The sequence below is a fragment of the Nuphar pumila genome, chromosome 9 (assembly GCF_984573655.1).
Source record: "Nuphar pumila chromosome 9, dmNupPumi1.hap1.1, whole genome shotgun sequence".
Classification (NCBI taxonomy): Eukaryota; Viridiplantae; Streptophyta; class Magnoliopsida; order Nymphaeales; family Nymphaeaceae; genus Nuphar; species Nuphar pumila.
The window spans coordinates 121,836,286-121,908,374 of record NC_143257.1 but is presented as its reverse complement, the minus strand read 5'-3'; the positions used below and the strand labels follow the sequence as shown (position 1 = coordinate 121,908,374).

At 34.8% G+C, this 72,089-nt stretch overlaps 2 protein-coding genes across 9 annotated transcripts; both read left to right on the top strand.

Moving 5' to 3' along the window:
* The first annotated feature begins 15,903 nt into the window (after positions 1 to 15,903).
* Positions 15,904 to 53,528, top strand: LOC149829168 (uncharacterized). Of its 8 annotated transcripts, none has more exons than XR_016434403.1 (9): positions 15,905 to 16,290; positions 20,037 to 20,225; positions 26,226 to 26,295; positions 29,410 to 29,666; positions 40,345 to 40,461; positions 41,560 to 41,653; positions 42,896 to 43,573; positions 52,565 to 52,709; positions 53,287 to 53,528. XR_016434403.1 is itself a non-coding variant. In XM_090017929.1 (8 exons), the coding sequence occupies exons 2-7, from the start codon at positions 20,106 to 20,108 to the stop codon at positions 43,558 to 43,560; spliced, it is 1,323 nt and encodes a 440-aa protein (XP_089874055.1). In that variant the 5' UTR covers positions 15,997 to 16,290; positions 20,049 to 20,105; the 3' UTR covers positions 43,561 to 43,573; positions 53,336 to 53,528. The 8 variants fall into 8 exon arrangements, 4 of the variants coding, with proteins under 4 accessions (XP_089874057.1, XP_089874055.1, XP_089874056.1 ...); XR_016434405.1 differs by having other exon boundaries at positions 15,992 to 16,290; positions 20,049 to 20,225; positions 29,410 to 29,660; XR_016434402.1 differs by having other exon boundaries at positions 15,997 to 16,290; positions 20,049 to 20,225.
* Positions 53,529 to 56,377: 2,849 nt separating this feature from the next.
* On the top strand, positions 56,378 to 71,065 carry LOC149829167 (c-Myc-binding protein). The gene is made up of 5 exons (XM_090017933.1): positions 56,378 to 56,458; positions 57,154 to 57,226; positions 57,343 to 57,391; positions 63,815 to 63,938; positions 70,771 to 71,065. The coding sequence occupies exons 1-5, from the start codon at positions 56,456 to 56,458 to the stop codon at positions 70,837 to 70,839; spliced, it is 318 nt and encodes a 105-aa protein (XP_089874059.1). The 5' UTR covers positions 56,378 to 56,455; the 3' UTR covers positions 70,840 to 71,065.
* The last annotated feature ends 1,024 nt before the right edge of the window (positions 71,066 to 72,089 follow it).

Below are 72,089 nucleotides of genomic sequence, written 5' to 3'. Positions count from 1 at the left end.
CTCTGTTCCTGAATGTCTCAACAATGATCGAGCTTTTCAATACATCAAACCACATAAATTTCTTGCATTTTTTGTTCTTGTGTTTGCGATTTTGGGCATTGTATGACACCATTCTTAATATCGGTGATTACCTCAGAGGAAGGTAGGCCTAGTAAGTGTCACTGTTCTCAATGCATGTTCCTCATCATAAAAAAAAGTATGAGTGTCAATGAGTTGGGTCAAGCTAAACATAATATTAGATTTGGATTTGGATTTGGATTTGAAAGAGTAAGTCTAACAACTTATGATGATCTAGTTTGGATATTATGATAGAATTCAAGAACTAAAGATGATTCAACACCCATTTGTTATAGTCACAATCATAACTTGACCTGGACCAAGCCCAAGAATGCATGGATCAGACTATAAAGCTGAATTGGATACATCAAGCACCAATGGAACGAGAACAACTATGAAACAAATCAAGGGATGCAAGATGTAATAGGATTGAGTCCAATTTTAGAAAAATGGAAAATGGATTGAGATCAAATTGTAACTAGGTTTTATTGGACAATGGGATTAGATATAGTCTTAGGGTACCTTAAGAATTTTAGAAACAGGGACTTTGATGTATGTCTTAAACAGTCAAGAAGTTACTTATGAATAACCATTCTCCATGAACATTGAATTGGATCTAAAGAGTGAATCATCATTGGATTCAAAACATTGTTGTCATGTGAGTTGAGAATGTAATTTAAAATTTGTATAGGTATTTGCTTAGAGGATTTATAAAAAAGGATTGTTACTTCGACAAATTATTTACTATTTATAAGTGCTTTCTCTTTCTCTCTCTTTTTTTGATGACTAATTTGACTATAAACAAAGCTCTCTCTCTTTTCTACTTGATAGGTATAAAATAAGGTAACTCTCTCACACGTTTTCTCTTCCTTTTTAATAACCATTAAATGAAAATAATTTCTAATATTTTAAAAGTATCAATATATTTATAAATTCATTGCTTTTTTATCTTGATAAACTTATATGATTTAAACCTTTTCTACGATTTAAATTTTCATACAGGACCTGACCATATGGTCAGGCCGAATATCAGTGTTTATAATTAGAAATAAAACTACCAAAGGGGCTCTGCTTGTTTGGTAAGGAGCAGTAAGTGCTTGTTGGTACATTGCAAGTTATAATTGGTATGGTCAGACTAACCTTAGCTATCAAAAAAACAAATGTGAAAGTAAAAAAAACTACTTAAAAGTGTAAAGACATAATTACATTTAAGGTCAATCCTTTTGATCATAATTAAAAAAATTGCCTCACATTTTTAAAAATTTCAAATACATGCCATACTTTCTTAAAACAGTCAAATACAACCTTATATTAACATTTTTATATTGAAAAATGTGATTTTTTTGTTTATTATATTGTTCTTTGAAAATTGAATCTTAATTCATTCATTCATCCTCATGAAAAGGAAGAGGTAAATAGTTTGAAATTTTAACAATGAAGGTAATTATTGTAATTTGACTTGAGTGAATCAAAAGACAATACTAAGCGTAAGCTCTTGTTTGACAAAAATTAAAATAAATAAAAAAACAACAACTACACTTTCATCCCAAAACAATTGGGGTCAGCGATATGAACCAAAAAAGAAATTCATTTTGGGTCTTCCACATGAATCCTTTTCCTCCAATCATTTCTATCCAATGCCATGTCCTCGGTGAGGTTCAAAGCATTCATATCTGAAATTCCACTAGAGGGGGGGTGAATAGTGAAATACGATACAGATTGATAAAATAAAATAATCAGGCAATAAGGCACAACACATAAAACACAGAATTTATACTGGTTTGGTCAAAACCCAGACCTACATTCAGTCCCCAAGCAAACCACTTGAGCTTTCCACTATAACATCCGAGTCACCGGATAAATAGTACAACACCCTCTTCCTCAGAGGTCTACTTCTCTCAACAGAGAAGGGAAACACCCTCTTCCTCAGAGGTCTACTTCTCTCAACAGAGAAGGGAAACACCCTCTTTCACAGAGGTCTACTTCTTTCAACAAAGAAGGAATACAGTGAATAACAGAAATTTACAATACTTCCTATAGAACCTTCAGAATGATATGAATGCACGAATGAAGGATTCTCAGAATGTTCTGCTTGTCACTCAGAAGATACTCTTTGTCAAAGAATTATTTTTGACTTTTTCTCTTTCTTTTTCTAGGCTCTCTTTCAAATATCGAATAGGTATTTTTCTCGTTGTAAGCTCACTTGTCTATTCCATTTCCTTCTTCTGTCTTGAATAGTTCATTTGAGAGTGTTTATATAGCTTTAAAAAACTAGTCATTGCCTTTTTGAAATCGTATCCTTTTTGAGATGTGAAATGTCATGTCATTTGAAAAATCAAATTCGTGGATGTTTGAAAAAGTCTTCTTTCTATATAAGTAAAATATAGGGTACACTAATCGTTGTAATATTTTATGTAATACATATTTTATGTAAAAGTCTATTTCTTACATTAGTACATTGAACGTTGGATTGTAGGCTGTCATGTAGTTTTGTCATTATCTTAATTAATGATTTGTGGTACATAGGTACTTCTTTACTTTAAATGAGCGTAAGTACAATAAATGCTTTGAGATATTTATTTGTACATAGTCATGTCAAGAGTTTTCTTTATGTTGTGTTTTTCAAAGTCTACAGAGAGAATGAAGACTACAAGTAAGTCGACATTCTTGAGAAGGATATTTAACAAGGATTTCTTACAGGAGGTATTTAATGCTATACAAAGAGAATGATGACTTCAAGTAAGTCGACATTCTATGGATTTGTAAAAAGGTAACTAGAGTCTTTTCAAAACCAATATTATATTTGTTTTCTTTATGTAGTCGATTTCATGTTTTGTCTTTTTCCTATATTTGAAATTATTTATTTAAAGAAGGTAACTAGAGTCTTTTCAACAAGTATTATATTTGTTTTTCTTTGTGTAGCCGATTTCATGTTTTGTCTTTTTCCTATATTTGAAATCATTTCTTTAAAGAAGGTAACTAGAGTCTTTTCAACAAGTATTATATTTGTTTTTCTTTGTGTAGCCGATTTCATGTTTTGTCTTTTTCCTACTTTTAAAATCATTACTTTTCAAGTTGTCTTGTATATGATATAAGGTACAATTATTACATTTTGAAATCATGTCAAAATACCTTTTTCATAAAGGGTTGTAAGAAGGTACAATTATTTGTTTTCAAAAAGGAGCTTTTTGAAACTATCATATACTTTTATGAAATGGCTTTTGTGAATGAGTATGTAATATGCAATATGCAATATGCATGTTCCTGAAGGTTTTGTTACATATGACTCTAAAGAAGAAAAAAATCTTCAACTTGAGGTAGCCGATATCTTTAGATGATCTTTAGGAATGCATGGCTCATCAAGCTTTTTCTTCAAGGAGTATGATTGCACCATAGTTGTACTTGAACAAGAGGTCTCCATCCTTTTTGAGTGAGATATCTTTGCATCAAATACTCGTTAGATATATGGCAAAACATATCCAGTCATAATATAACATTTTTCAAGAAGACATATTATCATATCATACAAAATCAAATATGACAGTGTATCATATTGTGTGTCATCAAAATCAAGTTTCTCAACATTCTCCCCCTTTTTGATGATGACAAAATATGCTCCCCCTGTCAAAAAGACATTATGCATAGAAATAATACTTATCATAAAAATATTGAAAAATATTAAATACGAGTATTTTTCTCCAATAATGGAGACAGGTTTTCTCCCCCTTTGTCATAGACAAAAAGGAAGGGATCAGAGTAGAGTTATTACAAACCAAAAAATAATAAAGATTACAGTCCCAAAAAAATATAAAAATAAGTTTATTCCGAAGGTGGAGTAAGTTGATGTGTTCGGGCGTCACGATCCGGTTGAAGGGTTTGTAGAGTCTGCTGCAACAAGGCTTGATTGCGAAGGATACGATCCTGAGAACGCTGGACATCCATGAGTGCAGAGAAGTAATCAAAGTTGGATGTTGGAGCTCCTTCATCAAAGCCGGGAAGGTGCAGTGACCTTAGATTGAAGGAAGTAGCATCGAGGACCTGAGAGGGATGGAGGATAACTTCATTTTGAAGAGGTACTTGGAAGTATTTTAAAATGGGAGTTATAAAACACCTGAAAAGAAGAGGCTGAAATTTTTGATAGCGAATGAAAATGTTGAAAATAATGGAGGACCAATTTATCTGAGTGGAAGAAAAAATTGCATAGAGGATTAGAGAGATTTTTCTTGGTACTAATCCCTTGCGTGGAAGCTTGGGATAGATATTTTGGAGAAGAATCTGGGCAAGCAATTGAGCATGAGGTTGGAGATTCCTCATGTGCCAGGGAAGGTGTGTGCAGTGGGTACAGAGAAGAATTTTTCGAAGCACTAAGTGGTCGAATGGTACGATGTTGTTGAGGTCTGTGCCGGTGGAAGGAAGGTTTAGAATTCTACCTAGGTCGGAAGCATCGAAGAAAATCAGTTGTCCTCAGACTTTGCTGGTGATGGAAGTTTGCTCATGATCAGAGGAAAAATTTGTGTAGAATAGTCGAACGAGTTCAGGATAGTAGGCAGCTTGGGATGAAGATCCTAGTAGGTGTTTGAGTTCGGGGAGAGATCTATCTAGGTCAAATAACATGAAGTCTTCGTAGTTAACCAATTTACCTTCATGAATTGGTTGAGAGCAAAGGGAGTTGTAGAAGTGAAATAGATCGGGATACCTTAGGTCGGCGGCAGTGATTGCAGTGTTTGAGGAGGAAGCCATGGCAAGATCTTAGAAAGAACTAACAAGAGAGAAAGGCTTGGAAAGGAGTAAGAGTTTGTAAGAGAATAGAGAAAATCGTGGGAATGAGATATGAATCAATCTAATAAATAGAAGAAAGAAAATAATTGTGATAAGAATTGAATGACAATGGAAGTGAATGATTTTTGGATTGTAGTTTGAATAAGGAAATTCGTGAGTTGTAAGTTAAGGGGCTTGTGAATGACAAATCAAATCAATGGTGGAAGATAGTGTATTATATTGGTATGTATGTTAAGAAGGACATAGTTTTGAACAAATATACCATGTGAGAGTTTATCGAGTAGTGAGAAGTGTCATGAATTGAGTATGGAGTGTCATATTGAAGAGAGTGAGTGAGTCAAAAAAAAAATTAAAAGACTTCGTGAAGATCATGTAAGAATAGAGTGAAGAAAATAATGGCCTAATAAAACAAACAACTTTTTCTACATGATATTACTTTATGTGGAAGCATTCCAAATTCGTAAAGAGTGATTTTGGAATAAGACAAACAAAGATAAGTGAGAGAGAGGCAATAATTTGTTATTTAAGAAGTATATATTTTGATATGCGTGGAAGAAGAATGAATAGACATAAAGAAGGGTGATACGGATATGTAGAGAAATGAGAGTGGTCATAAAGGACAACAATCACTTGATGTTAGATATGATATGTATGACATAAAGTGGAGAGACAAGAAATTAAGTTTTGCTTAAGGACAAGGTTTTAATGAATCTCGATTAGAGAGAGATATAAAATATATGAGATGAATGACATAAAGTAATGTCATGATGGTTTAGAATTAGTATTTTATAGACATGGTTTGAGAAACTCGATATGAAGGAGTTTACAGTTTTTGAATAAAAAGATACATTTACAAGATGAAATGGTCAATGGTCACGGATGGAGAGTCACTTCATATGAGATAAAGAGAGAGGAAAGACAAAGGTGGTACTAATAGTACTTATGAGAAATAAAAAGGTGGAGTGCAAGTTGTCAAAAAAAAAGAGATTTTATAATACTTTTCACAAAAAGTGTGAAGAATGAAAAAAAAAACGATATATGATTGTTCTTAAGCTATGATATAATAGATGATATAGTAAAAATTTACGTGAAATATAACAACTTAAGAGGTGGTGAACAAAATGGGAAGGATAATCACTCGAATTTTTCATAAAAGGTATGAAGATTTTAGTGAAGTGTCTTGATAGGAGGTCATGAAAAAGGAATATATCACATGAATATAAGCAATGAAGAACAATGATTAAGGTTATGAGGAATATAATATCATGTTTGAAGGTTGACTATCTTATCGTATGAGAGGTTGTCACAAGAAGACAAAAGATAAAAAGGTGTAATGAAATGAATGATGTGATCAACATCATGATAGTTTTTTACTTAATGTAAATGGTTCTTATGGATATACGTGAAGGAGATAGGACAAGAATTCATAATGAGAGTGTACTTGAAAGATGACAAGATTTTAACACAACTTATAAGAAGTATTAAACTTAATAAGTGTGATTAATTTATATGTCACTTAGTTTGCATATTCCTAGTTCTCTTCTAATTCGTGTAAAGTCTTCATGTTTTAATGGTTTAGTGAATATGTCTGCTAACTGTTGATTAGTGGGTATGAATTCGAGTTTAATTATGTTGTTTAACACTTGTTCTCTTAAGAAGTGGTGTCTTATTTGAATGTGCTTAGTTCGTTAGTGTAAAATAGGATTCTTAGATAAGTTTATAGCACTAGTATTATCACAAAAAATAGTTGTATTTTCAAAATTTAAACCAAAATCTTTTAAGGTTTGTTTCATCCAGATAACTTGTGTGCAAGCTAGGCTAGCAGCAATGTATTCGGCTTCAGTAGCTGATAAGGATACACAGTTTTGTTTCTTACTGAACCATGATACAAGTGAGTGCCCTAGCATATGACATGTTTCACTTGTGCTTTTTCTGTCAGATTTACTTCCAGCAAAGTCAGCATCGCTGTATGAGATTAAATCAAATGTAGAGGATTTTGAATAGAATAATCCAAAATCAACTGTGTCTTTTAAATATCTCATTATTCTTTTTACAGCTTTAAGATGTGATTCTTTTGGATTTGACTGAAATCTAGCACACAAGCAAACACTAAACATGATATCTGGACGGCTAGCAGTTAAATAGAGAAGTGATCCTATCATACCTCGGTATACCTTTGTATCAACAGACTTACCATCTTCATCTTTGTCCAAAACAGTAGTAGTGCTCATAGGAGTAGTTTTTGAAGCAGTTGAGTTCATGTTGAACCTCTTCAGAAGTTCATGAGCATACTTAGATTGATTGATGAAAACTCCATCCTTGTTTTGCTTAATATGCAGTCCAAGAAAGTAGGTGAGTTCTCCCATCATACTCATTTCAAATTCTTTCTGCATGGACTTAGAAAAATCTTCACAAAGAGTGTTGTTAGTAGATCTAAAGATGATATCGTCTACATATATTTGAACAATTAAGGTATGATTATTCACTATTTTTACAAATAATGTAGAGTCTGCTTTGCCTACAGAAAAACCAGTTTTTAACAAAAAAAGTTTTAAGTCTATCATACCAAGCACGAGGTGCTTGTTTTAATCCATATAAAGCACGTTCGAGTTTGGAAACATGATCCGGATATTGTACATTTTCAAATCCTGGAGGTTGTTTTACATAAACTTCTTCATTTATAAAACCGTTTAGAAAAGCACTTTTAACATCCATTTGATATAGTTTAAAATTCATATAGCTTGCATATGCTAAAAACATCCTAATAGATTCAAGTCTAGCAACAGGAGCAAAAGTTTCATCAAAATCAATACCTTCCTCCTGGTTGTATCCTTGAGCTACTAGTCTTGCCTTGTTTCTTATAACATTACCTATTTCATCTAGCTTGTTTCTGAAGATCCATCTTGTCCCAATGATCTGATGATCCTTTGGTCTTGGTACAAGATCCCAAACTTCATTCCTTTGGAATTGATTCAGTTCTTCAGTCATGGCTAGCATCCAGAACTCATCAATGATGGCTTCATCAATCTTCTTTGGTTCAAGTTGAGAAATAAAAGCCATGTTTGCAATCCGTTCTAGCTGAGCTCTAGTTTGAACCCCTTTGTCAGGTCTCCCAAAATCTGCTTTTGAGGATGATCTTTGATATCGACAAATGTTCTTTGATGATCATCTTCAATAGACTTAGCTGTGTTATCTAAAAATAAATATGTACTTTCAACATCATCATCGTTAGTTCGCTCATGAACAGATTGATCAATAGATTCACAAAAACTAACATGCATAGATTCTTCAATAGTATTAGAACTCTTATTGAAAACTCTGTATGCTTTACTATGACTTGAATATCCTAAGAATATGCCTTCAACGGATTTAGCATCAAATTTATCCAAGCTAGCTTTTGTGTTTAGGATAAAGCATTTACATCCAAAGACTTTGAAATAGTCTATTCTTGGAGTCCTGTCATAGAATAATTCATAGGGAGTTCTATTTAATAAGGGTCTAATGAGAACTCTATTTGTTATGTAGCATGCAGTGTTAACAGCTTCTGCCCAAAAAGATTTAGCAAGATTATTGTGTTGGAGCATAGTTCTAGCAGATTCCTGAAGGGTTCTATTCTTTCTTTCTACTACACCATTTTGAGGTGCAGCTCTAGGAAATGCAAAGTTATGAGAAATACCATGCAAGTTACAAAAATTTACAAAAAGTTCATTTTCAAATTCTCCTCCATGGTCACTACGGATTTTAACAATAGAACAAGATTTTTCATTTTGTAATTTTTTACATAAAATTTCAAATTGACAAAATGTATCACTTTTGTTTTTCAAAAATATTACCCAAGTAAATCTTGAGTAGTCATCTACAATGACAAAAACGTATTTATTGTGATTAAGACTAGCTACTCTAGAAGGACCAAAGAGATCCAAGTGGAGAAGCTCTAAAGGTCTTTTGCTTGAAATGATATTTTATGATTTGAAATAGGATTTAGACAGTTTTCCTAATTGACATGCATCACAAAAATAATCCTTTTTAAAAGATATTTTGGGTAACCCACGTACTAACTTATCTTTAGCTAATTTAGACATGTACTTAGAGTTGACATGACCCATTCTCATGTGCCATAAATGTTGAGAGTCATTATTAGCTATGAGGCAATGTTCTGTGATGTTTTCTAGGTATAGTTCATATATATTATTTTTTCTCATACCTTTTAAGATGATGTTTTCGTTGGTGTCTGTTATGAGGCATGCATCATGATTAAAGCTAACATTATAACCTGTGTCACACATTTGACTGATACTTAGGAGGTTATGTTTTAAGCCTTTAACTAGGAGAACGTCTTTGATAAGAGGTTTATCTATATTGCCAATATTGCCAATATTACCAATACCAATTATCAAACCTTTGTTGTTATCTCCAAAGGTGACGGTTCCTCCTTCTTTTTTATGAAGAACAACAAAGAGGTCTGGATGTCCTGTCATGTGCTTTGAACATCCACTGTCTAGTATCCATCTGTTTTTCTTCTTTGGAGCCTGCAAAACATTAAGTAAAATTTTTTTTTGGTACCCAATCGGGTCCTTTTTTGTTAGACTTTGGAACCCATATCCATTTTGATTTGGGTTTGTCTACAGCTTTAGAGGAGTTCAAGGAATTAAAATTATAGTACTCCTTTTAGGTTCAGAAGAACCTTTCACAAAAGTGGTCTTTTGATTCATACAAGAAAGCTTGTTGAAATGAGAGTAGCCAATACCATTCTTGTAGAAAGAGACTTTTTGAGAAGATAGGAGTTTATCCAAGTTCTCTTTTCCTTTAGTAAACTTGAAAACCGTTTTCATGAGGTTTTCAGTTTTACTTTTTAATTCTGAAATTTCTACTTGGAGATTTTTAGTTTTGGAGCTAGTAGAAGAGATTTCAGAAGTAAGCATAAAATTTTTCTTTTTCAACTCAGAGTTTTCACTGCTGAGTTTTTCATTTTTCTGGGAAAGCTCTAAATTTTCAGATTTTAAAGTTTTATTTTTGAAGCTTAATTTTTTAGATTCTTCAAATAGTTCTTGAAAAGCATCTAGAAGTTCTTCAAAGGAAAAATCAGAAATTTCACTTACAGAACTTTTGTTTGCCATGAAGCACATGTTTGCAGTTTCGGCTTCATCATCACTTGACTCTTCACTGGTGGATGGTTCTGAGTCATCCCATTGAGCATGCAGAGCCTTTTTCTTGAAGAACCTCTTCTTTGGTTCCTCGGTCTTGGACTTTCTTTTGAGAAGGGGACAGTCATGCCTTAATTGACCTGGCTTATTACACTGATAGCATATGGGATCTTCCTTAGGATCTTTTCTTTCCTTGTGCTTGTTTGGAAGCCGGTTCCTTCTCATGAAGCGCTGGAATTTTTTGGTTAGTAGCGCAATTTCGGATTCTTTATCTGAGTCTTCATTCTCAGATAGAGCTGAGAAAGCTAGAGTTTTCTTTACCGGTTGTTCATCTTCCCTTCTTTCTTTCATGTGGACTTCATAGGTCATAAGATTGCCTATTAAGTCGTCCAAAGTAAGCTTAGATAAATCTTGAGTTTCTTCAATAGCTGTAGTCTTTTTCTCCCAATCAATTGTGAGAGATCTCAAGATTTTCTTCACCTTTTCTGTCTGAGAATATGTTACACCCAGAGATTTCAGATCGTTGGTGATGTTGGTGAATCTGGTAAACATCTCTATGATGGGTTCATCTTTGTTCATTTTGAACAACTCATATTTTCTGACAAGAGATGAGATTTTGGCTTCTTTCACTTTGTTGGTTCCTTCATAAATAATCTCCAAAGAATGCCAAATATCATATGCAGATTCACATATAGATATTCTATTGAATTCATTCTCATCGATGACACAATATAAGGCATTCATAGCCTTTGCATTTTGGTTTGCCATTTTCTTTTCTTCATCAGACCATAAGCTATAGTCTGTGGATGGAGATGTGTATGGATGCTCAACAATTTTCCATACATCAAAATTTATGGACTTGATAAATATAGTCATTCTGCACTTCCAGTATCCATAGTTGGAGTCGTTGAAGAAAGGAGGACGAGATGCGTGTTGACCTTCAATATCAAGAGCATAAGAGGTAGATGCCATATGTGTTTGAATACTTGTTATGTCGAAACCAGCAAACCTGCTCTGATACCAAATAAAATTCCACTAGAGGGGGGGTGAATAGTGAAATACGATACAGATCAATAAAATAAAATAATCAGACAATAAGGCACAACACATAAAACACAGAATTTATACTGGTTCGGTCAAAACCCAGACCTACATCCAGTCCCCAAGCAAACCACTTGAGCTTTCCACTATAACATCCGAGTCACCGGATAAATAGTACAACACCCTCTTCCTCAGATGTTTACTTCTCTCAACACAGAAGGGAAACACCCTCTTCCTCAGAGGTCTACTTCTCTCAACAGAGAAGGGAAACACCCTCTTCCACTGAGGTCTACTTCTTTCAACAAAGAAGGAATACAGTGAATAACAGAAATTTACAATACTTCCTATAGAACCTTCAAAATGATATGAATGCACGAATGAAGGATTCTCTGAATGTTCTGTTTGTCACTCAGAAGATACTCTTTGTCAAAGAGTTATTTTTGACTTTTTCTCTTTCTTTTCTCTTTCTTTTTCTAGGCTCTCTTTCAAATATCGAATAGGTATTTTTCTTGTTGTAAGCTCACTTGTCTATTTCATTTCCTTCTTCTGTCTTGAATAGTTCATTTGAGTGTGTTTATATAGCTTTAAAAAACTAGTCGTTGCCTTTTTGAAATCGTAGCTTTTTTGAGATGTGAAATGTCATGTCATTTCAAAAATCAAATTCGTGGATGTTTGAAAAAGTCTTTTTTCTATATAAGTAAAATATAGGGTACACTAGTCGTTGTAATATTTTATGTAAAAAGTCTATTTCTTACATTAGTACATTGAACGTTGGATTGTAGGCTGTCATGTAGTTTTGTCTTTATCCTAATTAATGATTTATGGTACATAGGTACTTCTTTACTTTAAATGAGTGTAAGTACAATAAATGCTTTGAGATATTTATTTGTACATAGTCATGTCAAGAGTTTTCTTTATGTTGTGTTTTTCAAAGTCTACAGAGAGAATGAAGACTACAAGTAAGTCGACATTCTTAAGAAGGATATTTAACAAGGATTTCTTACAGGAGGTATTTAATGCTATACAAAGAGAATGATGACTTCAAGTAAGTCGACATTCTATGGATTTGTAAAAAGGTAACTAGAGTCTTTTCAAAACCAATATTATATTTGTTTTTTTTATGTAGTCGATTTCATGTTTTGTCTTTTTCCTATATTTGAAATTATTTCTTTAAAGAAGGTAACTAGAGTCTTTTCAACAAGTATTATATTTGTTTTTCTTTGTGTAGCCGATTTCATGTTTTGTCTTTTTCCTATATTTGAAATCATTTCTTTAAAGAAGGTAACTAGAGTCTTTTCAACAAGTATTATATTTGTTTTTCTTTGTGTAGCCGATTTCATGTTTTGTCTTTTTCCTACTTTTAAAATCATTACTTTTCAAGTTGTCTTGTATATGATATAAGGTACAATTATTACATTTTGAAATCATGTCAAAATACCTTTTTCATAAAGGGTTGTAAGAAGGTACAATTATTTGTTTTCAAAAAGGAGCTTTTTGAAACTATCGTATACTTTTATGAAATAGCTTTTATGAATGAGTATGTAATATGCAATATGCATGTTCCTGAAGGTTCTGTTACATATGACTCTAAAGAAGAAAAAAAACTTCAACTTGAGGTAGCCGATATCTTTAGATAATCTTTAGGAATGCATGGCTTATCAAGCTTTTTCTTCAAGGAGTATGATTGCACCATAGTTGTACTTGAACAAGAGGTCTCCATCCTTTTTGAGTGAGATATCCTTGCATCAAATACTCGTTAGATATATGGCAAAACATATCCAGTCATAATATAACATTTTTCAAGAAGACATATTATCATATCTTACAAAATCAAATATGACAGTGTATCATATTGTGTGTCATCAAAATCAAGTTTCTCAACAATATCCTTTCCTATCATCTCCATCCAAGTCTTCCTAGGCCTACCCCGACCTCTTTTAACTAATATATTTTCCCATTTCTCCAACCTTCTAACTGGAGCATCATTAGGGCTTCGTCGAATATGTCCAAACCACCATAAACGATTCTCTCGCATCTTATTTTCAATAGGTGCAACACCTACCTTCTTACGTATCTCCTCGTTCCGAATCTTATCTTTTATTGTATTTCCACACATCCATCTAAGCATCCGCATCTCAGCTACACTCATTTTTTGAATATGATGTCTCTTGGTAGCCCAACATTCCGTACCATATAGTAAAGCGAGTCTAATAGTCGTCCTATAAAACTTTCCCTTTAACCGCAATGGCATTCTACGATCGCACAACACTCCAGTTGCACTCTTTCATTTCATCCACCCAACCTTTATCCTATGATTTACATCTCCATCAATTTCTCCATACTTTTGAATGATGGATCCCAAATATTTGAAATAATCATTCACCGGTATTTCTTGCTCACCAAGCTTCACTACACTCCCATCACTACTTTGTTGCTTACTAAACCGACATTCCATATATTCAGTCTTACTCTTACTTAACTTAAAACCTCTAGCTTCCAATGTCTGTCTCCATAATTCTAACTTAGCATTAACCCCAGCTCTAGACTCGTCAATCAAAATAATATCATCAGCAAACAACATACACCACGGTACATTTTCTTGAATTGATCTCATAAGCTCATCCATCACTATCGCAAATAGGAAAGGGCTTAAAGCAGATCCTTGATGTAACCCAACCGTTATCAGAAAATTGGTTGTCACCCCTCCACAAGTGCAGACATTGGTTACTACTCCTTCATACATATCTTTAATTATACTAATGTACTTGAGAGAAACACCTTTCTTCATCATTGTCCACCAGAGAACATCCCTAGGCACTCTATCGTATGCCTTATCTAAATCAATAAAAACCATATGCAAATCTTTGTTCCTCTCTTTGTATCTTTCAATAAGTTGTCTAAGAAGATGTATAGCTTCCATAGATGATATTCCAGGTATAAAACCAAATTGATTCTCCGATATCATGACAACCTTCCTCAACCTAGACTCAATCACCCTCTCCCAAAGTTTCATAGTATGACTCATGAGTTTTATACCACGATAGTTTGTGCAATCTTGTATATCACCCTTATTCTTATATAAAGGCACCAAAGTACTCTTCCTCCACTCATTAGGCATCTTATTTGTTCGCCAAAACAAGTTAAAAAGATTTGTCAACCATTCTAAACCTTTTTCTCCCAAGCATTTCCAAGCCTCGATAGGTATACCATCTGGGCCAACTGCCCTTCTTGATTTCATTTTCTTCAAAGCCTCTGCAATTTCTTTCTTTTGAATCTTGCACATGAAGTCACGATTGATCTCATGAAAATGAATGGAGAAGTCTCCAAGATCTTGAGCATGACTATCATTAAATAGCTTATCAAAATAATCTTTTCATCTCTCCTTAATCTCCTCATCTTTGACTAAAACCCTTTGCATTTCATCTTTGATACATCTAACCATACCCAAATCCCTCGATTTCCTATCTCTCATCTTTGCAAGCCTATAAATATCCTTCTCGCCTTCTTTGGTATCCAACTTGTCATAAACCTCCTTATATACCTCGCGTTTCGAACTACTTTTTTAGCTTCCTTCTTTGCTATCGTATACATCTCCAAATTCTCATTATCCCAACTCTTACTTAAATTTCTATAACACTCTCTTTTAACCTTAATAGCTAATTTGACATCCTCGTTCCACCACGATGTATCCTTACCTAGTGGTGCACTGCCTTTAGACTCACCCAATACCTCCTTAGCCACTTTTCTCATGCCACCCGCTATCTTATTCCACATTGATTCTGAATCCTCCTTGAGACACCAATCAACTTCCTTAACTACCTGCTCTACAAACATTCCTTGTTTAGCTCCTTTCAGTGCCCACCACTTAATTCTAGGATCTATCCTATGTCTATCCCTTTTGCGACATTGTTTAATTCTAAGATCTAAAATTAAGACTATGTTGTGTAGCTACACTTTCTCCCGGTATAACCTTACAATCGATGCAACAACCCCTATCTCTCTTTCTAAGTAAGAAAAAATCTATCTGACTCGTATTAACCCCACTTTTAAATGTTACTAGGTGAGACTCCCTCTTCCTAAACCAAGTGTTTGCTAAGATCATATCATAGGACAAAAAAAAAATTAAAATCCTTTCTCCACTTTCATTTCTTTCTCCTATACCATAGCCTCCATGGATACTCTCAAATCCATCCCTACTAATGCCTACATGTCCATTAAGGTCACCGTCGATGAAAAGCTTTTCTCCATAAGATATCCCTTGTACTACTCCATCTAAATCTTCCCAAAATTGGATCTTAATGGAATCATCTAAACCTACTTGAAGTGCATAAACACTAATAATATTAATAATATCCGTACCTAATACTAATTTAATAAGTAAATTTCTATCACCCTTCCTACGGACCTCAACTACATTATCTATAAACTGACGACTCATAACAATCCCTACTCCATTCCTATTCCTATTTATTTCTGTATACTAAATCTTATATCCCCAAGGTTTTATCACTTCTGCTTTCTCACCTACCCATTTGGTCTCTTGTAAACATAAAATATCAATCTTTCTCCTACACATAACATCTACTAATTCTACCAAATTTAAAGACCGTATGTTTCAAGTGGCTAACCTAAAAAAAAACATCTGAAAATTGGAAAAATTGAGTCTTATTTTTAAATTAAGAGCAAAAACTAGCATCTTAACGAAAAGTACCATTTAAAAGTAAATGGAAAGAGGAAGGACGGTTGTGATAGAGATAAAGGTCATAAAAATAAATGTGCTTTTGAAATGCTATTTTAAGTCCGTGATTATAAAAATAAACGAAAATCAACTGCCACCGCCTTTACGCGATTATAAATACGGCACAGATGGACGTGCGATGGCCAAGGAGTCCGATCGATCGATGGATGTGATTCGAAAATACGATTAGGGTTTCTTTCTCTTTTTCTTCTCACGGATGTTAGGGTTTCACGTTTCGGGGGTTGTTATAAGGCGCAACCGTCTCTCTCCCTCTCTCTCAGTTTTGTTGGGTCCTTTTCCGTTCCCATGTTTTTCCTTAATCACCTTGCATCAATCAGAACCTTGAATCTTGGGTTTTCCCATCGGAGCGAAGGATTTCTTGTTTCTCATTGATTTTTGGTTTTGTTTAGATTTATTCTTCTTGTTTTTTGTCTTTTTTTGTGCAATACGGCGTTTTTGTGATGATGAGTAATGGTTTTGTGACGATTTCGTTGGTGAACGGAAAAGCGATGTTTGGCGGTATCATGTGAGGTAAGATCGTATTGTGTTGACGAGATAAAAGGCTTTTCTAAGGATTTTTTATTAACATCTTTCGCTTGCCATAAGAGCATATTTGGGATTTGAATGTCGAAAAGAATTGGTTTTTGGCAATCACGAAGTTTTAATTTTTGTTAGGCAAGTTGGGGGATGACCTTTGTGATAGTTTGATACCTTTCAGTTATGATTGTGCAACCTATTCATTCAACTATCTCATTTGAGAGTTTAAAGTAGTGTTTACCAAAGTTAGGAGCAATCAAACGGGGGTTTTCAAGGTGTGTTCTTGCAAACTTGGCAAATGTCTTTGGCATGATTGATTTATTAAAAAATGAGGTTTTGAATTATATTTTTTATGAAAACATGATTTTTTTAGCTTGAATATTTATGAAAATTGTGGACCATCAATTTTCAAACCTTATAAACATGTAGGGACATAATTGTTATTTTTTTAATTTTTTTTGTCCTTTTTTAATATTTTTCTTAGTCCAGTTCCAAAAGCTTTCTTTTTTTTCTTTTGCTTTTTTTCTTACCTTATTTTTTTTCTTTTTTTTTTGTTTTCACCCTTCATTTTTCTTATTTTTTTCTTATTTTCTACTTTCACTCCTCTCTTTTATCTCTTAACTTTTATCTTTTTTATTTTTATTATTTGTATGTATGCAAGTGCACACAAGAAAGCACATAACTAAAATTGTTTTTTAGTTAACTATCTATTTATATATAGGGGTATCTAATGTTAAGCTACTTGGGTTTTACATAAGATAGAATTCAACTTTATTAAAAATGATTAATATATTTTTATTTTTAAAAACACATGATTATTTTTGAGATAAAAATGTAATTTTGATAGATTTTTTAAGTTAATTTTTTAAAAAAAGTGTTTGACTTTTCAATTCTTTTGAAGTTCAAAAAGGCTTATAATGCTTATAAAATTAAGTATGCATCTTAAAAATTATTATTTTTTTTTAAATATTTTTTAATTATTTTAATAAGGTTGAATCTATTTAATATTAAACAAAATTAGTCTAATAAGGTTCATCTTATCTTTTTTTTTATATCTTTGTTAAAACCTTTCAAATATCAAAGTTTTAGGTGTTTTATGCTCAATTTGAACCATTAGATGTGTTTGTCAAAACTTATTTATTGAAAAACAAGATTTGTTTCAAGTTGCTTTGATATAAAAAATATGAACATCTTATGTTCAACTTATTTAAAAATTTTAGTACGATATCAACTGGTGATTTTCTTACCTCTTTAAAGTACCCTGAGCATAAAGATGCTTAATCAATTACCATGTTCTCCGTTCAACATCAGTCATAAACACATATAATAACAATTATAACTCGGGGAAGAGGGCTTTTCCTAAATGAAAACATTCTTCTCTTTTTATTTTCCTTGTTTTCTTATTTTTTTCTTTCTTTGCCTTTTTTCTTTATGTTTTTCTTGTTTTTTCCTCTTATTCTTGTTTTTCTCGATCTTCCTATTTTTGTTATGGTTTATGTTTTTCAATTATATTATATATTTTGTATTTTAATTGTTATAATATGTATATTATATATATTTTGTGTTCTACTATTTTATTTATATATATATATATTTATGTGTGTGTAATTCATATATAATTTGTTTTTATGTTTTTGAGTTATATTTTTGGTTGACTATTTTTTAGTTATATAATTTATATTTCTGGTTGACTATGTTTGAGTTATATAACTTATATTTAAGATTGTCTGATTCTAAGTTATATTTTTGACGGGCTATTTCTAAGTTATGTAACTTATATTTTTGGTTAATTATTTATGAGTTATATTTCTTGGGAGACTTTTAGTCTTATTTATGTTATTTTTTGTTTTCTTTTCGATTGTTACTCGCTTACCTTTCAAATCCTTGTTTGCTTCTTAGGTCGCTTTTGGATTGCTTCTAAGGGTGTTTGTCTGTTCGTTTTTTAGATGATTCTTGTTTCGCTTCTAAGTCATCTTGCTCTTCTTGTTTCTTAAAATTTTGAAAGTGCTTCGCTTTCGCTTCTTCGACTGGAAACTCTTTTATAAAGCATTTAAAAACTATAATTTTTAGAGTGCCTTACAAGTTATCTAGTGAAGCAGGGCAGAATAATCCTTATTCTCTCTCTCTCTATAGTAATTGAATGACGTGCTCCAAGTTTTTGTGTATGTTCAATATTATGCAATTTCATTAATTTTGCAACATGTTATATTGAATTACACACCTCATTCATAGTTTCAATCATATGTTATTAAATCTAACTATTTATTATAAATTTTTTGCTTTTCTAGATGTTTTGTTTTTTTGGTCCTGCTTAGGCCTGTTAGTCCCGCCTAGGCTTATTAGTCCTGCTTAGGCCTTGACTAGTCCTTTTAAGGGTCTATCACCTAGTCTTAAGTAGCGCTTTTGACAACCAAGTTTATAAGCCCAATAAATTGACACTAGGCAGGTACAATGACAACATTTTTTCAAGGTTAGTGAAACATGAGAAAAATATAAGTTGTGATTGTTTTTGTCTTGAATCTTGTAAAAGTTGGTAACAAGATTGACCTTGTGATTTGCAATCACAACTTCTACTTTGTTAGTTCTGAAAAAGTAAATATTGAATGGTAATATGTTTATAATTTTCAACAATGCTATGGAATTTTAAGAAACTTTTTAATCCACTTATTAAATATTTCTTATTAGCTTTTTGTTTCTCTCTTTATGTATTCTTGTAAATCTTTTATTTCTTGCTTTCGTTTCCTGCATCCATTTTTATTTCATTTCCCTCTTTGGTAGCCTTAATCTCATATAATAAAAATGATTCTATTAAATCATTTTTCCCTTAGTTGGGATGTATTTATAAATGAATGTTTTATATTTATATTTATTTTAAATAGTTTTTTATGTTTGATAAATTTATTTTTATTTTATTAAAGTTTTTGTAAATAAAAGTTGTTTTCTTAAAGAGAACTTTTCTTTTTTATTTATGTTTCTCTTTTGTCGTTATTTATCTATCTACCTTCTTCACCACCATCACCACCCTTACCCCTTTTTCATTGTTGCCCTTTCTTCACCAGCATCACTAACACCATTGCCCCTACTTCACCACCACCTCTTCTATTTGTACTATTATCACTATTCTCATCCCAACACACCATTATCATTGTCGCCTTTGTTTTCCCAAAACCAAGATCACCATTACTAAATCTAAAACTTATTTTTATTTCTCAAATATGTAATTATGAGTATCATGTTTTCTCATTAAAAGGTTGTTGGACAGGATCACTAGTTGGAAAAACTATTTTTGTGAAGACCATATAGAAGGAGACTTATTTCTTGTAGTTTTTTTGTTCTATTCCTTGTGAACTTTTTGAATATCTATTTTTTTTGTACTACGATGCAAGATACTGAATTATTTGTGGCATAAGAGATCATGACATCCCTACGTTATGCTTAGTTGTTTTTTTCATTTGGAAAAATTTATTTGTGACTATGTTTTCAATTTATAAATTTTATTTAGTTACCTGCATCATATTCTAGGATAGGAGCTTTTATTTTTTAATGAATGATGTGTTACTACCATATATATGATATATATAAATGTTGTATATGGAAATGCCAAATGTTAGATTCCATCGTTTTATGATATTTATGTGGTTTGGAACTTTGGATAGAGGATTCTTTTTAAGTTTTAATTTGATGTTATATGTTTTTGATGTTCATTATTTCATGATATTTATACTAATGTGTTCTTCTAGTTTTGCAATTAGGGTTGTGCATGGTGTTCCTTACATTTCTATTTGGTTGAGAACTTGGTTGTCCTCTTCATGCTCTATCGCTTCTCTATCATCATGGACTCACATCGCAATCTTCCGTTTCAAATTGGCCAACAAGCAGAATCTAAGTGCTTTACTGAAGGATATCGTGGTGCATGGTTCCGTTGTCAGGTTAGATGTGTTGATTATGGTTTACAATCTTTGCAATTTATTTTTATGTTCATCATTATTTTGATGGTCATCTTCAGCTCATTTTCTGCATTAAATTACAAAGTTATGGTTGTATTTCTTTGCATTGCCTCGATATAGATTAGTTATTTTTTAATAAAATTTTGGTGCATGCAAATTTCCTGTTGTATTACATTTTTTAACACACAATACCAAAGTTGTATAATACATATTATGACCTATGTTACATGGACACTTCACTTAGCATGCGTATCACCTATCAACACAATATGGCACTCAGAGTCTCAGACACTTTATGAGCACTATTTGTTCAAGTTGACAAGTTTGTAAGAGTCATGTTCTTCCTTTCATCGTTCAAAACATTTTGAGATTGTTTACTCTGATACGTGGGCCTTTTGAGATTGTTCACTCTGATACGTGGGGCCCTGCTCTAAGTCCTTATTTTGGTGGTCAATATTATGCTATCTTTGTAGATGATAACTCTTGTTATACTTGGGTCTTTTTTATGAAGCATAAGTCTTTTGATTTTAGAGTCGGTAGTTAAGTAAGTTGATTGGTGTCTCGAGGAGGATTCAGAATCAATGTGAAATAAGATAGCGGGTGGCATGAGAAAGGTGGCTAAGGAGGTATTTTGTGAGTCTAAAGGCGGTGCACTGCTAGGTAAGGATACATCATGGTGGAACGAGGATGTCAAATTAGCCATTAAGGTTAAAAAAGAGTGTTATAGAAATCTAAGAGTCGTGATAATGAGAATTTGGAGAAGTATATGATAACAAAGAAGGAAGCTAAAAAAGTAGTTCGAAACGCGAGGAAAAAGGTATATAAAGAGGTTTATGACAAGTTGGATACCAAAGAGGGCGAGAAGGATATTTATAGGCTTGCTAAGATGAGAGATAGGAAATCGAGAGATCTGGGTATGGTTAGATGTATCAAAGATGAAACACAGGGTTTTAGTCAAAGATGAGGAGATTAAAGAGAGATGAAAATATTATTTTGATAAGTTATTTAATGAAAGTCATGCTCAGGATCTTGGAGACTTGTCCATTCCTTTTCATGAGATGAATCGTGACTTCATGCGCAAGATTTAAAAGAAAGAAATTGCAGAGACTTTGAAGAAAATGAAATAAAAAAGGGCAGTTGACCCAGATGGTATACCTATCGAGGCTTGGAAATGCTTGGGAGAGAAAGGTTTAGAATGGTTGACAAATCTTTTTAACAAGATTTGGCGGACAAATAGGATGCCTAATGAGTGGAGGAAGAGTACTTTGGTGCCTCTATATAAGAATAAGGGTAATATACAAGAATGCACAAACTATCGTGGTATAAAACTCATGAGTCATACTATGAAACTTTGGGAGAGGGTGATTGAGTCTAGGTTGAGGAAGGTTGTCATGATATCGGAGAATCAATTTGGTTTTATGCCTGAAAGATCAACTATGGAAGCTATACATCTTCTTGGACAACTTATTGAGAGAAATAGAGAGAGGAACAAAGATTTGCATATGGTTTTTATTGATTTGGAGAAGGCATACGATAGAGTACCCAGGGACGTTCTCTAGTGGACAATGATGAAGAAAGGTGTTTCTTTCAAGTACATTAGTATAATTAAAGATATGTATGAAGGAGTAGTAACCAATGTCCGCACTTGTGGAGGGGTGACAATCAATTTTCCTATAACGGTTGGGTTACATCAAGGATCTGCTTTAAGCCCTTTCCTATTTGCTATAGTGATGGATGAGCTTACGAGATCAATTCAAGAAAATGTGTCGTGGTGTATGTTGTTTGCTGATGATATTGTTTTGATTGATGAGTCTAGAGCTGGGGTTTATGCTAAGTTAGAATTGTGGAGACAAACATTGGAAACAAGAGATTTTAAGTTGAATAAGAGTAAGAGAGAATATATGAAATGTCAGTTTAGTAAGCAACGAAGTAGTGATGGGAGTGTAGTGAAGCTTGGTGAGCAAGAAATACTGGTGGATGATTGTTTCAAATATTTGGGATCTATCATTCAAAAGTATGAAGAAATTGATGGAGATGTAAATCATAGGATAAAGGTTGGGTGGATGAAATAGAAAAGTGCAACTGGAGTGTTGTGCGATCGTAGAATGCCATTGCGGTTGAAGGGAAAGTTTTATAGGGCGACTATTAGGCCCGCTTTACTATATGGTACGGAATGTTGAGCTGCCAAGAGACATCATATTCAAAAAATGAGTGTAGCTGAGATGCGTATGCTGAGATGGATGTGTGGAAATACAATAAAAGATAAGATTCGGAACAAGGAAATACGTAAGAAGGTAGGCGTTGCACCCATTGAAAATAAGATGAGGGAGAATCGTTTACGGTGGTTTGGACATATTCGGCGAAGGCCTAATGATGCTTCAGTTAGAAGGATGGAGAAATGGAAAAATATATTAGTTAAAAGAGGTCGGGGTAGGCCTAGGAAGACTTGGATGGAGATGACAGGAAAGGATATGAATGCTTTGAACCTCACCGAGGACATGACATTGGATAAAAATGATTGGAGAAGAAGGATTCATGTGGAAGACACAAAATGTTTTTCTTTGTTGGTTCATATCGCCGACCCCAATTGTTTTGGGATGAAGGCCTAGTTGTTGTTGTATAAGTCTTAAGATTTTAATTATTTTCAGAAATTTCATGCCTATGTTCAGAACCAATTCTCTTATAATATTCTCAATTTATAGTGTGATGGGGTGGTGAATACTCATTGAAGGAATTTATTGACTTCAAATTAATAGAATTAATCGTAGAGATTTGTACTTGTATACACCTCAACAGAATGACATTGCTGGAAGGAAGCGTCACCATATTGTTGAGAATGCTCTATCCATGAATATGCCTATGACATTGCTGAAAGGGAGCATCACCATATTGTTGAGAATGCTCTATCCATGATTATGCCTGTAAAGTTCCCATTAAAGTTTGGATAAAGGCTTTTCATCCAACGGTTCATGTTATAAATAGGTTACCCATGAGAGTTATTCAAAATAGATCACTTTTTTTTTATTCTAGTTGGGAGTCGCCTGTGTTATGATGACCTGAAATGTTTTGGATGCATATGTTACTTACATGTGGATAGTTCACAAAGAAATAAATTTGAAAATAAAGTGTGTATTTGCATATTTATTGGTTATGCTTGACTCAAGTTGAGAAACAACAACAACAAAAAACAACATCAATCATTGAAATCTAATAGATGGATTGAGGCTATGAATGAAGAAATGAAGGCCTTACATGAATGTCATACCTGAGAAGTAGCCTCTTGATAAGAAAGTGGTTGGATAAAAATGAGTTTAAAATAAAATATAAACTCGGTGGCAACATTGAGAGATATAAAGCAAGGCTGGTTGCGAAAGGGTTTACTAAGGAATATAGCTAGGATTATGAAGAGACATTCAACCCTATTGTGAAGATGAGAACAATACGTGACAGATAGCAATAGACACAAAGGGGAGAAGGTGTCTTGGAGGGCAAACAATGTACATGCAAAGTCGTTGCTATAGTGTTACCATTCAAATATAAAATTTGCTTTAATTTCTTAGTTATAATTGATAAACAGGGATTCTTAACCAAAATATCTGCAGAGAACAAGAGACAAGACAATATGTGTGGGGTTGAAATCCTGCACGATTCCTAATTGGGGGATCATGCCCTTCTTTTTTTTAATTTATATTAAACATAAATACCCTTGTTAGTAACAAACAAAATATACAACAATAAGGGGCAATATAGGTAACAAGAACATAGCAAAAATACAATAGACCCAACACATTGAAATCCGATATCTAGGACCTGATATCTATGACTCGGATCTCAACACATCTCAATACTATCCCTGAAGTTGTGCATGTTCTTTCACCATGGACAACTTGGACTTCAAAAACCAAAATGGCAAAATCTTTGTCTTGTTAATTCTTTTGTGAACAAATCTACAATCTTATTTTTCATTCCAACAAATTTGGCCTCCAACTCTTCATCTTCATTTTTTTCTTCTAATTAAATACTTATCAATCTCTATATGTTTTGTTTTTCCATGATGAATTGGATTAAGAGATATCTTGATCGTCCCTTGATTGTCACAAAGCAACACAAACATGGGGATAACCTCTCCTAAATCATTTAAAAGATGTCTAATGCACATTCTCTCAACTGTTACAACAGCCATATAACGATATTCAGCTTCAATACTTGATTTGGTTACCGCCTTTTGTTTCCTACTACTCTAGGAAACTAAATTCTCCACAACAAAAATGCAATATCCTGATATTTACCTTCTTTTATATGGATCTCCTGCCTAGTTTGCATCTGAATAAGCCAAAATAGTCAAAACATCTTCTCCACTTGACCTCCTTTTATATAGTAAACCATCCCCTATAGTCACTTTCAGATATCTCAGAATCCTTTTTGCGACTTCCATGTGTGGTGTGGGGCTCATGCATGAAATGTGACACTTGATTAACAAAGAATACAATATTAGGTGTAGTGAAAGTAAAATATTGTAACATATCCATTATACTTCTGAATTGAGTTAGATCCTCATATATATCTCCATCGCTTGCACTAAGCCTTTGATGAATGGGACTAGGAGTTAACACAGGATTAGAATCTTTCATTCATGTTTTGGTGAGCAGATCAATTGTGTACTTATGCTGAGTCAACACAAGGCTGTCATATTTTTTGTCTACCTCCACACCAAGAAAATAACTCAGTTCCCCTAGATCCTTCATTTTAAATTTTTTACTCAACTCTTTCACTTCAACAATATGCCCATCAAAATTCTCGGTCATAATTATATCATCCACATAAATGAGAAGCAAAGTAATGAAGTCATCTCCGTTATAATAAACAATAAATGATCCAATAGAGAGTGATAAAAGCTACACCTCACTACCCCTTGTTGGGTTCTTGGGGCTGGGGTGATTGGTGGGTTTAATTGTAGATGAGAAAAGAAGAGTGGAGGAATATGGATGGGGTGATCGGTGAGTTTGTGGTTAAGGAAAGGCGAAAGGAGAGGAATACGTGGGAGGAGTATGACAAGAAAATAGAAAAGAAGGGTATTCTTTATGGGCATGGTTGTTGGGTGAAGAAGAGAGGAGAGGGTGAAATAAACAGAAATAGAAAGAGAATATCCTTCCCCTTATTTTTTAAATATCAACAGAAATGAATCTTTCAAACATGGTTTTTAACATTTAAAATAAACATAAACTAAAAAGATTATGACTACATTCATCCACTGCCACATCATAAAGCATCAATAGACTTTGGAGGTTTTATTTCATATGTTGATGTGATTCTTATCAAAAGTAAATAGAAATAGTATCTCTTTATAAAAGCAATGGGGGAAGGTGTGTTTCTTGTTTTCTATTTCTGTTTATTTTGGGCTTGCCCTTTCTTCTTGTAACTCTTCTCGTTCCTCTTCTTCGTCTTCTTCTGCCATCTACCCATTAACTTACACCTAATAATGATAAAGGTGCACTAGAAGACCCGACATGAATTAGATGATCACTAAGGAAAAACACAAACTGTTTTAAGCACAATGTCATCCCAGCAATCTCTCTCTCCCCTTACATATCTATGTATGTGTGTCATATAATATTTGATATTCTCATATCTGTTTACAACTACTCCATTTGGTAGTATTTCTCTTCCACTTCTTACAATATGCAAAAGAATACATGAATCTGGATCATTCTCTTTAGAATGATGATCCTTTTCGATATTTTATGGGGTTTTAGCTTTGTACCTATTCAATTTTCATAGGAAAGTGAACTCTTATAAACGTTATCCACTTGCTTTCTTGACACTATGCTTGTCTTTTTAATGCACAGATTATTGACATCTGTTTTGCTATTTTCCCTTGATGCACTAATTTTAGTATTTTTTGGAAGCACTTCCAGTGATTTGAATATTAGATATCTGTATGCCGTATTTTTTATACTTATTCTATGATTTTCTCTTTTTCAGATCAAAGATATTGCTGTAAAACAAGGGCATGTATCATGTGCTTTGGATTATTTCGACTTTCCTGACGAGAGTATGTTTTTTTGGACTTTATGTGTTCTACTTTGTTTGCTTTACTCTTTATTTTTTGCATTAAATTATTTATTTGTTAAAATCTCTGAATATGAACATTACTATGTCTAGTTCTGTTAAAGAGTAGATTCGTTTCTCTTTTTACTGCTTTGAGATTAGAAGCTTTGTTGCCTAACTCTTGTTTGTCAGAAGCTGATGAAACAGATGATAACCTTAACAAGCAAACATAATTTAGACTCTTAAGAATAAAACAATGTCCTTTAAACCATGTTCAATTGGATATATAACCAGATCTAAATCAGAACAAGCAAAATAATATAATAGGCATATATGTAAAACTCTATTAGCTCTGAGCAAGCTCATTATTTATTTTTTATCTAATTAAATTTGTTATAATTTATGGAGACAGACATTGAAAGCAAGAGGTTTTAAGTTGAGTAAGAGTAAGACAGAATACATGGAATGTCGATTTAGTAAGCAACAAAATAGAGATGGGAGTGTAGTGAAGCTTGGTGAGCAAGAAATACCGGTGGATGAATGTTTCAAATATTTGGGATCTATCATTCAAAAGTATGGAGAAATTGATGGAGATGTAAATCATAGGATAAAGGTTGGGTGGATGAAATGGAAAAGTGCAACTGGAGTGCTGTGCGATCGTAGAATGCCATTGTGGTTGAAGGGAAAGTTTTATAGGACGACTATTAGGCCCGCTTTACTATATGGTACAGAATGTTGGGCTGCCAAGAGACATCATATTTAAAAAATGAGTGTAGCTGAGATGCGTATGCTGAGATGGAAGTGTGGAAATACAATAAAAGATAAGATTCGGAACGAGGAGATACGTAAGAAGGTAGGCATTGCACCCATTGAAAATAAGATGAGAGAGAATCGTTTACGGTGGTTTGAACATATTCGACGAAGGCCTAATGATGCTCCGGTTAGAAGGATGGAGAAATGGGAAAATATATTAGTTAAAAGAGGTCGGGGTAGGCCTAGGAAGACATGGATGGAGGTGATAGGAAAGGATATGAATGCTTTGAACCTCACCGAGGACATGGCATTGGATAAAAATGAATGGAGGAGAAGGATTCATGTGGAAGACCCAAAATGATTTTCTTTGTTGGTTCATATCGCCGACCCCAATTGTTTTGGGATGAAGGCATAGTTGTTGTTGTTGTTGTAAATTTGTTAGTAATCATCTGAATAACTGCAATAGCATCATTGATTCTCAGGCCTGTTATAAAATTTAAATGCATCATGTTTTCTTGTCTAGGAAACTGCCAGTTATGTCAAATTCCCAGAGTTTATAAAACCAGATGTAATAAGGAAGAAATGGCCTCATGTATGCTTCACTGCATATGCTACCATTAGAGCTTGGCTAAACTATGTTATTGGATCATCATCATCATCATCATCGAGCCTTATCCCAAGTACATGAGGTTGGCATTGCGAGTCCTATTTCTCCGTTCCTGTCTATCTAGAGCAACAATTTGGGTCACTCTACAATCCTTCATGTCACCTCTAACTGCCTCCTTCTAAGGCTTCCTCTTTTATTAGTTCCTTATACTTGTACCATGTCAACCTTTGTCATAAGAATTGTGAAAAGTCTTATGCAACATGTCCAGACTCCAAACCATCTTAAACAACATTCACTTATTTTGTCTTTTATTAGTCTGTAAGTTCGTTCTACTATATTCATTTCTAATTTTATCCTTTCTTGTAACCCTAGACATCCATCTTAGTATTTGCATCTTTACGGCGTCCACTCTATCTTCTTGTCGCTTCTTAGTCACCAACATTCGGCTCCATATAATAGTACTGGTCTTATAGCAGTCTTGTAGAAATGCCCTTTCAATCATAGAGGTACCCTTTGTCTCCACTTAACCCAACTGACACTAATCCTATTAGTGATATCCTCTTCAAATCCACCATTTTGTTGTAATACAGACCCTAAATACCGAAACTTATGACATTGTTGAATAGGCATATCTTGTATTCTATTGACATTGCTCTCAATAGCCTATGTACTAAACTTGTACACCATATAGAAACTATGTTATTGGATATGATAAGAATATCCCTCTAAAAACTAGGTTTTATTTTTAATGAGGTCTTGTTCCTAATTTGTATTTGTTGGAATGTATTGAATCCATTGGGGGAACATGACTCGAACAGAAGAATTCAACATAGTCTGATGCCTTCTTCTAAACCATTGCAAGGGACTCATAGATCTACTAAAAAACTCATCAGCCTTTGCTTCGCCAGTGCACTAGCTAGGGTTGTCACCGTTAAGGATAAGGTTATATCTTCTAATACTAATTAATAAAATGGCTTGACCTTAAATAGTCTGGAAATGCTTAATTGTGTCATGTTGGTTCTGCCTATAGTTACTAGAACAAGTGGGTGGGAAAAGCAAGTATTTAAGAAGTACCTTAAAGCGCGAAGGGTGATGCATTTACGAAGCATAAGGAGAAGTGATAGAAACGAGTGAAAGTGAGTATGAAGTATGCTTTTGTTTAAATGTGTGTTTTAAGCATCTAGCCAGAAAAATACCTATCATATATGTATGTTCTGTAATAAAAACATAAATTTTGAAATAGAAAACTACAATTCTCCTAACACTGAAAGTCAATTTCTAACGTCAAGGAAATTTCATCACATGAGTACCAACAAATTTTTCTGTTCTCTGGAAGTGAGTTTCTCATAAATTCTTGGAAGCATAAAAGAAGTGTCTAGTTTCATGCTTCAAGAGTGAGATATATCTATATTTAGTATTTTGTGCCAACTAAGTTTATAATGTTTTCATTTCTTTTTTTCTGGTTCCTATGAAGTTATTATTGTGTTCAAAACTTGAAAGCGGAGCAGTTTTATGGAATGTACTGCATGAACTTCTTTTTTATTTTGACTTAAGAATCATCTTAGATTTCTAGTTAGAGAAAATAGTTTTAGCTTATGAAGTTTTTTTTATTGATGCGGGGCTCTGATACTCCCACGACTACTATAACTCCACATGATATATGTGATATCATTTTTCAAGTTTTTATGTTAATCTGTATAATATATCTACTTCACTTGAATTAAGACTAGCAGTCCCTATATGCATTAATTTTTGCAGAGATTGAATGGATAAGGATGTATCAAAAGCCTCATAAATCTCAAGGTAGCTTCCAAGAAAAGAAATTGCAATTGATGGTGCGGCCATCCTTTCCTCAATCTTATCCTGAAATTGAAGTGCCCAGTTTAGATAACATATCCGAAGTGGTAGTCATTTATAGAAACGTATGGAAGGTGGGTGATCTGGTTGATTGGTGGCTTGATGATTGTTATTGGTGTGGTCGAATCACCAAACTTCTTGGGAGCGACAAGGTTCAGGTGCCAATGTAGTCATGACATTTTCTCTTTGGTGCATATTGTTTGATTACGTTGATTATGATGATTACTAGTGATTGAAGCACTTCTATGATCAAATGATCTGTTTTATGATATTTGTTGACTAAAGCTTTTGTAGGATGTTTTTTAACTTCCATTAAATGAATTGCTAAGTGAATATTTGTGTTAATTGTAGTAATTAATGCTTGTGCTCATAAAAGTTCTGATTATTTGTAATTAGGAAATTTTCGTTATAGGAAATGGTATCAAGGACAGCTCAAAAAAGTCTGGGTCAAAGATGGACTTTGCAGCCATTTCGATAAAATTAAATAGTTCTTTTGTTTAGAGTTGTATGCTAGACAAACTGAGCCTGAAGTGATGATGAACCTCAGCTTAAGCTTGAGGCAAGTTTGAACAGCCAGTCTCATATTAGTCGAGTCTCTGGGCTTGAGATTGGGCCTGAACTGTACTCTTCAACACATCAAACAGCTTAAATTAGCCAACAAAGCCAAGCAATAACTACTCCCAAGTCACTCAGCTTGCTCTCTTTCCTGTTCTCTTGCTCACTTAATCTGATCAGAATCATCAGATGTTATATTAACGCCTTGAATGCTTATTTAATTTCATGTCGTAGGAAGCAGACTCTTTCTAGAACTGCAAAATTGTGGCCAGCCCATAAAAAGGTTGTCTGATACATGTACACCCTCAAATGATCGTTGCCAGATATAATTCTGTTTAGGATCAGGTTCATGGCCCATGAACCTTCAATGGGCAAAGTAGAAAGCATGTGGAACATCTTGCACTCCTATTACCACAGAACCTCATAAAAATTAATGAGTTTTTTTCTCTTTTCTCGCATACTACTAATATGTATAGATGACTGAAAAGTCAAATGAAAATGTTGTAATATCTGAAGTTATGAGCATGCATCAAGTACAGAACACATTTAGCTGGATTCACCTGTCATGTGGTTTAGGTCTGATATGTTTCTATTGCCTCATTACCCTTTGAGCTTTGCTGCCATGTGCATGATTCCACACACAGAAAGTGAATCCTCAAAGCCATCTTGCTACTTTAAGGACAAGGATTGAAACTAAGGCCTAAGATTTTTGGTTCTAAGGTGCAGGCTCCATTATGGTATGATATGGGCCACTTCAATAGGTCTGTGATTGAAGTAGTAGAGTTTTTTGTTGTACTAGAGAATTTTTCTAGACTAAACAGCTTCCAGTGGTTATCTAGAAAACAGTAGACTACAAGAAATATGGAAGAAGGGACCAGGAGTGTGTAATTTTTCAGAAATGTCAAGAATTACAAGGTATATCTTCTATTTCTCGGTTCTCAAGTATCATGTTGCTTGTTAGCAAGGATATTGTTTTAATGTCCAATTGTCCATATGGGAATAAGTTTTCCATGTTTCTTATCCTAATTAAGGCTAATATTAAAGGAATTTTCACTGGGAGAAATTTTTCGATTTTATCTCTTAGCTAACACTATTGCATTTTCTGCATTATTACCAGGATGCTATAGTTTGTCCTAGATATGGTATTGACATTGGTGAAAGTTTGGATTATAAACTATTAAAACTAGAATGAAGAAGAAATGAAGATAAGTAGTAAGTGGGAGACAGTAAGTATTCTGGTGGTGAAGAACGGGTTGTGATGGTGATGATGTAGTGTGGGGTGGTCATGGCTATGATTGTAAAGAAGTGGTGGTGGTGGTGATTGCAAGAACACACAACAGATTTGATTCCAGGTTCCGTATGCGGTTGAGAAAGATGAAAGGATATAAAGAGAGACTGAAACCCAGGCTTCCCAATATGGGAAGTCGTGGGGTATGGCTGTATATATTTCTAAACAATTTCATGATGTTTATTTTACAAAAACACCCCTGCAACAAAGTTACATAATAAAATACATATTAGGGGCAATAACGGAACAAATAAAATATTACAAACAAGACAAAATATACAAATCCAATGACCCGATTCAGATCCAATCACGTCTCAATAGCCTCCCTCAAGTTATATATGGTCTTCACCGTGGATAACTTAGACTTCAAGAACCAAAAACTTTGCTTAGTCAGACCCTTTGTAAAAAGATTGGCTATTTGATTTTTCGTTTAGACAAACTTAGCTTCATGTTCCCCATTTCAATCTTACTCCTTATAAAATGTTGATCGATCTTCATATATTTTGTCATGGGTTCAACAAAATTTTTATGGAACTTTGATTGTCACATAACAAAACTGATTTAAGAACCTTCTCATTCAAATCATACAACAAATTCCTTATCCTTGCCACAACTCTAAAGTGGTAGCTGCCATGGCTTAGTACTCTGCTTCTGTGCTTGATCGAGCAACAACTCTTTGCTTGCGACTGGATCAAGATATGAGATTATTCCCAATAGAAACACAATAACTTGAAATCAACCTTCTTTCATGCAGATCTCTTGCCTAATCAACATCCGAAAAGGCCATAACAATAAGAATGTCCTCTCCTTGAGACCTCTTACAAAAATAGCCCATCACTTGATGCTTTGTTCAGATAATCTCAAATCCTTTTTGCGACTTCAACATGACCAGACCTTGGTTGATACATAAATTTTGAAACTTGGTTCATCTTATACGTCACATCTAGCCATGTAAATGTAAGATATTATGGCATTCCCTCTATACTTTGTTACTTTGTGGGATCCTCATATAAGTCTCCATCACTAGCACTAAAATGACGGTGAATTGGAAGAAGAGTTAACAAAGGCTTGCAATCACTCATACTTGTTTTTTTTAGAATATCAATTGTGCATTTGTTTTGGGTTAAGACCATTTCATCTTCTCTTCTATCTACTTCAACACCCAAGTAATACTTCGGTACAAGGTTGTAAGTATCGTATTGTTACCCGTATTGATCAAGGCCAAAATAAGATACGTACAGTATCGTATTGTAAAAATCATAATTTTTAATAAAAAATTCAAAAATTCCAAAAAAATCAGAAAAAACTAGCAAAAATTCTAAAAAAATCATAAACACATGAAACAATGATGAATTATAAAAAATACAATCATAATATCACATATGAAACGTTTATGTCTCTATGAGTTGTATAAGACATCATCAAATATCAACTATCTCACATGAACAATGTAAAATACTAAATATCTTGCATTTACGTACAGTATCGTATTGTAAAAATCATAATTTTTAATAAAAAATTCAAAAATTCCAAAAAAATCAGAAAAAACTAGCAAAAATTCTAAAAAAATCATAAACACATGAAACAATGATGAATTATAAAAAATACAATCATAATATCACATATGAAACGTTTATGTCTCTATGAGTTGTATAAGACATCATCAAATATCAACTATCTCACATGAACAATGTAAAATACTAAATATCTTGCATTTATGAACATGCTACAAGACTCATACATTTATATTACATAAACAAAAATATTATGGAAATAGTTGCACTCTATTTCCAATCATTATTCACTCATTACTTGAGTGCCTCGTTGCCATGCAAGATCATATTATGGCATCTTTGTTGGAATCTGATTTCTACCTTGATATGAATCTCTAATTTTTGTGGATCCAACTTCGCGGTAAGTTGGCAGGTGGTTGCAAGGGGGCAATGCCCCCCGATGCAAAAAATTTTTTGAGGATAGCTTTGTAATTTTACTCATAATAAAGAATTTTTACACCTCCTTGAGTGATTTTTTTTTTGGAAATGCACTTTTGCTTTAACAAACTGCAGAATCCCTCTCCCTTGAGCACATATCGGCCCCCAAATGGCTCTCACGAGTCCTAGAGTGCCTGGATACCTCTCTAATGGCTTCTACACAAATGAGGGAGTTAGCCCTCAAGAGGTCTTTAAAACCCAAAACTGAAAAATTATGTGTGCCTACAATGTATTGTACAATACATATACGCTACGCACTCGTATTGCGATACGCATAATATCGCGATACGTACAACATTGCTTCAGCAGGCCAAGATATTTTATCCTGAAGCGTCTACTCAAGACTTCTTTGATGTCTTTTCGAATTACATGTGACAATAATATCGTCAACAGAGATAAGCAAAATTGTCATCTAATTCTTTCCCTTATGGATAAGAAGAGAATGATCAAGTGGTGATCTATAAAATCCATGTTTCTGCATCTCTAGAGAATTTTTTTCAAACCAAGAGCGGGAAGCCTCTTTCAGTCCATAAATAACTCTCTTTGATTTGCACACTTAATGGTTTGGATCACTTTGTTTATAACCGGGTGGTTGCTCCGTATGAATTTCCTCTAGATCTTCATGGAGGAAGACATTCTTGACATCAAGTTGGTTCAATACCCAACCATGATTGATAGCTAGAGATAGAATCATATGGTTCCTATCTTAACCACTGGGTTGAAGGTTTCTTCGTAATTCATACCATGTTCCTGCGTGAAACCCTTTGCTACTAACCGTGCTTTATATCTCTCTATACTTCCACCAGCTCTATAGTTTATACTTGATTTTATAAACCCACTTCGTACCCATTACATTCTTGTTAGGTTGTTTTTTTTTCACTATTTCCCATGTTTGACACATGTAAAGTTCTCATTTCCTTATTCATCGCTTTAATCTACCTTTTATTTTGGGTTGCTTGAGTATTAAAAACCGGTTCCTCTTGATTTTCAATTTGCGTAAGAAACGTTTGGTGATCCACACTAAAATTCTCATAACTAACCCATCTTTCAACGGGATGCCTGACTCTAGCTCATGATGTTTGATTGCGCCATCTATATTATTTTCATCTTCTAATTGTTGCACATGTTCTACGTTGCCCACTGCACCTTTATCTCTTCTCGTATACACCACCTCTTCTTTGAATTTGCCTTGATTGTTTGAAGATGCTTGAATTTCACCAACATTCAAGTCTCGACTTATTTGAGGTTGTTAATACTTTGTATTTTTTGCCCCTTATTTGCATTGGAATTTGTCACATAGGTGCGGGTGCGGCGATGCAACACTTTAAAAAAACTTGGGTGTGGGAGGGTATGTATATAATTTTTATCATATCGTCAATTCATCATGTATGCAATAAATCAAATTAACAATCTACAATTCTATTATTTATCATAGAAACTAACACTACAATTAAATCAACCTAAATATATTATGAAAACAATCAAACAAGTAAAGCAAAAAAGAAGTAAATTATACAGTATACTAATAAAAGAATCCAACGATGCATAATTGCATACCAAAAGTATATTCTACACAATGTATATGACAATGAGGTAATGATCCTAAGAATTTTTTGCTTCATCATCAAATTCATTATAAGGAAGAGTATGCTTAGATAAGTCCATGTTTATAATGTTGAAATCATGTTTTCTCTCTAAGTCACACTCTTCTAGGTTTACACTCCAAAATTTGGATGATCTTTGTTTGCATTACAAACCCAATTTAAAAATGTTAAATACTTGCATATTTAAATGAAAAAACTAAGAAATAGTCAAATAACTAAGAGAACAATTATTTCTTGTATTCTTTATTGGTTCGCGAAAGCAATCAAAGATTAGAATGAACATAAACAAAATCCTCTATGCGCTTGCTGGTGAGTTTGTTTCTCTTTATGTTGTGGATTTGACCACATGTGCTCAAATTTCTTTCACAATAAGATCAGCTAGCAGGCTGTGATAGCAATCTCAATTCAAGATGTTAGAGAAGAGTTTTTTTTATTCATATGTTGACCATAATGTAATAGGATCTATATTCTCCTCTCTCGCATATAACTTCGAAGATAATTTTTTTTTTAAATCGTGGTTTGATTTAGAATATGTGATTCTCGATAAAGTCTTGCCATGCACATTTCTATGCCTTGATAGCTCTGGGTCTGAATTTGGAGGGATGGGACCAACACCACCTTTCTGCCACTTCTTTGCATAATATTTGGGATTTAGAGAACGTGTCATGCAATGCAAAATAGTGTTGTTCTTATCCTATCTTTTGTCTAAAATTGAATGTATATAATTAAAAATTCTGAATCTTCCAATGCAGGATTTTTTTTCTCATGCTTGAAAACTACAACTTGTATTTTTTCAATCATATTATGCCACATTTCATAAACTTTGTGAAACATGAGCTCATTCTTGTCAACTTCTCTTATTATTTCTCAGACTCTAACCTAAAACTCATCATCAATAATGAATTTCTTAATTTCTTGAGCCATGACAACATCATCTGCACAATAGAATGTTCAATCCTTATCAGTCACCTTGTCAACCAAAGCATTCTTGACTTTCTTAATTCTTTTCAGCATCACAATGATGGACGCAAGACGTGTTTCAACAACCTTCAACAATTTCATATTTAGCACGAAGGTTGTTGACAACAAAATTTCTAATGCTTTTGACATTTTTTTTCTAATTTCTCAATTCATTAACATAGAACATATGCTCTTGATTTTTTTTCTTCTTTGGGGTTACAGATGCTCGAGGGCCAGATTCAAGCCCTATTACACAGAGAGCCCAAAAATATGAGGATACTCACTCTCCTAACTCAATGTTGCATTTGTACAAATTGGAGCGTTGTCTGTGATGATTTGTACTACTTTATGATCACCACTTCTTTTATTACTTCTATAAACAATCATTTGAAAATACTCAATATTTTTTATATTGCCTAGATGCATCAACTGCTTTCAAGAATATTGGACACTTTCAAATTTTTGTCCACCAATAAGAAATAATAGAAACTTTATTTTGTTCCCATGAAATTTGCTTGTTCTCTAGCAATCTCTCAACATTTGCCCTCTCTTATACAAGAATTGTCGTTCATATTTTTTCTGAGCTTTGAGGTACATAATTACCAATGAAGTAACTAAATCCTTCCAATAAAGATTTCTAGTTGTATTAAATGAAAGTGAACTGAAATAAAAATACTTCTCTACTTTTTTATCCATCTCCTCCCTTTCATTTGTATTGAATGATGTTTCTATCGTTCCTCTTCCTGCACCTCCTATATCCACCTTTTTTTTTGCATCTTCTGGGTGACATAAAAAGAGTACATTAATTGCACAATAATCACTTATTGTCTTCCTTTTTTCCTATTTATCTTGTCTTTGCATTGCCTCATCAACTCTTTTACATCATAAAATGTCGTCCTGATATCTTCAACAAATAAGTCTTAACTATTACATAAGACCCAATATAATCTCTCTTACAAAGCTTGCATCAAAATCTCTTATTTTCACCACCTTCTCAAGCTTTTTAAAGCTTATCCACATGAACCCATAGTGACCCTCCATCATCACATGATGCAACTAATAAACTCAAATCAACACTCTCACTACCACTACCAGCAAAACTTACATGTGGGTGATGAGGATGAAGTAAGTCTTTTCCCTTTATCGGTCATTTTTGTCCTTAAAACAAAAATATTATAACCCAATCCCTATGACATATATTGGAGTCGTAGTTAAAACAAGTTTCATCAAATACAACATGCCTAAAGATATGAATGCATTTGCTTCTTACATTATAACACTTATACCCCTTATAATCATCAACATAGCTAACAAATTTGCCTGACTTCAAATTTATTCCTCAATGTTTGATCAACATGACTTCAAATTTGCATCCATAGGCCCATAGAGAAACATAACCATAGGATGTTTTCTAAATAAAAAAAACTAAAGAGACTTATGGTTCAAAATCCTCATTGGCAACATGTTTTTAATGTGCACAACTGAATGAAAAACTTGTCCAAAGATAAAAGGGAACTTCATTAGCATGGATCATTGCCAAGGCACTTTCAACAATATGGCAATGCTTTTTTTCAGCAATGTCATTTTACTGAGGGGTGCGAGGTCCAAACACTCTTCGGTCGATTCCATTATTCTCAAGATAGTCCATAAAATCTTTCGAAGAGTATTCGCCTCCACCATCACAATGGAGGTTATTGATAGGCATAGAAAATTGATTTCAGACTAAAGCATAAAATTTCTTGAATATACTAAAAACTTCATATAGTATATCCAAGTATAAAGAGAATAATCATCAATGAAGGAAATATAATGATGACTACCAGAAGATTTAACAATAGGTGTTGGACCCCACACATCAAAATGTATAATTTCAAAAGGTTTTGAGTCCCTTTCATTCCATGAATTAAAAGGAAGAACATGACTTTTGAACAATTGACAACTAGGGCAAATAGAATCAACAAACTCAAACTGGACTCCAGACTAAGATTGCTAGAAACTAATCTCTCAATGAAACCACGACCACAATGGGCAAGTCGATTATGCCAAACATTGCCCTTCCTGGACTTCAACATGCTAAGTAAAACTAAAGAACTCTGACAACTTTGAATCAGGCTTTGAAACAATACTGATTGATTTGAATGATGGATCTTTCCTAAAGATGTACATGTTGTTCCATCTCTTCCCTTTAGCGAACGTCCTCTTCGTACGAAAATCCTTGACATAAATAGAGGTTGAAGTGAATATAACATAGGAATTGTATTATCTACTAGCTTAGAAACATAAACTAAATTCTTTCGAATATTTAGGACAAGAATGCTTGGTAGATCAAGAGACTTAGAATTGGACAAAGAAATAAAAGTGTCTTCAAGGTGTGTGAAGGGGTGCCGAGACCCTTCTCTAATAATTACACTATCTTTACCTACACAAGGGACCAACTTAAGAAGCTTACCTCTTTCTCTATTGATGTGACTAGCAGCCTCAGAATTTATATACCACTCTTTGATCATTTTGCTTAAAATTCAGTCCAAGCCACTAACAACTGTTTCTCACCAATTGACTAGCCTGCATAGGATTCTCTTTCATTTGTTTGGGCAGCATTACTTTGAGCAGCTTGAGGATTATATCTTGAATCATCCTTAAAGGCTTAAACCAACAATTAGTCTTGATGTGGCCTGGCTTCTTGCAAATGTAGCAAGCGGGTACACCCTTTCCTTGATTATTTCCAATTTGGCGCATGTTGGGCAAGGGCAGCAAACCACGACCTTCCTAGTTTCCTCCACGTTCATGGCCTCTTCCACTCTGCAGACCTCCTCTTCCTCTACCACTACTCACACTAGTAGCAAGAACCTCATGAGAATCTCCTGAACTAGTGGAAGAGCTGTACCATTCAAAGGCATTTCATAGTGATACAACTTCCCTTATAAATCATCAAAGGAGGTAAGTGACAGAATACTGAAGTGCTGTATAAATAACATGAAATTCAGGTCCTAAGTCATTGAGAACTTGATGAATCTTGTCTTTCTTAGAAGGTCATGACTACGAATAAAAGTGACAATTTGACGCTTCCAAGTGAGAAAGTTGGAATGATTCAGCTTCTCGGAAACAAGCTGAGTGAGAAAATTAGAGGATAAGATGGATTGAGAAGAATTTGAATCCATATCAACAATAAACAGGAACAAGGGATAAAACAGAGAAAGGAAAAGAAGAGAATAGGAGTGGAAACAGGCAAAGACAGACAGGTCACGGGCAGATCTGAGAAACATGGCACAACACAAAAGTTTTGAATCCACACCTCAAATTTTGACATAAGATAGGCAAAAATATATATTCTCAAAAACCAACTTGCTTGGATTGATCAGTTTTTTTTTTTAGATCACAACCATGAGATTAATCACAAATTTGGCATGTAATAGAAAGAAAACATCATGCCCAATAACAATAACAAGAAATAGAAGAAACTGTTTCACATTAAGAGGGATATTTCTGTATTGGTCTGATATGAGAAAATATCAGATTTGATCTGATCAGCAAACAACGAGGATATAGGTTGAGAGAGAAAAGATTGAGAATCCAAGAGAGGGAGAGAGACACCTTTTTGATGTGCCCGATGTGGACCCTCGTGCTCTGATACTTTGTAAGAACGTGCAGTAGATTTGATTCCGGGTTCCGTATGCAATTAAGAAATATGAAAGGATGCAAAGAGAAGCTGAAACTCACGATTCCCAATATCGGAAGTCATGGGGTATTGCTGTATATATTTCTAAACAGTTACCTGATGCTCATTTACAAAAAATACCCCTGTAGCAAAGTTGCATAATAAAATAATGATAGGGACAATAATGGAACAAATATAAACGTTGCAAACAAGACATAAAATACATAAAACCAATGACTCGATTCAGATCCAATTATGTCTCAATAGTGATGATGGTGATGTAGAATTGACAGATAAATAATAGTAGAAAGAAAATAGGTCCCACTTTGTTTTTTAAAAAAGTGCAGCTTTCTCTTTACATTTTTGAAAACTTGTTCAAAAAATAAAAATAAAACCACCAAAATAAAAAAACTTGCTATTTTGGAGAAATACAGATAGCAAGCAGTTATTTATAAAAACATCCAGATTAGGGGTTATATTATTTCATTTAGTGATAATGGTATTTAATTTTGATTGACACACATGACCTTATCCCTGCATTCTAACTTCCAATTTTTTTTGTCAAAACTGATTGTACCTTTATCATGCCATGTCCTTGAATCTCTGTCCTGATAAAGGTTTTCTGCAATGAAAATCAAATCAAATTCTTGTCATCTTTTGCATTTGATTAAGTTGAAGGAATCGCTTTTTCTGTACTAGAGTTATGTTACGTTTCACAGTTAATCTGTAACCTCTAAATTCTTTATTTGACTAGGCCATATATATTCTGTTTCTCTCTGGCAGATATCTTTATACGATCCTCCTTTTGGCGAAGGGAGCTCATATGAGGCATTGTGTAAGGATTTGAGGCCCTCCTTAGACTGGTCTTTTGAAAATGGTTGGACAGTGCCTAAATCCAGTGTAAGTCGCTCAGTGTGTCTGGTTCAAACAATAATTTAGTTGCTATCATTTGCGCATATTGGTAGAAGTAGAACATCTTAAGACTTTTATTGTCAGACATTGAACATGACACAGACATTCATGTTGTGATTTCTGTTCTTTCTCCAAGAATGCTTGTCTGCATATCTTATATAAGCCATGGAATATTGTAACACTGTGTTGCATGTGAAAAAACTAAAGTTTATCTTTTTCATCATCTGACAAATTGTTTCTGAGGTTGCAAAATCTAAGGTTTAGCTATTTTGCTATGTAATAAAATGTTTTAGGCTGCGCATGGTGGGGGTCCGTGGGCATTTTGGATCTGTGTTCTCGATACTAGTCAGAAAATACTTTTTGAAATTTGTTCCCTTTATTTTTAAGTTTGCTAATGACAATAATTTGTGGAATATGAGTCTGAATGTGGAAATTTTCTTCAAAGTTATTTTCTGTGAACTCCTCAGCTATGACAGCCAACCAAGTTTAGTCTCTCAAGAGATATTCAAATATGCTGCCACAACCAACCAAGTTTAGTTTCTTAAGAGATATTCAAATAAGCTGTGACAACCAACCAAGTTTAGTTTCTTAAGAGATATTCACATAAGCTTCTTCATTTCTTTTGAAGTGCCTGTGATTTTATTTGTTGTTCATGGTACAGTAATATATCACTGACTTTAGTTTTTAAATGGATATCCTTGTCATGAGTGAAGGAAAAAGAGTACTACTAATTCTGAAGATATGAAAATATTATTTGGTCTCAATTGCTGAAAAAACTGCATGATTCCAATCATCTAGACCAAAATAATTTATTTTTATTCTATTCGTAGGGTCATTTCAGCTGGTTCAATGTCAATTTTTGGTCCATTCTTACTTTGTTTAGGTTACATTTTGTTGAACCCAATGTTTGATGTTGAATCTTCCCACTTGCTGCTATCAAAGCTCCCTTTTCCTGAAGTTCCAATTACGTAACATTTTCATTCTTCATCCATTGTAGTGTCAATTAATCATCTAAGCTCTCTCTCTATGTGATCTCTCTCTAGTTTAATAATGGGTAAACATGTATAATATTCTTTCTTTTTGCAGGATGAAAATGAAAAAACTGTTCCTTGTGCTCGTCTGATTATACCATTGAAGAAAGATAATGAGGATTCGTCTCATGTTGTGCCCAATGGTCAAGGTAAATGAGAGCTATTGCTTTCTCCATGTTTGTTAGCTCATGAGTTTTTTTAGAAAATGAGTACTTAAGCTGCATCCCGGTGCTTTAGCTTATTAGCTGGTTCAATTATGCTGGGCAATTTTGCTAATGTATTATACAGAGATAACTGAGATATGATTTTTTGAAGACCATCCATGGGGAATGGATTTCAACAAAATCCTTGGGAAATGGAACATACAAATCATTGGTTCAGCTATGTTAACATAAGAATTGAATTTCATATTCTTGGGGTGGTTGGTGATGCAACAAAAAATGACAAGATTTGCAAGGAAAAAAATGAAGATCATGTTTGGAAGATTTTACAGTGTAAGTCTCCAAATGCGGAACCAATTTTGTCAAAAGTTTTTTGGAGAAGGCCTGATTGTGCTAAACATCGCAGATATGTCATACTTTGTTTACCCGTCTTTGTGAAAGATAAAATCTGTCATGGAATACAGCTGTAGATTCAGGGATATGGCCATTATGGAGGTTTAAGAAGACCATACAAAGGGAGGTATGGGTCTAAAAAATGGAGTGTGTGTCATATATGATAAAATATGGTATTCATGTGGTTCTTCATCAATGAGCCCAAAACTGGTCATGTGGTATTCCCAACAATGTGTTTCAGTCATCTGAAAGTGTTGATATGTCAAATGGCATATCAAAACTATTCTAAAAAAATGAGGCGATTTTGAAAAAAAAAGTGATTTTATGTTTTTCAAAGTGATCAACTAGCGCTGGTTGCATTTAAATCTGTTATTGGAAAAAGAGAAGGTGGAACATCATATGGGAAAGCCCTAATTAGCAAAACCCGACAAAAAGGCTGTATGCTTGGGGAAGGGTTCTTCTGGAGAATCAGAAGGGAGGATGGTCATATGAGCATCAATAAAGGGGAGAGGACAAGAATAGCAACACTGATCAGATACATGAAATGACGAGACAACTTGGAAGTGACAATGAAATCCACACTATAAAAGCTGAGAATTTGTTAAGTTTAAAGGAGAAGTTACGCAGAAGTGAGTCCTAGGAAATTTTCAGATGGCTGAATTTCAGAGGGACCAATAACTTAGTGCCAATTTTCCCACACTAAGATGTAATTATTCATTGAACAATAGGATTTTCCTCAATCTAGATGATTATGGTTTCATTTAAGCTAATTGATTTTATGTTTGAGGAATCATTGATTTGATATCTAAAGTATTGCATTTTATTTTTCTCTTTCAGATGACAGCAAACTAGTAACAGATAAAAATGTGAAACCACATCTCAAGCCAAAAATTGCTGTTTCTTTGAAGCCATCAGCTATTGTGCGGCCGCTCCATGAAATGCCACAGGATGATCCTTTGAAGGTAGAGCTGCTAGAGCAAGCAACCTATACTAAAGTAAACCCAGAAGAGAAACTGCGAGAGGATGGTACCGAAGCCAGTAACACAATTGTAAATCCAGTTTTAGTTGGAGGAAAAGAAGACAGAGATGATCAGAAGATGGAACAAGCTTCTCTCAGTAAAGTGATTCTGCAGAACGAACACATGCAAAGTAAAAATGTAGAAATACCTGATTGTAAAACTATTAATGCTGGTGATGGTGTTCAGTATCCTGTTTTAGATGACGGCAGAATAGAAGCCAAAGACATTCCAAGAAAGGGTTCTTGTACAAAATGTTGTTATGATCGCAAAGATTCCTCAAAGAAATTGAGGGTATGGAGGAACGAAGACCTTAATCTAACCATGTATCCTGACACAATAGAGTCATCATTGCTAGCCTTGGAAGAACTCGTCAACAAAATTAAATGGCTTAATGGAGTTTCACAATTTGGAATCAAGTGGGCTGATTCACAGAAACCATCTTGGGAGTTTTTAGATAACACTGAATCCTTCTTGCAGGAGTAGATGCTTCTTAAATGTAAGTGCTGCTGTATATATAAGTATTTTGTTTGTAGTCCTGTAACAGTTCCTGCAGCGTAAGCTCCTTCATCATAGGCTTCTTTTAATGCTTCATCAAATATCTAATGATTTATCCTTAATTTTCTTATTCTTGGGAGCATTTTCAACACGAAATGCATGCACATGCACCGGAAACTTCCAAGTAATGAAAACTTACATAAAGGAAGGGGAAATACTGATTAGTAGTGATAACCTGAAAAATTTTTAGAAGAAAAAGTCACATACCACAGATTTTCTTTTTCTTTTCATTTCTGGGATACTATATTTCCAGCGTTGACTGTCAGGTTGATAAGAGTTCTTGACCATAACTTTCTTTGTCTCACTTGTTTGGTGTGCTTCATGCCACGTTTCATGCTTACTAATATATTTGGATTGCCCTTGTATATGAAATGCATTTTTTGAACACTAGTTGCTAATGAACACACTAGTATTATTTAATAAATAACATCGTATTTATTTCAATTGCAGCAAAGTTCAAACATGTTATCACTTATTCATATACATGCAGATGCACTCTTTTATGATGAGATTGCTAGTTCTGCCTAGATCATGCCACTAGTATCAATATACTGCTAATTTAAAAAACAATGCACTCATTGCAGATCTATCTATATGTTTGCCTTTTTTATTTGTCCAACTGAAATAGTGGGATATTGATGGTAGAGGTAAGGTTCTCTTGCAATGTGGGAGCCCAAACATGAGCAAAGTTAAAGCTTTATATATAGATTGAGGGCTTAAAAGAGTGGGATGTTGTGGGAATTTTGAGGGCCATTGCTTGAAATTCTCAGGCTGTCAGCATCAAGGTTTTAAGTATCGCATCGTTACCCGTATCGGTTGGGCCCAAAATAAGATATGTATCTCAAAAAATCATAATTTTGTGATAAAAAATTTTCTAAAAAAAACAGAAAAAATAGAAAAAATTCTAAAAAAATTCATAACACGAAACAATGATGAATTGTACAAAATACAACCATAAAATCACATATGAAGCATTTGTCTCATCTTTGTCATACACATCCTCCCAAGGGCTGCCCATACCTCATTTCTATTTTACTCATCTTTTTTTCTGGTCTTTTTTCTCTTTGACCAGTGAGTAATTGTTGACATTTTCATTTTATGATATCCGACAAATTCCTTGACATGCATGCCACAACATTGAGATGTGTCTCAGCAAAATGATGCTTTAACAGAGAGATACATTGTTGACATTGTCATTTTACGATATCCGGTAAATTCCTTGACATGCATGCTGCAACATTGAGATGTGTCTCAGCAAAATGATGCTTCAATTGAGAGATACCACTTGAAAAAATATCATGACAATAGTTGCACTCGATTTTCAATCGGTTGCCCCCATTGTCATGCTAGATCATCTAATGCCATCTCTTAAAAAACTCAATAAGAAGTAAACAATAAAGATTTCTTACCTTAACCTACTTCTTTGAGTGGAAAAATGGTGAAAATGCACTCTTGCTTGAGGAAACCGCAAAATCCCTCTCTCTTGCGCACGAATCGACTCTCAAATTGCTCACGATTCCTAGGTGTTGGAGGAGTGTGGAGCCTGATTCCTACCTTTATAAATCCCTAATTTCTACTAAACGAACTGCAAGGTGGGGGTTCGGGGGCGTGGTGGGTCCCTGAGCCAAGGATTCTTGGACGGTAGTTTTGTAATTTTACCCTAAATAGGTTGCCCAAGACCCCTTGTATTTAACGAGGGCAATACAACTTTGTAAGGTGTGTTTATCTCAATCTTAATAGTGGATCTCAGTGCGGTTGTGGACGTAGGCAACTCTTGTCGAATCATGTAAAATCCTTGTTCTTTGTGTGGTTGATTTCTTTCTCTTCCTGCATTTGTTTCTTCGATCTATTGATAGTGCGATCTATCAATAGTGTGCTGAGTTGTTTCCCAACGGCAGGGTTCGTGGATACCCCTCTAATGGCCTCTACACAAATGAGGAAGTCATCCTTCAAGTGCTCATAAAACCCAAAAACTAAAAAACAAATTTTGGCCTGTCACATGGGTACGAACGACACGGTAATTCCAAAAAATGTGGGTATGGGGACACAACTATATATATATGCATATATATATATATATTAAATATCACATAAATACAAAATAAATTGAATATAATCTAAATATATATGCTATATATAAAATATATATTATATACCGAAAATATAAAGTTATAAACTGAAAATATAATTATAAATTGAATACATACTTGTATGTACGGAGGGTAAAATGGCATGTCCAAGTATTTTCGGAGGGTAAAATGGTATCTACTGTAAAAGTATCTTCAACAAGATACTATGATCAAGACCTTAATATTCTTGATGATAAACACGTGCACACATGTACAATAGGAACCCTTTAGAACACTTGTGCACAAAAGCACAACCTACTAAATCTCACAAATGCACACACATAAAAATGTAAAGGATTTATATTGAACGAATTGGAGAGCATAAGCTCCAAAGAATGAGAATACAAAGGGGAGAGGACCCCTATTTATAACACCAAAGGGGGACCTTGGAGAGGCCCCAAAGTGATCGTTGGAGCCCCTCCAACGGTCACAAATGTGACCGTTGGAAGGGCCCAACAATCATGTTGGGGCCCTCTCAAGGCAAAACAAAAAGTCAAAAAAGAAAAAATAATAAAATGAAAAAGAATTACATGCACATTCCAAAGGAATATGTGTAAAAATAAGAAAGACTAAATTACCCCTACGGCTATTATATATTTATATATATAATTAGAAAGATACTATATGTATATGTATCTTTCTTTATATATCTAAAATATATATGAACATTACAATTATTTTGGATTACAATTTAACACCTCCCCCTCAAACTTAGGGCAAGATGACCGAGAGTTTGCCAAGAAGAAAGTTGAATCGCAGAGAACACAGAGCTTTGGTGAAGAAATCTGCCAACTGATATTCTGAAGTGACATACGAAAGATCTATGACTCCTTTGAGATATGCTTCTCGAACATAGTGACAGTTCATCTCAATGTGTTTAGTCCGCTCATAAAATGTATGATTTTTGACAATATAAATTACACTCTTGTTATCACAACATAGCTTGGTGGGCCCTTCAATATTGATCCTCATATCTTCTAATAACTGATGAATCTATATAATCTCCATGGTAGTAGTTGCCATGGCTCGATATTCAGCTTCAGTAGAGGACAAAGACACTTTTTGCTGCTTCTTGCACCTCCATGAGATTAACGAGTCTCCTAAAAATAAACAAAAACCAGTGGTGGAGTGATGGTTATTTGGGTCACCTCCCCAGTCAGAGTCAGTATAAGCAATTAATTTCAATTCAGAGGAGGATAAAAATACTCTCTTGTTTAGTGCACCTTTTATGTATCTCACAATTCGCAAGATGACACTCATGCGAACGGATGTTGGTGCATGTTGAAACTGACTTCAGTATGAACTGCATGAGAAATATCTGGTCTAGTAATACTCGGATACATCAAGGATCCCACAACCCCCTTGTAGGGGGTGAGATCAGAGAGATAAATGCTATCATCAATCTTCATTTTAGCTCCTCTTATAGTAGGAGTTTCACAAATTTTATCATCTGTAATAATCTGTCAATAACCTCAGATGCAAGCTTAGTTTAAGACAAAAAATACCCTTGGTGATAGTATGCCACTTCAATACCCAAAAAATAAGTTAGAAACCCCAAATCAGATATTTCAAATCTATCTTTTAAAATTGATTTTATGCTTTTAACCCCTGTATTATCACTTCCGGTTATTAGTATATCATCTATATACAAAAGCAAAATGACAATCCCTGCATTGCATTGGTTTTTCTAACGAACAAGGCAGTGTCAGTGAAACAGGACAAAAAACCATTTTCTAACATTACGGAGTTAAACCTATCATACCAAGCCTGGGGGCTTGTTTTAGACCATAAAATGCTTTTCGAAGGCGAAGCAATTTTCTTTTGGGAATCTCCATTCCTGGTGTAGCATCCATATAAACTTCATTTAAATCGCCATTTAGGAAGACATTTTTAACATCTATTTGATAGATGTTCCATTTGTTAATTGAGGCAATGATGATGAGGCATCAGACAGTGACCATTCAGGCCACATGGGCAAATGTTTCTTCATAGTCAATCCCGTATTTTTGACTATATTCATTTGCAACTAAGTGAGTTTTATATCTCTCAAGAGATCCATCGCTCTTATTTTTTACCTTAAATACTCGTATGCACCTTATTGCTTTCTTACTCTTAGGAATAACTTGAGATTTTCAAGTTTTTGCCCTGCTGAGAGCTAAAAGCTCACATTCCATTGCTTTCATCCACTCTTCATTCATTTTGGCTTCTTTGAAGTTCATGGGTTCTACATAGGAATGAATGTCGCTAAGTCATGCTCTATGTTTAGGAGTAAAGGAATCGCATGAGATGAACCTAGAGGGCATCTTTCTATTTCTCTCTGTTCTTCGTAGATTTTCATCATTTGTTGAATTAGAACCACTAGGTTCACTGTATTTTTCAATCGCACTCTTAAAACGGTTTGTCTCTATGGGTATATGTTATAGGGTCTCTCGATGCCCCTTTATCACTATGTTGGGAGATAGGAGGATGAAAGGAAATATCTTCTTCGTCTGCTTTATCATTGGCTTCATTAGGAGTGGGTTCATCATCACTATCATCATCATGAGCTAACAATTCAAATAAAAAGCAATAATCCATGTTTTCTTTAAAAGGTTCACTTCTTTCAAAACCATTAACATTTTCTAAAAATCTCACATTTCTGGAAACATATAATTTGTCATTCTTAATATCATAACAACGAAACCCTTTGGGGGTCTCAGAATAACCAAGAAAAGCACAGGTAATTGCTTTCGGTGAAAGCTTGTCATTCTTGTTAGTAAGAACAAAGTATTTGTAACAAAAAATCCTCAACAGACTATAGTCGGGTTCTTTGGTATACAACATTTCAAAAGGCGATATATTATTCAAGTTTTTTCGAAGCCAGCCGATTTATTTGATAGACGGACGTTAAAGCAACTTTAGTCCAAAATCTTTTAGGAATGTTTTGAGAAATAAGTAGAGTTCGAGTCGTCTCTATTATGTGTCTATGCTTTCTTTCGGCTAATCTATTTTGTTGAGGGGTTTTTGGACAAGATCTTTGGTGAAGAATACCATGACTTTCAAGATAATTTTTGAATTCACTTGAGAGGTATTCTCCACCAGAGTTAGTTCTAAAAATTTTAGATCCCTATTAAATTGATTTTTAATCATCATATGATAGGTTTTAAAAGTCGAAAAAAATTCATATTTGTGTTTAAGAAAATAAATCCAACAATATCTTGTGTAGTCGTCAACAAAAATGACATAGTATGCAAACCCTTCTTTTGACAAAACAGGGGCCGGTCCCCATGCATCCGAATGAACAATTTCAAAAGGTCTTGTTGTAAACATAGATCTTTGACAAAAATGTAATTTTTTTATTTTTTCCAAGTATACAATCGTTACAATTAAAGTTACTTTTTACATAGACTTTTAACAAAAGGTAAATGAATTTATTTTACAATATTTGGATGTCCAAGTCTCTTGTGCCACACATTAATATCCTTTTGTTGGACAACATTATAAAATTGGTTCTTTGGTATTTGAAGAGAATTGACGTAGTAAAGATCGCTTTTCTTAGAGCCTTCCTCAATCAACCTCCCATACTGACGATCCTGTATCTAACATTTGTTAGATGAAAATTTTATATCACACCCATGATCTGAGAGTTGGGAAACCTAAAGTAAATTTAAGTTTAATTTAGGTATAAATCTAATGTTTGGAATAAAGAAACCTTGTTTTTCAAAATTTTTGATTCCTTTAACATCAAGAGATGTTCTATCCGCGGTTGAAACAAAGGATGAAAAGCGATTATTTGAGTAATTTGAAAAAGAACTCATACTTGGAGTCATGTGAAATGAAGCACTGGAATCTAAAAGCCACGGTGTCTTACCATGGGGAGAAGAGGTTGACATGGCGGTTCTAGAAATAGCCCCTTTGAGAAGAGGTTGAAGAGCATTCACAATTTGTTGCAATGAGAGAGCTCAATTTGAAGATGATGAGCACTCTTTTTTTTAGGTTGAGATGTGGTCGCCATGGCTAGCAATTTCTTTCATTTTGGACATATTGGCTTGATGTGCCCGAGTTTCTTACAAAAGTGGCACAAGAGTTTGCTATAATCCTTTTTTCCTCGATTGTTTGAACTTTGGTTTTGATTTTTGAAATGTGGAGGCTTGTAGGTCCTTAGATTGCTCCCTGGTCTTGAAACAACATTAACACCTTCATTTTCTTCATTATTGGAAGGTGTTGCTAGAACACTTGAATTATTCTTACTTATACTTATACGTGTCTCTTTCCCGCTTAGTTTAGTAATAACATCTTCAAGAGAGGGGGAAGTGAAGGCGGATAGGAGAGATTATCGGATTTGTTCAAATTTGGGCTTAAGCCCATTCAAAAAATTGAAAAAACGATCTTCTTCTAATTGCATGTGCCTAAGTTCAACAGTCTCTCCACTCCATTTGGGTTCAAGCATGGCAAGCTCATCCCATATAGACGACAACTCTGTGAAATGCTCTCTAATAGTCATTTCATTTTGTTGAAGGGTTAAGGCCCTTTTTTGAAGATAGTATTTGTGAGACAAATCCCTTGAAGTGTACATTTTTTCAAGGTATTCCCACGCTTGAGAAACTTTCTTGAACTTTATAATGTTGGCATTGATTCTTGTCTCTACTGACGAGAAAATCCACGAGGATTTTGAAGTTTCTCATTTCTCATTCTTCATGTTTTTTTCTATAATCTTGAAGAGCCTTGGCTCTTTCTTCTCCTTCAAGGATTTTTATTTTTCCTTTCTCCATCAAGGTGATCTTAGGCTCCGGTTCTGGAATTGAACCTTGGACATAGCCCCAAAAGCCTTTTCCTTTAATGTGCGCCTCCATATTTTCTGCCCAAACGTGATAGTTGAAGCCATTAAGTTTAAAGCCGAGAGAGAAATGGAAGTCTTTTTCACCCATTAGAGAGAAGAGAATAAAGAAAAAATCACATACCGTAATAAGAATTTAGGTCTTACTTGATGTAAGAAACTTCTAAAATATTGAAGGAAGAGAAGCCCCTACTCCAATCTCCAAGGCGTCAAAAGCACGTTTTTTGAGGCACCCGAAAAACGAAGAATCACACGATCTTCAATCTTTGACCAAGCTCTGATACCATGTAAAAGTATCTTCAACAAAATACTATAATCAAGACCTTAATATTCTTGATGATAAACACGTGCACGTACACAATAGGAACCCTCTGGAACACTTATGCACAAAAGCACAACCCACTAAATCTCACAAATGCACACACATAAAAATGTAAGGGATTTGTATTGAACGAATTGGAGAGCATAAGCTCCAAAGAATGAGAATACAAAAGGGAGAGGACCCCTATTTATAACACCAAAGGGGGACCTTGGAGAGGCCCCAAAGTGATTGTTGGAGCCCCTCCAACGGTCACAAATGTGACCGTTGGAAGGGCCCAACGATCATGTTAGGGCCCTCCCAAGGCAAAACAAAAAGTTAGGAAAAGAAAAAGAAAAAGCAAAAATAATAAAATGAAAAAGAATTACATGCACATTCCAAAAGGAATATGCGTAAAAATAAGAAAGACTAAAATACCCCTACGGCTAATATATATATATATATATATATATATATATATATGAACATTACAATTATTTTGGATTACAATTTGACATGTACAAACGGAAAATAGGGCCCTCTCAAGGCAAAACAAAAAGTTAGAAAAAGAAAAAGAATTACATGCACATTCCAAAAGGAATATGCGTAAAAATAAGAAAGACTAAAATACCCATACGGCTAATATATATTTATATATATATATAATTAGAAAGATACATATACACATATATTTCATATATACGTATATGTATCTTTCTTTATATATATAAAATATATATGAACATTACAATTATTTTGGATTACAATTTGACATGTACAAACTGAAAATATTGTATGCACGGAGGGTAAAATGGCATGAACACAAGATGGACAGGAATTTACAATTTGAACACGGCACAAAGATCTAATATTGTCAGTCCAAGGAAGGAGGGACTTCTGGCCTTCCTGGACTGATGTAAACCAATTCCTCCAGAGCCTGTTTGAAACAGAGACAGACACCTTAACCACCCTTGTTTATCAATCAGCCTCTCCAGATGGTCTTCCAAATAGACAGAGGCTTCATGATTGTCCAATTCTAGTATCCATTGAGCTTCCTTTACCAAAAAAAAATGACATGTATATGAGAAAGGAATTTTTCCATTTTTCAAATTCTCAATATCCTTCCATGTTGAGACAAATCTGATGACTCTGGATTTAAGTGACAAATCTTAATGCGTGTATTTTACATAAAAATTCCCAATATGGTATGCTATTCTCTATTATCTTAAATACATCCAGGGAAAAGTATGCCATTCACTTATTATTTTGCTCCATCTTTTCCTTGGATGGTTCTTGGACTGTGATGTTAATTTCTCTTTTCTCATGTTTTTTTTTTAAGAATCTCTAACATAGCTGCATCTATTTGCCCTTGAGTAGCTTTATCTGCAACTTTTGTGGCGTTAGCATGTGATAGCCTTTGGTTGGTAGCTTCTGTAAGCTTCCACCCTAGCTCCGTTTTGCTGGGTTTCTCAAATTTGGTTCAGCCATAAGCCTTCACTACTCAGATTCCTTTAACACGTTAGATGTTTGCTGCGTTATTCTTTTATATTTTGCCATAATCTGTGAGCATAATCTTTTGGCTTCACTGTTTGAGTGTGGGCCTTGTTTCTTGCCTATGCATCTGTGCCACGATTTATCTGAGAATCAGTGTTGAACTTCCTCTCATGCTTCCGGTTTTTTGTTTCTTAGGCAACTTGAAGAATGATTTTGCATCTTGTTAAGATCAGGTTTCACTTGATTTGAACTAGAGAAACTGCAAACTTGTTGGGTTCGTTTTTCATTTTGGATGGTGTCAGGTTTGGGAAGAACACTCTTGCTAGTTCCAATATAAAAGGTGTGCCTTCTGATGTAGGCTTTGTGTTTATATTGATAGTATGTTCATCCTCTTTGTTGATTTGGAGGACAAAAGATTATCAGATACTTTAGACACTTTACATTCAAATTTGAAACAAACCAAATTTTCTCGCTTTAAATTTTGATGATTTGTATTTGCTTCTGAGCATAGAGCAAAGATCAGGAATTGGCTTTTGGGACCTTTGGATTTATTTCTTATCAATGCCAGATCTTTGGCTATGTTACATAGATATGGCTGCGGATATGAGAATAGGGGACTATTTTTAAAAAGTTTTCAATGTGACTAATATATGAGGGGATACTGAAACCGAGCCAAAATGGACTATCTGTGTGACATAGGTCTTTGGACGGATACAAGAGGTTCTTGTGGACCTAGCCCTGTCTAGAATCTAGACATGATTGTCTTTATGGATACAACCTCTCTTTGGACCTTTATGAAATTATGTCTTAGTCTTGAATCTTGGTACTTATTAATGCATAGGTATATGCTTAGCTTTCTCTGTCGTCGGGCTTGATTTGTATGTACTTAAAAGTGTAATTTTTATTTCCTTTTACAGGGATCAATTCACATTTGCTGAATAGTTTTATCATCTTAATTCTCTGCAGTGGGAAACTTGGAGGCATAGTTTCAGGGACTCACAGGTGGAGATCCTTCGACATGTAAATTGGTCCTTTTTTTCTTACGTGTGTATATTCAGAGCAAATTACTTGGGCTCCTATGTATTCTTTGCTGTTGTATAGGAGCTTTCTTTTCTGGGGTATAATTTTTCCAAATTATGATAAGTCATCTCTGGTACAATGCTTGCTGGTTGGCTATTGTGATTCTATATGCTGTCCCTTGAGCGTGATAATTAAGGCCTCAAGGGCCAATTCCCTGCTTCTGATGGGAGCGTGCATAGGAAATTGTGTGCATTACCACGCGATGTGAAGTTTGGCGATTGCCACTAAGGATATCTGCAGGATGACTTGAACAGCCAAGAATGTTGAACTCAGGAATGTGCTCACGAGAGTTTTCCTTTGCACTTATTTTGACTGGTTAGTGTGTCCATTACGGGCCAAGAGGTGTCATGTTGATCATTGACTGGAGTAGGTGTCTGCTGTGTAAAATTCCAGTACTCTTCCTTTCTTGCCTAGTGGAAATATTTTCTCATTTGGCCTAGGCCTTCGGCAAAGGATGCACACTTCGAGTTATTGAACTCTAGACTTTTTTCAACTTGAAGGCTAGATCGACCCACCTAGTCAGGTGTGCGGAGCTCTTGTGTGCTGGTTTCCCTTGGCACTTGCCAACCAAAGATGACTGCAACTTGCACACCTCTAAAGAAATTTTGTCTAGGGAATTCAAACCCAAGGATCCTCAGTCATGATAGTGCAACCTAACCATCCTGTTATCTCATTCTATCCCATGTTCATACACTTTCTTGATGCAAAGTGAGAGAGTTACAGAAAATCCATACCAACTATTACTTTCTTCAAAAGCCCTTTCATGCAACAAGCAAATCCCATTCTCCATAAATTTTCATGATGTTTTGAAGAATCTATTTTTTTTCTCAAAAATTCTTTTGAAAATATTGGCATATATAAAAAAAATAACAAAAATATTTTGATGGTGAGGGACCCTCCTAGGGACACAGGTCACTGAATGAGCTTGCATCCCTTCGATGTAAACTTCGGGCAGTCCACTGACCCCAATGCCTTAGAGGGACTGATGGGAGAAAGTGGTGGGGTGCATCGTGCAAGCGATGGGGTTTGATCCATCCCTCATCATCTTGAGCATCTTCATACGCCCCTTGATGCTTAGGTGTGCAAAAACATGAATATAGATAAATACAGACTATGAAAATATTACAAAATTTATTTTCATTGTGTAAAGATTTTTTTGTATGACGAGGAATCCTCGCCGAAGCAGGTAAACCTGGGTGGAACCTCGGGTGGAGCCCCACAACCACCTTGGCTTAGATTGCTCACCTCTTAAAGCTACAAACACACCCGTGCACCAATGAGGTCTGATCTGGGGCCTTCCTCTCAGCACCCTCATAACCATCCTGCTGGCCACGCGGGCACCCCCTGCAGTGGTTCATTGTGTTAAGATAAATACATGACATTTTCAACTCAAAAAAAATATTTTTTTTTTATGATGATGAATCCTTATGCAATCTACATGTTTTCTGGTGTGAACCGGGTATTTCTGATGCTTTTTTTGCGAATCCGGCCCTGTTGATGAGTTTGGCATGGTTCACTTGCTAGGAAATGATTGCTGATCTAGTATTTTTTATGAAAAAATATGATTTTTAGATACTTGAATATTTACGAGAAGTTTGAGCCGTCAATTTTCAATTCTTAAATTATCTTGCTTATGAATTGTAATTGGTCGATCCCAGAGACGGCCCCTATAAAACCATGCATGTAGATTGCATCCATGAGATTTAAGAAAAAAAAAAACCCACAAAAATCTCAATTTTAATGATCTTTGGGTCATAGTTCCCATGCCCATCGACATTAAAATTAGCAAATTATATTTCTAAGAATATCTAAAAATAAAAATCATATACAAAATAAATAAATCACTCAATTTCACAACAATATTTGATAAAAATGTAAATTTCATGATATTTAGGTTTTAACGAAAATATTGCACTATCATTTTAGCAATATTTTTTGCCAATATTTATCACAATGCTCGTGCCCATGAATCCAAAAATGGCATGATAGTCGGGTGAGCTACAAACTGTCCAAATTTTGGAACCTGACAGACAGTGGGATAACCAGCTGGCGATAGTCAACGTGGGTTTGGACTTTGGTGCAGTGGGCTGCAAAGACATTGTATCCTTTCTGATCCAAATCCAAATAACTTATTCGACCACATAACAGTGAATCTGGATCCAAGAGATATATGGTGATGCTGGATCCTTTAAAAAACTGAAAACATGGGGTTTTCAAGTAAATGTGCAAACAGATCGGATTATATCTGAATCCAAACGTAGATCCAATGTAAATCATTTATGTGAATAAGATCCAAACTTGAAAATGATCTCAATGTGTAAATTCGAATATGAGACAAATACCCGACATAAGATTTCCTCCTACTCCCCAAATTTCCTCCTACTCTCCAAAGAGTTTGAAACAATGGAGGAGGCCTTGGCCGCAAGGGGAGTGGTCATGTTTCATTTCATAAGCATTAACCCCTTGCATTAATGAGGACAAGGGATAAGCCCTTGTTAAGTGGAAACACGATTCTTTGGGGGCAAGGAATGCGCCACAGATTTACACTGTCAGTATAGCGGTCGTAAATACAGTCAGACTTAGCCAGAGCGATTAGGTCTCTAATCCGTAACCCCGAGGGTGATCTCTCGGTCCATGGAAAAAAATCTCATTTTAACATTAGTCAGGTGTCTGGTTCGGATCTAAGGTCCGGCCAAACCAGATCTGTCTGCACACCGACTGCGGAAGACATTGCTTGCTCTTGCAGTCATGGATCACTTGATTGATGAATCGTGTCAAATGTCGGTTTGGTAGATTTAATGCTGCAAGCATTCTCTATTATCTTTATATATAATTAATTTTAATGGAATCACAAAAAAAAAAAAACATACTGATGTGAGAGATCTCACTCCTTTAAGTCTCACTGGAATTTGCCCATTTATTGGACCGATATATATTCAGTCAGTGCTCTCTCTCTCTCTCTACCTGAAACCCCATCCATCACCCGTCAGCTGCTGTAAGATATACATGGTCTCTCTCTCTCTCTCTCTCTCTCTCTCTTAGATCCATGTAGATTCTTATTGAAGGTTCTATCTGTTACCTACTGGACAAATCTTGATACATGGTTCCCTTTTGTGTTCCGATGATCTCATATTGCACAATTTCTACAATGGGCATGGTCAGAAAAGTGAAAGCGATTAGTGGGTGCTGAGAATGGTGATGGTTGTTGTAAATGGGTTTCATTTTTTATGGTTGTTACTCTCAGAAAATTTGGTTTAGAGGGAAATCTGCTGTCTTAAATCGAACTATTAATGGGCATGGTCAGAAAAGTGAAAAAGATCAGTTGATGCTGATGATGGTGATGGTTGTTGTAAATGGGTTTCGTTTTTTATGGTTGTTCTCGGAACATAGTTGGTTTAAGAGGAAATTTGCCCTCTTAAAACGAATTGTTATTGATCGGGCATATGGGTATCAAGTTTTTGTACTGTTTTTTCTGTTTCATTGTTCTCTTGCACTTCTGACTAGTTTTAAAGGTGTGTTTTCCTAGTTTTCTGGGGTATACAAGAAAGGGATGGTACGGATCTGTTTGGTGAATTGTGGTCGAAGTCCTCTACTTTTTCATTATTGGTGTTGCTTTTGTTTTAGTGTGGTCGCAATGTTGTCTGTTGTGTACTGAGAATGCGTTATTAGGGTGATCCTTGTTTCATTTCCATCTTCTTTTGTAGGCAAAGGAAGAGAAGAAAGAAGCATTTAGGAAATATCTGGAATCCAGTGGAGTTCTTGATGCTCTTACCAAAGGTCCTTCCCTTTTAACTTACAAGTTTTCGTGGTTCTTTAGACCGTGGGAAGTGTCTTTTAATGAATTCATTCCGGTTACATAATTCATTAACCATGTGAAGTTGAATCCTTTGTAGTTCTTGTTGCTCTGTATGAGGAGAATGAGAAACCACTATCTGCAATTGAGTAAGTTCAGTGACACATTGCCACTTCTTGTTAGTGTTTTTCTGTTATCATTTCTTGATTTTATTCCTTTGATATAATTTAAATCCTTGCCCCTTTAAATTTGTAGCATTGTACTGAACAGAGGCCACTTTTATGTAACCTATTTTACCTATTTTTAGAACACTGTCTTGGTCAAATTTGATGAATTAATGTAGATCTGATCGTATTGCACTTACTAAACCTACTTTATAAATTCCATATGGTTCTATCTTGTCAACCTTTTGAGTTATTTCATTAGCTTGATCAAAATGCATTTGTATAATCATTTTAAGCATTATGTTTTCATGTGGTGTTTTACCTACTTGTTACTTAAAGTGTCACATGGAGAAGGCCGTTCTGCTCAATTCTTTTTTGGTTGAACTGTAACGAGCCCTGAACCAGTGCAAAACAATCTAAGCAAAAGTTGTCCCATTTATCAATGTTATTATAAATCATTGTATATGGTGAGAGTGATATATACATCTAAATATGAAAAATATCTAAAGCTTTTAGGATCATTTGAACCAAGGTTGTAAGTTGTATCATTACCCGTATCGTTGAGCACAAAATAAGATATGTATCATATCGTAAAAAATCATAAATTTCACTAAAAAATTCTAAAACAAATCTGAAAAAAACAGAAAAAATCATAGAATACAGGAACACAATATTATGTAATAAGATTAACTAAATATAGATATGTAATTAAACATGTAACAACATGCATTGCACAATACATTTAACAACACCAAACATTTAAAATTTAACAACACAATACATTTAACTAAACATAGAGTTCAAAAACATATGTCTATATATAAAAGTCATCTTCATTATCAAACTTCAGCTCAATGATTTCCTTCGTTTATTGCATCGTTCAATGGATTTGCGATGATGATGGGTCATCTTTATCTTCTGAATCATGGACCACTTTTGGCAATTTCTCTCCCACAAATGTTGCACTTACTCGTGTATTTCTTTTTTTATCTTCTATAAGACTAGTAAGAAGCTCAACACAAATATTAGAAAGAATGCAATGTGTAGATAATTTTACAGTGGAGTTGCTATGCCCCATAACATGACATTTAAATTTATACAATCGTCAATGCATTACAATACCACAAAAGTTACACTTCACTATTCCTTTCAAACACATCTCCAAGTCAACTGGTGTACCATATTTTAATGCAATATCCTTTGAGAGACATCCTCCAAGATCTCTACCCTCCATCAACCTCTTAGAGCACGAATTACTAAATTTAATCACTACAAAGATGTAAAACAATATTCAATAACACACTTAGGGATTTTTTTACCTTAACCCACTTTCTTGAGTGGAAAAATGGTGGAAATACACTCTTGATTAAAAGGTAAAAGCCTTCTCCTTTGCACACGGATCGACCCTCAAATCACTTTCACTACTCTTAGGGTGCATGAATACCCCTCTAATGGCCTCTACACATGTGAGGAAGTCGACCCTAAAGTGACTTTTAAAACCCAAAAAATAAAAAATATGATTCAGCCCTTTTTAAAGTGAGTCGAAGGTGTATCGCACTATACACCTTGTATCATACGATACGGTACGATAGAGGGTTGTATCATATGATACACCCGATACAAGTGCATATCGTATCGTTAGAGTAAATAGTAACTACATGTATCGTATTGTATTGTACAATACGGTACGTTACTTACAACATTGATTTGAACCAGTCAAGTGAATCAACTCCAGATATTTCCTATTAAACTTTTCTCAGATAATTGGTTGTTATGGCATTGACAGGCCTTGAACCTCATCTTTTGATTTGACACCCATGCTGTGATTGATTGAATTGCAATCCAAAAAAAATGAGGTGTGCAATTTGCATTCTATTTAGTTTACTTTTCATATTTTACTTCATTCTAATCTCATTCATAGAAATAAAATAGACAACAATCAATGGTTGAAAGTGTTATATCCACGTGTGCCCGCAAGGTTGGTCGGTAATCAAATTCAGGTCTAGCTTTTGCCTAGGATTGGATCCAACGGGTCAGGTCTCTGTCAGACCACTTTCACCCTATCATACATGACATTTACTGTATCTGTGACACTCAATGTTCCAATGTGTACAACATGAATTATACATGTAACGCCCCAAAAATCCAGGACTTGTAACTTTTAGAATAGTTTAGAAAGCTTTGAAATCATACAATAATCAGAGTTTAAATAGTACTTCAGCGGAAAATGATATTTTTAAAATCACAAGTCAATGGACCTTTAGCGCATTACAGCGTAAACTTTCCTTTGCCGAATTCCGCACAACTATTAAAATCAAATGGTTTTGAAATGCAATTTCAATGATGGAGAATTTGTTTGTTGAAACCGAGAAGAAGTTTACTAAAACAGCTTTAGTAACTCAAGGTTTAATAAAAAGAGAAATTTTGGAATACCCTTTATACCAAATTTACCAACATGTCCTCAGGAGCGAAACGTCAGGGAAAGAGCTCTATCTTGATCTCATCACGCCATCGTGCCATCACAGACTGTATTACCTATCCAAAACCTGCCCATAAAATGGGTCAGTTTCACTAAAAACTGGTAGGTGCACAGACAGGACAATATAGAACATAATTAAGCAGAATAATGTAATATGTCAAGTAGACAAGCAATTAAATAGCAATTTGCTTTCAGCAGAGTCATAGAGCAAACTATCATGAGCACAATGTTAAAATTATTACAAGCATTTTACTGGCACAAGTAGGCTAACTACTACAAGCAAAGAACTGCATAAGAAATTTAACTAGCAAAATACAACATTTCATCAACCACACACACAATTTCATAAGTATTGAACCGGTGGTACATCATAATTTTCATACGCGTATAACTCAACAAATTGTGTGATCGGATTTAAATTATGTTTCGATATTAACTGGCCAAGTGGGTACGCACAAGGCACGACTCTAGAAACAGCCTAAACTGATCCAGGGGTTTATTATGCTATGTATTTTATGATAACCCGGATAGCTGACTGAGTCCGCACCATAGGGGACGGTCGGTGACCAAGAGAGAAATTCTCAAAGCAGCATAAACAATGGATGCATCCCAAACATGGAGAGCTACCACCTAGGATAATTATGGTAGTCCCATTCCCCTATCTCCGATGACTGGGGAAGCCGAGTCTTTTGCTCGTAACTGCCATTAATGGCCTGTCCATCGAAGTTTTGTACCTTCCTGTCCTCTCTCCTGACAGGAGTCAGCGATTCGAATGAGTACATCAGGGGTAGTTAACTGAAGACCCATTCTACATACTCTGGTCTTTCGACCAACTCGAGTATTTTGCCGGTGAAGGCGAAAACATCACTTATTTAGGTGATCATAACATTTTGTTATTTGCACTCATCGAGGTTGCCACAACCTACTCATCAAATCATCGCAACGTAAGAAGACGTACTTGTCAAAAAGTATGATCGTACTTGTCAAAAGTACGGCTACGATGAAAGGGAAATGGTTCCACAAAAGAAAACCCAACATATATTATCTGCAAAAGAATTAATACAACACAACCTGGCAAGATAAGTCTTGAATTCACTTCAACAACATTTTTCATATTTCATGATGCAAGGTCATCTCGGATCTCTCGTCCGATCAACAAAGTACTTAACATGTTGTGCATGTCTAAAAGTACGCTATACTGAACCAGGGAGGTGTGTGGGCTTCTCAAAAGGAACACCCAACACACAACTTCATAACGATCCAAAGAATAAAGGAGTGCTCATTTGACACGATTCATCCTTAAAAGCCATAATGCCACATTAAGTCATTCACGCAAGGCACAACACTATCAATCTTGCATCCAAAATTTATCTTAGTATCGACATGTGACACTAGATTGATAAATAAAGAATGGGTCCTTCAACAGAACCCCACTCATTCATATGCTCATGCCCCTGATCGGGGTTATTCGAATTGGGTCGCAACTCGAATCAGGGTCATAAAATATTTCTCTCAAGTGTGTGGACCTGGGAGGGCCTATATGTGACTTTGAAATCCGACAGGACTTAAAACTTAACTTTGCAAAAGTTGTGTATTTTGAAGAGCCCTGGGTTTGCAGAAGGAAATCCTCTTTAAAAGAACTATAGCGCACAAGTGCAACTTCTAGTGTTTTGAAAACAAGTGATAACAGGATAGGCACAAGACTACATTTATGTAAGTACATATTTACCATGAGTGTGAGCATATGCAGGTTATAACATGTCAACAAACAACTCTCGACTTGCGATGCCGCACATCGAGGGAAAAGCACATAAGTAATACACGAGGTACCAAAACCATACATTGACCACTTAGATAGGCAAACACATAAGGTCATAAGTAATACATGAGACACGAAGTCGTACCTCACTCAAAGGAAACGTGCAGGCAAAAATATATGCAAGCAAACGAGAGCATAGGTATTGCACGAAGTACGAAACCACACTTCAAACTCATAAGCAACTATGCAAAATAATGATCGAAGAATGAAATTGTACCTCGACCCATGAGCATACAAACATGATAATACGCAATGCAGAAGCAATATAACTCTAAGCATATTTAGCATGACATCTTAATCATTTCAACTTAAATACGTTCATCAATTGCCTTTTGTGCGACTTTACCCTACCTCGGAATGTTATGCAACCGCGTACGCCTATGCGTGAGGATAATACGAGAGTCGGGCCGCGGAACACGAACGGGACCTGTTGCAAAAATCTGCAAGAGTGTGAAATATTCAATTATGCTAATATAATTAATGGTGAGACGATGGCAAGGGTAGGATTAGGCGGCAGGGAGTGATCCCCCGACTGCCGACGACAACGGGGCGACAGGGAATGAGCCACTGTCAAAAATAGCGAAGCGGCAAGGGGCGAGCCCTTCGCAGACAGCACTAAAGCGGCAGGGGTCGCACCCCTGCCGACAGCACTGAAGCGGCAGGGGTCGTGCCCCTGCCGACAGCACTGAAGCGGCAGGGGTCGCACCCCTGCCGACGACAGCGAAGCGGCAGGGGGCTAGCTCCTACCGACAACACTGAAGCGGCAGGGGTCGCGCCCTTGCCAACGGCAGCGAAGCGGCAGGGGGCTAGCCCCTGCCGACAGCAACGAATCGGCAGGGGGCTAGCCCCTACCGACAGCACTGAAGCGGCAGGGGTCGCACCCCTGCCGACGACAGCGAATCGGCAGGGGTCGAGCCCCTGCCGTCCGGCGAAAGGACGATGGCAGGGGGACAAATCCCTGCCGAAGAGAGAGAGAGAGAGAGAGAGAGAGAGAGAGAGAGAGAGAGAGAGAGAGAGAGAGAGATCGGGGCGAGGGGGTGTCGCAGGGGCCATTGGCCCCCTGCTGGCACTCCGGCGAACCCCCATGGAGGAAAAAGGGGATGACAGGGGCCCGTAGGCCACCTGTCGGGCCTCCGATGGGCGCAGGGGAGGTGGGAGGCGCGGCAGGGGTCGTGCGTCGCCTGTCGGCCTCCCGGCGAGGTGATAGAGAGAGAAGCGAAGAGGGAGGACACAACGTACCTGGGAAGAAGCCGACGACGATGGCCGGCGTCGGCGTGGGTTGCAGCAGAGGCGGCACTGGAGGCGTGCGCAGGGAAGGATCAGAGGGTTGGTGCGATGGAGGCGACGAGCTGCGAGAGGGAGGCGTGCCTCCCCTCGCCCTCCTACACTGATCTTAAAGGGCACAGGGGGGCGATGAATGGGGAAACCCCGGTGGGTTTCCCTAATCCACTCGAAAACGTAGGTGGGGGGCGGCGCTCGGGAAGAGGATTCTTAAAATCCTCTTCCTGAGTCGGGTTATTAAAACCCTAATGAAAAGGGGGCCCGGGTCGGGCGGCCCGGGTCCAATACAATAATTTTTTTTTTAAATAAACCGTGGGTTTTACAATACACCATTGGAATGATACAACATGAATGCTTAGAAATTTCTTTTTTGTCACCATTTTTTCAAACATGGTCCTAGCAAGGTAGAATTTGGAAATGGTAGATCAAAGTGATACATGGAACCTTTGGTTGGAATGCTAACCAGATACTTGAACAATAAGGCAGCCCTGCTTCTCTATTTATGCTTGAGGACATGCTTGCCCTCCAATTTTGTGCTTCTATTGCTTGGCACTATCAATTTGTTTCTTGGATAGGCCCTAGTAGGACCAAATTGTTAATCCTAATGTCTTGTGCCTTTGCTTTTGCCCTGCAAAATCTTGCTTCCATATCTTTCACATTTACCTTGCTTATTTTGGTAGAATTTTTCCTTTTTCTTGTGTCAAGAAAAGGAAACATGTTTCCAGAGTCTTATGTTATGATATTTTCTTATGAGATCTAGTAACTAGGCTTATTTGTGGTGGGTATTGCTTCTGAAGCTTTTATGCAATTGTTGCAAATGCTTTTACAGGTTTATCCAGCGTAGTTTAGGTGGCCCAACAATCACAGAATATGAAAAGCTACTAGCAGAAAAGGCAGATTTGCAATTGAAATATGATAACCTTCTGGCAGTGCATCAAGACACTTGTAAGGAGGTATCCTGCTGACAGCCTTACAAATCTTGTCTTTATATATAATACGAGTGTCAACATGGCTGTAAAGTTTACTCTTTTGCTTCCAATTTATGCACACACAAATGCCATCTTAAAGAGTCTAGGACTTGCTGCCAAATATATTATTCACATTGTTTTCAGGAGTATTTTAGTAGTTATTCAGATTTTGTCGCCCTGCTGATAGCGGGTTCCAATCTGCATTGTTTTATCTTTGTATAAGTGAGTTGTTCTACAGAGCAACTGAAATGAGTGGATATATTTTTCTCCATGTGTTGGTGAAAATCTTAAAAATGAATCTCTATTTTAAGCGGTAAAAACCCAAGTTTTCTGGATTTTTCAACTATGCTCGTATCTTTTCTGTGTTACTAAAAACATGTTTGCTATATTTACTTGGCAATGCAACTAAAACTGCATTCTGGTAGGAAACTAATTTCTTTGCACATGCTATCATGATTATTTCTCATCTAACTGCCACTGTACCAAAAAGTTCCCTTCAACTAAGCCATCAAAGCTTCCTAACCAAGTCATGCACCTTAGGAGAGCAAGAGGAAGAAACTTGAGAGATAATAGAAATTAGGGCAACCATACTTTCAAAAGGGCTCTTAACCAATTCAGTCTTTTCTTTTGTCATCTCCGGCAATAAGGTTGCCTTCTTTTGTAATTTTCCAAATATGGCTGAGTTCTCAAAACTGTACAATGACCATTGTTGCTGTATTAAGTTTTCAGTATCACTTGAAAAGCTTATGGTTCTAAAAAACTTGTAATGGGTTCTTTTGTGCTCTAACTGTTTTCGGTGGTGTAATGAAATAGCGGAAAATATAAAAACAATGCCACTAAGGGCTTACAAGTGCATAAGCACAAACCAATGCCACTAAGGGCTTACAAGATCACTATGTGATAATATAATAGCCAACAAGGTGCAACAACACAAGAACTAAGTGCATATAAAACATTAAATAAAAAAAACACAAAACATAAAAAATATTCATCTTTATTGAGCATAAATGCTTAAGAGAAGCATTCAATAACACAAAGACAAGAGGTCTCTTATATACACAAAGGAAGAGCCAAAAGGAAGCTCCCATAGAGTCATTGGAAGCATCCCAACGGCTATATTTATAGCCGTTGGGATGTTTTCAATGACTCTTAAGAGCAAAAGACATTAATATCCTTGGTCTTTTGGATAAAGACAACAAAAAAATAAAAATAAAGAAAAAAAATTCCCTAGAGGACAGAACCTATTACACAAGAAAAAGACAAAAATTATCCCAAGAGGGTATTTACCTATTAAAGTGATAAATAAATATATATAATGTATATATACATTATATATATACATATATATATATATATTGTATGTATACATTATCAGAGTTACCGGAAGCGCCTAGGTAAGTGGGGAAGCGCGAAACATCGCGCTTCCGAAACGTGCGGGGAAGCGCCATTTTTAAATGGGAATCATGCTTTCCTTTAATGGGAAACACGCTTCCCTTTAATGGAAAGTGTGCTTTCCATCACGCTTCCCCCATTTTTTTCAAATTTATTTATTTATTATTATTATTATTATCGCTTTCCCCTCGCTTCCGGTTCGCTTCCTAGGTCACTTCCGAGATAATACCCGATTCGCTCCTAAGTGGTCCCATGCTTCCCGCTTTCTAAAATTTTGAAAGTGCCTCACTTCCCGCTCCTGCTTCCCGCTCCCGCTTTCTCAACTGGCAACCATGTACATTATATATACATTATCTACATACATCTTAACACCCTCCCCCCCCCCCCCCCTCTCAAACTTGCAGTGAGCTATGCCGAAAGTTTAGAAATACAAAAAAGAACAAATGGGAAGAATCCAAGTCTTCAAGAGTCTTCAAGGAAAATCTCCATCTTTATGACATATCAGGGAATTTTGCAAATACAAGTCTTTAAATGTCTTTATTGGTAATCATCCCCAAACGCCTTCATCAGCTATCTCCATGATGGATCAAAGGTATTCCTTTCTCAATCCATCACATCTTTAAGAACCTGTAGAAAAAGAGCAAACTAAAATGTTCCAAGTACACAAGAAAAATATCCTAACCCAATAGTTATAAATTTTTAAAGACTATATTTTTAAAACAAGAATAGAATTTTCAAACAAAGTAGTAATATTTTTTAGAAATGTTAGATAATCATTAAGAAGGATAAAAGGAGTATGCCTCAAGGATCAATTTTTATGCAATCAAACCATAAACTCAAAAACAACATTTTTCAAGAAAACATAAGAAGAAGAGACAAATAATATCCTAAGCATTTCAAATAACAATTCAAAAAGAGACTTCAAGAAAAAGAAGAGCTAATTAAATTCATGCATATAATAATGTGAACAAGATAATTAATATGAAACATACATATATCTAACATGCAATTAAAGCATATTTAATGCACATGAAACGACAATAAAAAGATAACTATTTTTATATGCATGAATTTCATTTAAAGAATCAAGTAGCCTTCGATTATAAACCAAAGTGTCCAATATCCAGTGGACAACACAAGTGTTTACTTAAGGAACAAAAAAACTACAAAGGGGCACACTATATAAAGAACAAGATTTTTATTAAACGTCACAAGTATGCAAAAATGCTTGAAATTTTTATCCATAAACATCTTCCATATAAGGAAAAAAAAGTAGTAAAATTTTCGAAATTTCAAGGAGATTTTTTAAAAATCCTACTTAACAAACAAAATGATATTTGCAAATCAGTACAAATTTGCGAAAAATATGAAGAGATCTAAATTCTCACAAATATCAAGAAAGTGATATTTTGCAAACTTAAACAATAGTTTAACCATCACAGATTCACGAACAATCACTTTACTAGGCCTCTAAATCTAAAAAAGCAAGTGTATCAACGACTACAACAAGAGTATAATCATCATGCCACTAAGGGGCTAAAAAATCACTCAAAAGTGTGAATAAACATCTTTTGTCTACATATAATGACACCCAAAGCAAGTGTATCAGCGACTAGAGCAAGAGTATAACAAGAATGCCACTAATGGGCTAGAAACCATTACGAAGGTGTGAATAAACATCTCTTGTCTATATATAATGACACTCAAAACGAGTGTATCAGTGACTAGATCAAGAGTATTACCAATGAGTGCACATAACTCACCACATATGACACTTAAAACAAGTGTATCAACGACTAGAATAAGAGTGTAACAAGAATGTCAATAATGGGCCAAAAATAAGAGTATAACAAGAATGCCAATAATGGGCCAAAAACACACACAAAGGTGTGAATAAATATCTTTTGTCTACGTATAATGACACTTAGATAAGATGTATAATAGGAGGAAACACACGGGGTAAGAAAGCTTATAATAGAAACAAGGTAATGTCACCAATAATATCAATCTTTAACAATCTTTTGAAACACCATGGTTTCAAAAATAAATAGCCATCACAAATACACATAATTATAAGCATTCATAATAAAGAAAATGGCCAAAACAAATGAGTGATTCAGCACACTCACACAATCATAAATTACATAACTGTCAATCAGAGTCAAACTACAACTACAAGACGACAATCTAAACTGACATAAAACGAGGTGCACACAAGTCACCCCAACAAACATCTTTGATTCAACAATAATAAGACCAAGAAAAACAATGCATCATATAAAAATATGTGTGGACAATACAAATGTCACAAAAAAGGCAATAAATACTCATGAAAATCAATTTTCAAATAAGTGAGTTCATATATAAGAACTGATTTAAAAAAACAAAGTTTCAAATCAAATCCTAACAACAGTATATGAATTTTTTTAAATGAATATAGTGCAATCATATGCATAAAAAGACGACAATTGATGCAATCATATGCAATATCAATATAAACAAGCTATAGAGAGAGATAACTCAATTTAGATTACAAATCTACCATAAGACAATGAATGCTATATAAGATTAAAGTGGGCTAAAACATATATAGAGATTCTCAAAGGATCGTATAGAAAATCAAATACATAAACAAGTACAACTAACCATGGATACTCATAAAGAGATAAAAAAACTCATATATATGCAATAATCTAAATAACTTAAGGCTACATATCTTATACAAAAGATATGCATAGGAACATATTTAAGCATATATGCAAGTGATAGTTTAAGGCACTTAAGGGCACAATATAAAAATTTATATTTTATAAATAACGAGTATGCAATGAACCAATAGTCTTTTAATCAAGAATACACATGTCCACCAAAGATCTAAGTGGACAAGTATATCCATAAATAATGAACAAGTACTAAAGTGAACCATGAGGGACACATATATAACACCCATAAAGAAGTTTCTTATGATCCTCAACTTAATATGTTATTAAAAACTAAGTATGCAACACAATATTTAAATCTCATGCAAAATATGTCATGAGACTAATAAAGTAACATAATCGTAAATACCACAAAAAGAATCAACAAGAGAAACACCTAATATCATAACTATTGTTCCACAAAAAGACCATAAAAGACATTTATTAGTGAATGATTTCCCATAAGAAATTATGCTCAATACCTTATACACGAATAAACAATCTTATTCATCATATAAGGCAAGCATAAGTGCACAAAGATCAAATATCATTATAAAAATTATTTATTCATAAGCTAGATCATAAATTTTAACACTTCATATGCTACTTTTAATACACCAAGAGTAAAGAAAAAATTAAACACAAATTTAAGCAAAATTTCATAAGATCATACTTGTGAATTACACACGACACCATTATTTCAAAATATCTCAAATTATTTTAAAATACATGACAATTTTTCAAAAAAGTACAAAACAAAGTTCAATAATAAATACAAACATAATTTGATATTTATAATCATGACTTGTTCAAATAAAGTATCTAAATGCCAACAATACATGCTCAAGCATACAAGATTGTATACATATATATCAAATAAAGCAAATTTTGAAAAATTAAGATTCAAACATGATTTAAAAAAACATACATATATCTAATTTCACAAGATTAAACAAATAAACCTTATAAAAATAAGTCCAACGATAATTAAAAAAACATTTAAAGTTTTTTTAATAAAAAAATAAACATATATATATTAAAGATGAAGAAAATAAGTGTTTCTTCATGCATAATGCATGAAATAGATAACACAAGAAATACTTAAAGATATAAAATACATACCGGGTCTAGATTTCTCTTGAATCCAAGCCACACGACGATCATGAATCCTTCACGAAGCACAAACTCGAACCAAAGAATCTCAAGACCCAAAAGAGGCAAAATGCCAAGAAAAATTTTCAAGCTTTGATACCATGTAATGAAATAGCGAAAAATACAAAAACAATGCCACTAAGGGCTTACAAGATCACAATCACAAAAGTGCATAAGCACAAACCAATGCCACTAAGGGCTTACAAGATCACAATCACAATGTTCACTAGCACAAGTCCACTATGGGACAATACAATAGCCAACAAGGGGCAACAACACAAGCACTAAGTGCATATAAAACATTAAATAACTAAATAGAAAAAACCCAAAACATAAAAAATATTCATCTTTATTGAGCATAAATGCTTAAAAGAAGCATTCAATAACATATAGACATTCAATAACATGGAGACAAGAGGTCCCTTATATACACAAGGGAAGAGCCAAAAAGGAGCTCCCATAGAGTCGTTGGGATGGTTCCAACGACTCTTAGAGAAAAAGACCTTAACAACCTTGGTATTTGGGATAAAGACAACGCAAAAATAAAAATAAAGAAAAAAGAAAAATCTGTACCTAGAGGACAACCTATTACAGTGATAAATAAATAAATATATATAATGTATATATACGTTATACACATACATTTTAACAGTTAGCACCTTGAATTTGCATTGTGCAGCAAGTTTGAACCCATAATTGGATCCAAACTAGATCTGATTATGGGAGTTGAATATGTATCCAAATTTTAAATGATAATACTGGATTCAGTAAAAAAGGTTGGGAACAAGGGTTTTGCATGTAAAACTTGTAAATGGATCAGATTTGATCTGGTTCTAAATGTTAATCCAATAGAAAATGTTCTGAATTCAAATCCAATCTGAAAAATTCAAATCATATAAGTCCAAATCCAATCCACAGATAACATCAGATCTTGTTTTGATATCCATATCCAAAAATAACATGTTGGATTTAGATTAAAGTTTGACCAAATTTGATTCTTTTGCACCCCTCGCCTCCATCAATATCCAGCCCCATTATGGTTATTTTGATATCCATATCAAAAAATAATGTGTCTGATTTGAATCAGAATCCAACCAAATATAATCCTTCTGCATTCTCTCCCCGTTATCAGTATCTGGCCTTCCATGTTAGGAACCTGTTGTTCTTGCCAATATGCTTAATAGAAAAAAGTCATTTCATTTTCATTGGCACCATTTGAATGTTTTATGTGTGTATCTATTTATTACAAAGAGATAAAATTCAAAATATTAGTGATATTTATGATTGACTGTTTTTGAAATTTAATTTATTTACCTTGATGAAAATGTAAGGAAAAAAATCAAGAAAGATTTTCCCAATAGAGAGGAGGCATCCACCATATGATGCCTTTCAACTCTAACTTCAAACTTATCTGCCACGTTCTGTTGAATATTTCTAGCATTCCTTTGTATGAATCATGAATCATGTTTGAAGTTGCTTTGTAGGTCATGAAGCGGGAATTTGTTTGCTAAAAATTTCCTGATGCCTTGTATTCATTTAGATTTTTTCTTCTGTGCTTTTGTTTTTCATCACAGCTTGATGAACTTCGAAACTCATTATCAAATGTGACCACTAAGAGCGAGACACTTAACAGAGAGCTTTGAAGGTTGGATTAAGAAATTTCTCAGCTAGTTTACCCATTTAGCTCCAATCACCATATTTCCTGCTCCTTTTCTGTTAAATGTACTTTTGATTAAATTGTGTAAATAAATCATGAGATGAATGATATTATATACATCGTCTGGAGAAACACTCGATTTTGTAAAGGTTTATTTGAAATGAATTTCAAGTGATTCTGTTGTGTGAAATTGTAATTTGATCTGGACGTAATCTGATTGATGGTAGTTGTTTGATATTTTTTGGCATAAATCTCAATCTTTCTGCACAATTCTATTACATAGTAGAATTAAGGTAGTCTAGGCTCTGATAGATACTTTTTTTATTGTTGGTAACACTTTAGTTTCTCTGATTGAATTAAGAGATCAGAAGATGTTGTCCATGAGCATGCTCACAATATTTGCTATAAACTGCCATCTCTTTTGGCAAATAAATTCTGACCTTTTTGATCTCTGGACTCATAAAATAAGTGGGAATCACCAAAGATTCCATTGCTTGAAGTCCAATCATATTTGCTTTTCCACGCTCCAGATATCAACTCTATAGCTCCAGCAAAATTCACTAGATACCGCTTACATGCACAAGTTTGGATGAAAACATTAATAAATGCTTCATCATCTAGACCACCGTTTGTCTCGTGAAACTTTACCATTATGCTTCAGCTTCTTGTTTAATTCATTTTGGCAGTTGTATGAAATTGCATTTGGCTACCCATTGGATATGGCTAACTTTTGTTGGGCATGATTAAACATGCACTTCCCCTGCCATTGTACAGCCACATTCCCACACACAAACTGAAGCACTGAAGCATTCAGTCAAATAATGAGGCCGTCAGAAACAAAAATGATATCTTGTCCCAGCTGTGAGTTGGAAAAAAATTCTGGCAGCATCTGCTGTTGTTGACTTATCAAAGCTCAAAAGTTTAGCTTTATCATCTGCTTCACATTTTTTGTCAACTCCAAGTGTACTGCTCATCTGATTGACATGACATGAGGAACTTGACTTTTGGTTCTGTTATGTATTAACATATCACTAGGGCCTTCTTCAGTATCGTTGACTTCAGAAGTCTGGCATGTTCAATGCCTGCTTTGGGTTAGGACTTCATGTTATCAACTCTAGGGCAGTTCTCTTTCATTGCAAGTTAGGCCTCTGGTGCAATCTTCATGTTGATTCATTGCAGGGTCCTGCTAGATGTTTCCAACATTGCTATCATGAATCAGTCACAATGTTGTATCAG

What these genes read in the sequence shown, in the direction of transcription:
- LOC149829168 (XM_090017929.1), top strand. Translation starts at nt 20,106, where the DNA reads ATGCTCTATCGCTTCTCTATCATCATGGACTCACATCGCAATCTTCCG. An exon ending in GTGCATGGTTCCGTTGTCAG is followed by an intron (nt 20,226 to 26,225) that starts GTTAGATGTGTT and finishes TCTCTTTTTCAG; the next exon opens with ATCAAAGATATTGCTGTAAA. An exon ending in TGTTGTGCCCAATGGTCAAG is followed by an intron (nt 41,654 to 42,895) that starts GTAAATGAGAGC and finishes TTTCTCTTTCAG; the next exon opens with ATGACAGCAAACTAGTAACA.
- LOC149829167 (XM_090017933.1), top strand. An exon ending in TCTTGATGCTCTTACCAAAG is followed by an intron (nt 57,227 to 57,342) that starts GTCCTTCCCTTT and finishes AATCCTTTGTAG; the next exon opens with TTCTTGTTGCTCTGTATGAG. An exon ending in ATCAAGACACTTGTAAGGAG is followed by an intron (nt 63,939 to 70,770) that starts GTATCCTGCTGA and finishes TTTTCATCACAG; the next exon opens with CTTGATGAACTTCGAAACTC.